The 60,948-nt window shown below is 37.9% G+C and overlaps 1 protein-coding gene across 1 annotated transcript; it reads left to right on the forward strand.

Annotated features, from left to right (window-relative positions):
• Positions 1-18,314: 18,314 nt before the first annotated feature.
• Positions 18,315-60,382, forward strand: LOC106834116 (salivary acidic proline-rich phosphoprotein 1/2-like). The gene is made up of 4 exons (XM_014845590.3): positions 18,315-18,427; positions 57,754-57,875; positions 58,781-58,816; positions 59,757-60,382. Exons 1-4 carry the CDS (start codon positions 18,315-18,317, stop codon positions 60,380-60,382), a joined length of 897 nt encoding a protein of 298 aa, XP_014701076.3.
• Positions 60,383-60,948: the final 566 nt, after the last annotated feature.

Here is a 60,948-nt window from a genome sequence, read left to right on the forward strand (position 1 = left end):
ATCAAATTTAATAGAACTTTCAGCTTTATGTCCTCAAATTGATGAATATATTCTCTATCTCTGTCCCAAATAGATGTACACTTAACTTAATTTTGGTAACTCTTAATAAGGCTTTTTCTATGTTGTATATTTTCTATCAAGCTCTAAATAGAGCGCTCATATTATTACTACTGAAAACGGCATAAACAAAGAGTACCTACCTAAAGCCAGTTTGAAAAAAATGACATACAATATCTACTCTCCCCTCTAGCCCCCAAAGCACCTCCAAATACTATTGGTCTGTGACAGGAAAAGGGGCTCCAAAATAGGCAGAATATGACTTGTTGCAGCCAATCCTCCAGCTTTAGGAAGTCAGTTTTACATAATTTGACAGAATAATCCCCAACTGTTTCATAAAATGTGTGCTGCCACCTTAATGAGAGAACTCCAGTAGCTTTTGTTTCTGGAAGAAATATCTCAAAGTTTGTGCTTTGCAATCAGAACTCTTATCCAGCAGGATTTTGTTTGTTCCCAACGCAAGAAACCCAACTAAAATTAACTTAAGAATAAAAGGGAAATTGAATATGCAAATAACAGGGACCTCAAATATGACTGGATTCAGTGGCTCAAAACTTTTCAAAAGGCATTAATCAACCTCTCAAGTCTCTTCATGCATCTGCCAAAATGGCTGCCAGCAGCTCCATAGTCCATCCCCTCATCTTAGCAACTCATTCATATATAAAACACTTGGAGACACTAACTATATATGTTTTAATCACATGGCAATTCTTCAGCCAATCATTATGATAAAGGTTAAATACTATGATTGCCCCAGACTGGATCATACACCAACCCCAGTGGTCTTGGGTTTGGTCAAGTATGATTAGAAGCTCTAATGGAACCACAGAGATTGTAGCAGTTCCCCCCCACCCCCCAAAAAGGATGCTGCCAGGCTGGCCAACAATCAACACCTCTCCTGTAGTTTCAGCACTGGCCATCCCCCCACTCTTTATTTTTTCCCTTCTCTTATGTTATTATGTTCAATTTGGATGCTTCTAAAAGCTTGTTTTTATGCTCCTATCTCTCCTTCAACTTCCTCATCTCAACACTTTTTCACTTTAAGAACGTGTCTACAAGTTCCCTATAATCAAAAATGCAATTCATCTGACTCTGAGTACTTGAAGACATTTGAAGTTGTACGGGTTCTCCTAATTGCTTATTAACAACCCTGGATTTTAATTTCCTCTATAATATGTTTTTTTTTGCACATCACAGTTTCCTCCTGATGAATAATATTTGTGGTGGAATGAACTAGGAAGACCCATATTCATTTAATTATTATAAGAAATAAAAAATAATCTATTCCTTAATTGGCAACATCTGTCATAGATAACAACAACAAAAACTACATCCTGAATGGTGACTCTCGTAATACAAGCCAGGCTGAGGAACTAGGTATGTTTTCCTTAACACAAGAGTTGTTTCTTAGAGTCTCTTGCAAGAGTTGTTGCCTCGAAAAGGGCGAGATATTAACATGAGGTGATTTGCTTATTTGTTGTATACAACAAATTACCCCTAATTTATCAGCTTAAAAGACAAAAATATCTAGGGGCTGGCCCCGTGGCCGAGTGGTTAAGTTCGTGCGCTCAGCTGCAGGGGGCCCAGTGTTTTGTTGGTTCGAATCCTGGGTGCGGACATGGCACTGCTCATCAAACCACACTGAAGCAGCGTCCCACATGCCACAACTAGAAGGACCCACAACTAAGAATATACAACTATGTACCGGGGGACTTTGGGGAGAAAAAGGGAAAAAAATAAAATCTTTAAAAAAAAAAGAAAGACAAAAATATATTATTTTGCTGTTTCTGTGGGTTAGGTGTCTAGAAGTGCATAGGCTGGGTGGTTATGGCTCAGGGTCTCTTAGTAAGTGTCAGTCAAGCTGTCAGCCTGGACTGTAGTCATCTCAAGGCCCAGCAGATGAACCTCTGCTTCCATGCTCACTTATGATTGCTGGCAGATCTCAGTTCCCTATCTCATGGACCTCTTCAAAGGCTGAGTGTCCTCACAACATGACGACTAGGTTCCATCTCCCCAGAGCTGCCTTATGATAGGACAGTTGGCTTCCCCTAGAGGAAGCTGTGATTTGACAGAATGGAAGAGCACAGCCAGTGTGAAACTCACAGTCTTTTTGTGACCCAGTGACATCTCATCTATTCTGCCATATTTTATTCACTAGAAGTGAGTCCAGTCCCTACTCAGGAATAAGGAAACTAGGTTCCACCATTGGAGAGGAGGAGTATCAAGAAATTTTTGGACGTATTTTTTAAATGATCACTAAAGACATTGACTTTACTCATGAGAAATTACACTGTGTGTCTCCTATAAAAATTAATATACGTCTTAGTGGCAATATCTACTTCCAAGATTTAAAAAAAAAATAAGTGAATATTTAGCCACACTGAATCTTGGAAGGGATCCTGAAAGGCATTCGCAGTACTGGATCTTATTCTTTCCCCTTTGGATTGGCAGTGACTACTCAGAAGATTTCCACTAGCAACCCACTAAAGCTTCTACTTTAGGTATTCTACTTTTGAGCTATTCTACTTTTCAAGTTAAAACAAGGGCCAGAGCAGCAGAACCAAATTCTGCAAGAAAGATGGGTTTTCCCAAGGGAAAAAGGGAGGAACATGTGATAAAGGAAGCCATGGTAAAGTAGATGACATTTTGGAGAAAGATGAAAAGTAGTCTTCTTATAGAACACCTTCTTCCAAAGACCTAAGACTTCCAACTAAGTTATAATCTCTATATGACCCCTGTATAACACTGTCCTTTAGAAAGTCCTTCCAATTTAAAGAACTATATGTTCTTTCCTACTAATCTGTTTACTTGGTCTTTAACATAATGGAGACACAGAAGATGTTCAGGGAAGAAGCAGTAAATATACCAAATTATTCTGCAAGGACTCTGGTGTGAACTGGGAAGAAATGAAAACATGATACACTGTTGGAAGTGGAGAATAGACGTTCAGATGCATGTAGAAGACACCTGAAGGCACAGTAGGGAATAGGACTAAAATACTTGAATGCAGCATTTGTTCATGGAAAAGCAAATGATCTTTCAAGAAAGAAAAGGAGAGGCTGATCATATGTAGATCACTATTATTCTGTTATAGGAGGTAGAATTGGCACCCCTCAAGCCCCATCTATCAGAGTTGGACTTGATCAAAAGAATCAAAAGAATTTAATCAGAGCTAGCATAATTTTCAGCCAACAGGCTCACAATAGAAGTCTAGTGTGGCTCTATTAAGATGTTGTCAGTCCCAAGAAGAGGAAGAAAGAGTCCAGTGATCCTTCACACTATAGAGGAGAACCATGGTTTCCAAAAATCAGGGCCAAAGATTTGCTAATAAGGAAAATACTCCAATTTTAATATGGGTTGTCTCTAAGTATAGTTCATGAGAGATGTGCCTATTCCTCATGACGTCAGTTAGGAATATTGTGACTGAATTTGGGAGAAAACACAAGTTCAATTGGTTGTAGGCAAATTGAAAAACTCCAAGAAATATTTTTAGAATATTGCATTTTTCTCTCCAGAAATTGATTTTCATTTACATTTAGTGTATGCTCTGGATTTCATGTCTTTTGATCCTAGGAATTTTAGATTGTTCTTATGAATAAAGTCATTCTTTCCAAATTCTCTCTCTCTTTTCATTGTATTGCCTATGCTAATACTTATAAAGTGCATGGATTTGGGAAAGCCATTCAATCATATCAAGCTTTTATTCCTTCAACCGAAAAGTGAACATAATACAGAAAATCATCAAAGAGTGAATTAACATGAAGCATTTATTGTCATGCTAGACAGAAAGGCATGATCAATTGATGTTGATTAGCTATATAGCCGTGCATATAAAGAAATTTAATATATGATAAAGATGGCAATTCAAATCACTGAAAGAAACTTGGTTATTCAATATAGTTTAGGGACAATTACCTATCCAATTATCTTTAAACACTCATTTTAGAGTCTACTACATAGTAATCACAAAAAATAATTTTGAATGGATTAAAGAGTTAAATGTGATTCATTTTTTAAAATGTGTGTATGTTTATGCTGTTGAGGTGAAGAAGTAGAGTGAGAATGTCTGTAGTGGTGAGGTGGGGAAGTGAAAGAAGGGTGTTTATGGCAGTAAGATAGGACAAATTCTGAAACGAGACACAAAACACACAGATATAAAAGAAAAGATTAGGATATTTAAGTATATCAAACTCGAAAGTCTGAAAAAAAAACACCCTGAAAAAAACTAAAAGACATTCAAGGGATTAGAAGAAAATAGTTACAAAATATATATCATACACAAGATTGATATCTACAACACACAAAGAAATTAAGCCAATTAGAAAACTAAAAACCAGCCGATAAAAAAATGAATAAATATCATTGCAAATGTTATTGTTTCCAGTCTACAGCTCTATGTTTAAGAAAGTGCTGGACCAGAGAGGTAGGCAGAGCAAAATGGCGGGGTGAGCTGACCCAGGACTCTCTCCCCTCCAAACTACAACAAAGGCTTGGAAAAACTGAATTTCAGACAATAAACCTAATGCCAGACTGTCAGAAAACTACAGAAACAAGACGATGGAGGAGGACAGAGAGGCTGCAGCCGGCCTCAGAGGAGCTGGAACGGGGTAAGAGAGAACTTTGCTCCCTCCCCTAGAGACTGGGATTGCTGCTGTGGGTGAGGGAAGGAGTGGGGGAGGGACCATGTGACTAGGGGATCATCCAGGACTCCCACCGCCATTGCAGTGGAGACCCGCTGACAGGGGAAAGCTTCCATGTGCAGGGACCCCATCAAGCCAGGGCCCTGGGAGACCAGAGAACAAGAGCTGATCAGAATCCAGATTGGCGCATGAGAGAAAGTGCCCCTCCTCCCCGCAAACCACGCTGGGTGCTGCCATCTTGCCTGAAGGTGGAGAGCTCAGAATGCACAGCTCTCGACCCCCCCCCCATCTAGTGGTGACAGGCTGTAACTGCAACCAAATAATACCATCATGCACACAAACCGCTCCTCTACCATCCAGCAATTTATAAAAGCTCCAGACCAGAAGGAGAACAATAAAAACACAGAATTAAGTCCTGAGGACTTGGAAATAGGTAAACTAACTGAAAATGAGTGCAGAGTAGCTATCATCAAAAAACTCAATGAGGTAGAGGGAAAGATAGAGAAACAAGTCAACGAGTTCTGGAGTTACTTCACAAAAGAGATTGAAACTATAAAGAAGAATCAATCAGAAATACTAGAGATGAAAAATACAGTGGACTAGGTAAAACAGAATATGGATTCCCTGAATGCCCATGTAGACACCATAGAGGAGCAAATTAGCATAATCGAAGATAGACAGGCTAAATGGCTCCAGGCAGAGGAAGAAAGAGAACTAAGGATTAAAAAGAATGAGGAAAATATCAGAGAAATAGCAGATTCAATAAGGGAACGAATTTAAGAATCATCGGAATTCCTGAGAATGTGGAAAAGAAAAATGGAGCAGAAAGTGTGCTTAATGAAATTATAGAAGAGAAGCTCCCAAATCTAGGGCTTGAGGGAGAAATGTGTGTGGAGGAAGCTTTCAGATCTCCTAGATTTGTCAGTGTAAAAAGACCTACTGCAAGGCATATAGTAGCAAAAATGGCAAAAATGAAAGACAGAGAGAATATTCAGGGCAGCAAGACAAAAGAAAATAACCTACAAAGGAACTCCTATCAGACTTTCAGCGGATTTCTCTACAGATACCTTGCAAGCTAGGAGAGAATGGAGTGACATATTCAAAACTTTAAAAGATAAAAATCTTCAGCCAAGAATACTCTATCCAGCAGAAATATCCTTCAGATATGAGGGAGAAATTAAATCTTTTCCAGACAAACAAAAGTTAAGGGAATTTGTAACCAAAAGTCCTCCACTACAAGAATTCCTCAAGAAGGCTCTCATACCTGAAAAAAGAAAAAAAGGGAGAAAGGGGTCACAAACCACAAAGTAGGGAGACAGATAGATAGAACCAGAATAGGATAGCAAATATTCAATTATAGCATTAGGATAAAGGTAAGGAAACCACCAACGTAAAGACGATCTTATCACTCTAACTACAAACTTATAAAACGAGTTGGAATAAGAGATGAAAATAATAATTTAGGAGGGGAAGAGCAAAGGGACTAAATCAGTCCAGGCCAAGTAAGAAAGCGACCACCAGAGAATAGACTATATTATATGCGACATTCTAAATACAAACTTTAGGGTAGCCACTAAACTAAAGAACAGAACAGAGCCACAAAACATAAATAAGGAAAAATCTAAGAAACTCAGCATAAGAAATTGCAGAAGTCAATGGGTAGGCTAAAACACACAGGACGAGAAAAAAAGGTAATGCAGGAAAACTAGATAATGAGTGACAGAATGACAACATTAAGCCCACATGCATGAATAATCACCCTCAATGTAAACGGATTGAACTCTCCAATAAAAAGACACAGAGTGGCAAAATGGATTAAATAACAAGATCCAACAATTTGTTGCCTCCAGGAAACACACCTCAGCCCCAAGGACAAACACAGGCTCAGAGTGAAGGGGTGGAAGACAATACTTCAAGCTAATAGCAAGCAAAAAAAAATCAGGTGTGACAATACTTATATCAGACAAAACAGATTTCAAAATAAGGCAGGTAAAGAGAAAGACAGAGGGACAATATATAATGATCAAAGGGACACTTCATTAAGAAGAAATAACACTTATAAATATCTATGCACCCAACACAGGAGCACCAAAGTTCATAAAGCAACTATTAACAGACCTAAAGGAAGATGTTAAAAATAACGCAATAATAGTGGGGGACCTCAATACCCTACTCACATCAATGGACAGATCATCCAGACAGAAAATCAACAAGGAAATAGTGGAGCTAAATGAAAAACTATAACAATTGGACTTAATAGACATATATAGAACACTTCATCCAAAAACAGCAGAATACACATTCTTCTCAAGAGCACACGGAAAATTCTCAAGGATAGATCATATACTGGGAAACAAGGCAAGCCTCTACAAATTTAAAAAACTTGAAATAATAACAAGCATCTTCTCTGATCATAATGCTATAAGGCTAGAAGTTAATTACAAGAAAAAAGCTGAGAAAGGCACAAGGATGTGGAGACTAAACAATACACTACTGAACAAGCAATGGATCATTGAAGAAATTAAAGAAGAAATCAAAAAATACCTGGAGATAAATGAAAATGATAACATGCCATACCAACTCTTATGGGATACAACAAAAGTGTATTAAAAGGAAAATTCATTGCAATACAGACACATCTTAACAAACAAGAAAAATCCCAAATAAGCAATCTTAAACTACACCTAACCGAATTAAAGAAAGAAGAACAAACAAAGCCCAAAGTCAGCAGAAGGAGAGAAATAATAAAAATCAGATCAGAAATAAATGCTATTGAAGTGAAAAAGGCAGTAGAAAGGATCAATGAAACAAAGAGCTAGTTCTTTGAGAAGATAAATAAAATTGACAAACCACTAGCCAGACATACAAAGAAAAAAACAGAGAAAGCTCAAATAAACAAAATCAGAAATGAAAGAGGAGAAATAACAACAGACTCGGCAGAAGTACAATGGATTATAAGAAAATACTGTGAAAAATTATATGCCAACAAAATGGATAACCTAGAGGAAATGGATAAATTCTTGGACTCCTACAATCTCCCAAAGCTCACTCAAGAAGAAGTGGACAATTTGAACAGACCAATCACAAGGAAAGAGATTGAAACAGCAATAAAAAACATCCCAAAGAATAAAACCCCAGGACCAGATGGCTTTCCGGGGGAATTCTACCAAACTTTCAGAGAGGATTTATTACCTATTCTTTTCAAGCTATTCTAAAAAATTAGGGAGGATGTAACACTTCCTAATACATTATATGAGGCCAACATCACGCTGATACCAAACCCTGACAAGGACAGCAGAAAAAAAGAGAACTACAGGCCAATATCGCTGATGAACATAGATGCAAAAATTCTAAACAAAATTTTGGCAACCAGAATTCAGCAATTCATCAAAAGGATCATACATCAGGATCAGGTGGGATTCATACCAGGGAAACAGGGATGGTTCAACATCCACAAATCAATCAACGTGATATGCTACATCAACAAACTGAGGAATAAAAACCACATGATCATCTCAATAGATGCAGAGAAGGCATTTGACAAGATCCAACAGCCATTTATGATAAAAACTCTGAACAAAATGGGCATAGAAGGGAACTACCTCAACATAATAAAGACCATATACAACAAACCCACAGCCAACATCATACTCAATGGGCAAAAACTGAGTGCCATCCCCCTGAAATCAGGAATGAGACAAGGATGCCCTCTATCACCACTCTTATTTAACATAGTACTGGAGATCCTGGTCAGAGCAATCAGGCAAGAAAAAGGAATAAAAGGAATCCAAATAGGGAGGGAAGAAGTGAAACTCTCGCTGTTTGCAGATGACATGATCTTATATATAGAAAATCCCAAAGAATCCATTGGAAAACTCTTAGAAGTAATCAACAACTACAGCCAAGTTGCAGGGTATAAAATCAATTTGCATAAATCAGTAGCATTTCTATATCCTAATAACGAACTAACAGAAAAAGAACTCAAGAACACAATACCATTCACAATCGCTACAAAAAGAATAAAATACCTCAGGGTGAATTTAACTAAGGAAGTGAAAGACCTATACAATGACAATTACAAGGCCTTTCTGAGAGAATCGGATGATGACATAAGGAGATGGAAAGACATTCCATGTACATGGATTGGAAGAATAAACATAGTTAAAATGTCCGTTCTACCTAAAGCAATTTACAGATTCAATGCTATCCCAATCAGAATCCCAATTACATTCTTTACAAAATTAGAACAAAGAATCCTAAAATTCATATGGAGCAACAAAAGATCCCGAATTGCTAAAGCAATCCTGAGAAAAAAGAACAAAACGGGAGGCATCACAATCCCTGACTTCAAAACATACTACAAAGCTACAGTAATCAAAACAGCATGGTACTGGTACAAAAACAGGTGCACTGATCAATGGAACAGAATTGAAAGCCCAGAAATAAAACCACACATCTATGGACAGCTTATCTTTGACAAAGGAGCTGAGGGTATACAATGGAGAAAAGAAAGTCTTTTTAACAAATTGTGCTGGGAAAACTGGACAGCCACATGTAAAAGAATGAAAATTGACCATTCTTTCTCACCATTCACCAAAATAAAGTCAAAATGGATCAAAGATCTAAAGGTGAGACCTGAAACCATAAGGCTTCTAGAAGAAAATGTAGGCAGTACACTCTTTGACATCAGTATTAAAAGGATCTTTTTGGACACCATGTCTTCTCAGAGAAGGGAAACAATAGAAAGAATAAACAAATGGGACTTCATCAGACTAAAGAGCTTCTTCAAGGCAAATGAAAAGAGGATTGAAACAAAAAAAATAACCCACTAACTGGGAAAAAATATTTTCAAGTCATATATCTGGCAAAGGCTTAATATCCATAATATATAAAGAACTCACACAACTCAACAACAAAAAAATCAAACTGGATCAAAAAATGGGCTGGAGACATGAACAGACATTTCTCCAAAGAAGATACATGGATGGTCAATAGGCACATGAAAAGATGTTCATCATCGCTGATCATCAGGGAAATGCAAATCAAAACTACACTAAGATATCACCTTACACCCATTAGAATGACAAAAATATCTAAAACTAATAGTAACAAATGTTGGAGAGGTTGCGGAGAAAAAGGAACCCTCATACACTGCTGGTGGGAATGCAAACTGGTGCAGCCACTAGGGAAAACAGTATGGAGATTCCTCAAAAAATTAAAAATAAAACTACCATACGACCCAGCTATCCCACTACTGGGTATCTACCCAAAGAGCTTGAAGTCAGCAATCCCAAAAGTCCTACGCACCCCAATGTTTATTGCAGCACTATTTACAATAGCCAAGACATGGAAGCAACCTAAGTGCCCATCAACAGATGATTGGATAAAGAAGATGTGGTACATATATACAATGGAATACTACTCAGCAGTAAAACAGAACAAAATCGTCCCATTTGCAACAACATGGATGGACCTTGAGGGAATTATGTTAAGTGAAATAAGCCAGTTAAAGAAGGACAATCTCTGTATGACTCCACTCATATGAGGAATTTAAAAATGTAGACAAAGATAACAGATTAGTGGTTACCAGGGGAAAGGTGGGGTGGGGGGTGGGCACAAAGGGTGAAGTGGTGCACCTACAACACGACTGACAAACAATAATGTACAACTGAAATTTCACAAGGTTGTAAACTATCATAATCTCAATAAAAAAAAGAAAGAAAGAATGTGCTAGACCGACTATTCTAGGCTGAAAAGCTAAGGGTGACAACTGTGTTCATGCCTGGATGTATGGTGCTTTGCTCTATAGTCATCTGGAAAATTATACAACTCTGAGATGGATGGTGGTCCTGGTCATATGGAGTGTGTGTGGAATTAATTCCCATCAGTTTACACACTCACACAGTCATTTCAGTCTACCTTATGAACTGCTGAGTCTGGAGGGAACAGCCCAGCTTCCAGAAAGTCTAACCCTCACTGACTTAGTCTCATCACCCATAGCTGTGAACACACTGGAGAGGATTTTGGGGGTCAGATCATTGTACCTCCACTCTCCTGGATAATGATGCAGATCTCCACGAGGTATTCTGACTGTCTGTCCTCTCTATTCTTTGAACAAGTTAGCCTTAGATGACTTATTCACCTGCTGCCTGTGAACCTTCTGTCGACTAGTCAGAGACAATATGAGCAGTCTGTTCACACACACAAAAAGACACATAAATGGCCAATAGTCATACAAAAGGCATTCCACTCTAACTGATAATCACGACGATATACATTAAAATTAAGCACCTTTTTGTATATAAAGTTAAAAAAAAACATAGAAGTACCAGATATCAAGGAATGGAGAGGATGTGAGCAAGCCAAGTATCTTCATGTACTGCTCCTACCATCGTAAATTTGTAGAGCTATTTTTAGGGAAATATATATTAACATTTTATAACTGCAGAAAATTTAACACAGAATTCCACTTCCTGGCATATACTTGTTATTTAGGTAACTCTCTATAAAATAGAAAAAAGTGTGTGTCTTTAGACATTGTTGGCACTACCTTGTAAAGATTTTTTCATTCTCATTGCATTTCACTGAATCAAGGATGCTGTGGATTGTCAAATACATCATTTTATGTGCCACTAAGAAAGATAAAGGAAAGCCAATCAAGCTATCACACCTTATCAATTCTAAGACTCATCCTGTTTCAGTTACAATTTCTTAGAGCAAAACACCACAAAATGTAGTGACATAAAAGAACCATTTTATTGTACTCATGGTTTCTGTGGGTCAGAAATTTGAACAAGGAACAGAAGCTTTGCCTTTTCTCTGTTCCACATTGCTAGGGCCTTTAACAACTCTAAGGCTGATTATGACTGAACAACTGGTGGCAAGAATCACCTGGAGCCATCTTAACTCACACATCTAGCAATTGATATTGGCTATAGTCTACACCTCAGTTGAGCTTTCAGCCAGAACACATATACTCAGCCTCCCTATGTGGTCTCTATGCAAAGGTAGTCTGGACTTCATCGCATCTGGTCAAGTTCCTAAGGGAACAAATTGGAATTGTGTGACATTTTTTCACCTAGACTCAAATGTGACAAAACATCACTTCTGACATACTCTACTGGTCAAGGCAGTTATAAAGTTCCACCCAGTTCCAAGGGACAGGACAGAGACCCAGCTTCTAGAAAGGAGAAATCTCATTGTAATAAGAGACGTTAAATGGAAGATATTGCCATGGCCAACGTTGGAAAATATAATTTACCACATCCCAATTTACAAGGTGAACATGTAAAAGTGTGCATCATGAAATCAACAAGATATGGTAGCAGTTTAGAGTAAAACCAACATTCATAAACAGGAGGGACAAAGTCCTTGTTCTGAAAGAAGAGCTACATGTCCACCTTGAGGAAAAGTGAGTTATTCATTAATCACTTGAACAAAGTTCTTCATTTAAGGAAATCTGCTTACTTGCATTTTGTATACCTTCATAAAAATATGTGTGAGATATTGTCACATTAGGTACCATGTTAAAAATAACTGTGACTTTATTTCTCTATGAACTCGGAGGAAGAGTAGTTGAAAGTTTCAGAAACCCCCCCGACATTGCTGAAACAGGAGTGAGCTGAGGCTGCAGACACTTGACCACAGAGATGGTGAGCAATGCCTTCTTCTGTAGCCTTAATCACTGACAAAGTGACACTGGCTCTAGGGCCCAGAACCTAGCAGAATTAATCTATGTGAGTATCTTTATATGAAAGGGAGAAGAACAAGATACTAGAAACCTGTGTAAATGCGTTTATGACTTTAAAATACAGTTATTTACTCAGAAAACAATTTTTTCTCACGTCATCTATTATGATCCCAGAAAAGTCTTACCTTAACCATCTCCTAACCTCTGTTTGTTCTCTGGCCTCATTCCCTCTCACCTTCTAAATAAATAAATGTGTGACAAGCAAGCAGGCACTGGAGCACAATCAGCATGAACACAGGCTCTGGAGCCCAACTGCCTTCAACTCACCACCACCCAATGCCTTTGTAACAACCTGGGTGTGCACCTCAGGCATCTCATCTGTGAAACTGAGATAACAGTAATAACCATACCAACTTAATAAGGTTTTCCTGAGGATTAAAAAGTACATAGCAACTGCTTACTAAACGTTACCTAGTATAATCACCCCATGCTAGGAAAGGTTGATAGAATATCGATACACTGAAATAATTGTGGAATATATATTTATGGTGATTCAACATGAAAATAAAATATATGGACCAGCATCATAATAGTATAGCCAGAATTTGTAGATTTAATCACAGGTTAATTCTCCTCAAAGAACATTACCTTTATTTACTAACTATATTATCAGAATGCTTAGTTAATTCAATGAACCATCACTTCTTCTAATTCACTTGAACACTTCTTCGATCACAGGGACCAAAAGCAATTCACTCACTCTCTCAGCACAAGTTTACCTGCTCTGTTAATATTCATCTTTCCTAGTAAAACCACCATATAGAGTTCCAGCCAAACTAGTGCCTGATAAAATATAAGAATATTCTGCTTTTTGTCACATTCAGAGAGCTTAGCACTCCTCAAGAAAAACAGGGAGATGTGGTTGTTGAAAGAGCTGAGGTATGCAATGTACATCTTACTACAAGTGCAAGGGGAAAATTTGGGGGGATTTTAACCAAAACATGACAGGAGCTAATGTACAGTTTTCAAAGATCACTCTGGCAGTTGTGAGAACTGACCTGGGAGGTGGTAGAGGGCAAGACTGCTACCAGGACCAGCTGGGAGGCTGCTGAAGTCCTCCAGGAGAGAGAGAATCATTGCTGAACCACAGGATTTTGCAGTAGAGATTATGGAAGTGCTGACATTCAGGTATATTTTGAGATGTGTAATCAACTGGACTTGCTAATTGGCAGTGGGGTGGGGGGAGTGACAGGTCAGGAATGACTCCTATATTTTTTAACAAATGGCTGAAACAAACAACTGTCATTAATTGAAGAAAGATTGAGTGAGAGCAAGTTTTAAGATCTGGAAATCAGGAATCCTATTTCTGACATGTTAAGTTAAACATACATATAGGAGGCAAGTGGATTGCTTGGGAGATTTGATTCATCTTAAGGTGCCTAAGCTACTGCTGCAGTCTTACTCATTGCTTCAACCCCATCCCTCCTAATTAACAGTCATCTCTTTCAACTCTTCCATAATCTCTATTTTTGTCATTTTGGAGAGTTCATAGCTGATATTTATTCTTTCACAGCACACTACTCTCTTTCAATCATCTCATTCCTGACATTGGAGAATGTTAGTGAAAGGACACAAACTATTTTGCAGAATTCCTGCTCTCTTCCAGTACTCATCAAGCCAAAGAGAAGCCTGCCTTCCACCAGGACTGCCTCTTCTGCAGCCACCCACACAATGTGAGGAAGTCTGCCTAGCACTCCGCACTCTTTCTTATCTCTGACCCTCCTCTCCTACCTGAAGGTCTGATTTAAGCCACCTGGTCAGGATGGCTCATCTCCAGTTTTTCTAAAATATGTCTGGAGAAATCAGTGACAGCTATCCCAATAACAGAAGGGAAACCCTTAAGCCCCCAAAACTACTCCCTGCCTCCCACAAAGCCCAGTTAGAACCACTCTGCTTTCCTATGTAGCCAGAAAAGAATGACCAACTCTTAATATATACCCCATTCTGGAATAAATCCATAATTATACCAGGAAAAGAAAGAAATAGTCTGCCTGGTCATTCCTGCAAGGGCAAAGTTATCTGTAGCAAACTCCATTGTATTAGAAAGCTTTACTTTAATATTATCTGCAACGTATCAGAGAAGGCCAAACCCAAACACTCAAGTGTCCACTTATCCACATTGATCATGGGGCCTATCTTTAAAGTTTCCAGTCAGATGGCCCTCCTTGTGATATCCCATCCTAACTATTCTCAAATTCCCACTAGCCCTGCACAAAAACTGAACAATAATATGAAACCTACACTAGTTCTGAAATAAGTGGCAATTGATGACACTGAATCATTTTGATTTTCACTGAGAAGGATGAGCTGGCAACTACTGAATATAACAATGATCAGCAGCTGAAAAGGCAACCAATGCAGGTGACTTTAAAAGACGTTTTTGGAAACACAATTCCTTTTGCCAAATTTACAAATAAAAGGCAACAAAGACAGTGAAGAGCATAATAGCCCATGATTTAAAGGATTAAATAAAGGAATTTTCTCAAAATGCATAGCAAAAAATACACACACAAACAAAAAAAGCTAGATATTAGAGGAAAATAAACACAGGGAAGATTGACTCAGGAAATAAAATATCAACAAATAAGTTTAAGAAGAAAAATGAAGAGAAACGAGCATCTGAATATTGCAGAGAAATTTCCCTTTGTTGAAGAACAATCTGAGAAGACACATTCCAGCACAGAACATGACTGAAAACTAGAATATCAGTGCAATGCAATTGAGGCTTTGAAAGAGTATCAGACTATATTATTAAAGTGCATAATTGTGGCCACTAATACATCAGTGAGGGTAGTTAAAACATTTCCTAGGAGAAATAAGACCCAAACTGAAGCTTACAGAAGATTCTAGAAAAGGGAAAGTGCATTGAAGGAGTCTTGGAGACATAAAATAGCGTGATTCATTCAAAGAACTGAGTATTCATTTTGTTCAGATCCAGAAATCTCAAGGTGGGTTCTGTGTCTACCTCTGCTTTCACTAGATATCACAACCTCCAAGAATATTAATAAGAATAGAAAGTTTTAGTTCACCTGTGTTCTACAACGCCAAGACTTCACTGGTTAAAGACAGATGCAGAGAATCTTGGATGAATTGTTTGGGCCTGAACAGGCTGAGGGTCAACCTTCTGTTGTCCATGTGAGCCCAATAGTGTGTTTTACTCATACATTTAAAAGTCAACAGAAATGATCTCAACATTATCAAAAATTTTAGGTAAATATCATACACATGGGTACACACACACTCATCATGATTGATAAACTTTTAGGCCGTAATGGCTAGAGATATTGACCTTCTTCACTTTTGGCTAGAAGATCACTGACAACACACAAACACACACATCCACAAACAACACAGTGTTAGAACAGAAAAAAAGTCTCACCATCAGGCTGAAAATCAAATGATGACAGAACATTTCTAATATCTGTACTGACTGCTTGGACACTGTTCCTTCAAAAGCTACCCAAGTCACATGTTGTACCTTTGATAAATGAGACAATAACAACATCCTACCCACCCCATCCTGCTGCGCAAAGTTCCAAAAAGAAATAAAGGATGTACTTGACATGAGTAAACAAACTATAACCTAGTCTATCAGGTAATGAGGTCCACCCAGGGTGGAGCTCAAAGATTTCATTGTTCTGCTTGTCTTTATAAAGGAAGCCCCCCGAGTTCTCCCAGCACAGAGTTGGGAGCAACTCCAGAGCTTCCTCCAAGATGCTGCTGGTCCTGCTCTCAGTGGCCTTGCTGGCCCTGAGCTCAACTCAGAGCTCAAATAATGGTAAAAAAAAAAAAATGGGGAGGGAGATATTAGAACACTGCTTGGGGCTTGGCAGATCACACTGCAGTGAGGAAGGGGGTATGGAGGGGAGAGAAATGAGAGGAAAGAGGAGGCTACAGACTTCTTGAGACAAGATAAGGCCAGTCATGTCCTCGTTTCATGCCATGGCCTTATACTTTATCTAAAGTGCCGTTGGAACCCAATGAAGAATTTCAGCAGGGAAATGGCAAGGTAAGATTTATGGTTTTACAAAAGTCTTCCTGACTGTGCTGTGAAGGATGCACTGGAGGATGGTGAGACTGGTACAGGGAAGGTCAGTCGTGAAGGTATTATGGTAATCAATGTAGACAGTGGATGAGGTGGCCTTGCTATGGGATGCAGTGTAGATGAAGAAAAACACACATCAGAACTATTTTAGAGAGAGAGAATAGCATAAGAAATTTATGTCTCTCTACATGGAGATATAGATATCCCAGGGCCCGAAGTTCTTGTTTTTCTTTCACCTACATTTAATATTTCAATGTGCTCTGAGCAATAAGTGGAATATTGTATCCAAATGTTTACCCCTGGTCACCCCCTTGAAAAAGCAAGTTATTATAAGTCAAGTAGTTAATGAAGAAAGAGAGCAGAAGTATATTAAAACACAACATTGAAATACCACAGCACTCAGCACAAATTAGCATTAGGGATCCTAGGGAGGAGAGAAAGGACCTTTGCTATTTTGAGCTTGTGGTTGATACTCAGCGTAGCAAAAACTCTGCCACCCATTTTCATGTTGCTCCCTTTCCAAAGGCATCACAGACCATGGCTGAAGTGTTAACTTAGGGTACATACAGGTAGTTGTTAGAAGGGTTCCTTTCCCTGTAGAACAGTTGTGAGCTCTGAAAGATTTGGGACTTAACTTTTCACTTCATCTTGTGCTTCTTTTCCTAGAAGACTCCTATGAAGAGTATTTCAGCCTCACATCAGGTAAATCCCAATTAATCCTCAATCAACCTTTTTTTCCCCTTCTTTTCCCAGGAATTTTTCAGTTCCCCAATGTCTTATTATCATCATTTTCTTGTCAAATACTGATTAATGTTAGTACCCCAGAGATATAGGTAATTTTTTAACCAATCTTGATTCTGGAGACCATGAGCAGGGCCTCAACTTGAATAGCAGAGATATCTCTGGCCTGGATGATCACAGGAGTGTGCTGCCTGTTCTCTCAGGCCAAGAATGACTGCTGAGAGTTAAAAGAAAAAGGGCAGGAGTCCTAATTCCTACTCCTCCATCCTATTGAGAACCAACCCCTCAGTTGTTTCCTGCTTCCACAATGTTCCTCTTTATAAATCTATAGTTTTAGAGGAAATGGAAAGAAATAAGGGTCTGGGTCCCTTTTCTCCGTGTTTCTCCCACTTGACTGTGTCCCTGTGGCTGATAGCAATTTGCTACAGATCTTTGTTGAATCCCATGTGGGCTATCACTTTGTCTTTGTCTCTCTCTCTTAGTATTTCTCTAACTCAGTCTTGGAGCCTGAGGCTACCACATGGAGCCCAACAGGCCAGACTTGGAGTCACAGTTAACCTGTTTTTACACCAAACTTAAAGTCACATGTTAGTCTCAAGAGCAAAGAACCAGAACTTCAATATCACTGGTACACAGATTATGAGGAGTATTGCCTAAAGAAGCAGGGGCAGGAGGGAGATTGATAGTTGAAAGGTAGATTCTGGGAGAAAGGGACTGTCTGATAAGGTTATCAGAGATCAAAATGAGAAGGGAGTCTTCCATCACTGGGATCATCTGTTCTTGTGCCATACCCTTGCAGATGAAGATAGCTCAAGTCCAGATCAGGAGCCTCAGAAATCACCTCCTGGAGGACTCCCACCTAGACCCCCTTCTGATGATGAAAACCAAGATGATGCTCCTCAGTAAGGACCACCTCCTGGAGGACTCCCACCTAGACCCCCTTTTGAAGATGAAAACCAAGATGATAGCCCTCAGCAGAGACCATCCCCACAAGGATGAAGCCTATCTAGATCCCCTTCTGAGGATGTAAACCTAGAGGATGCTCTTCAGCAGAGACCACCCAGACCAGAAGGCAATCAACATGGTCTTCTCCCACCTCCTACTGAAAGGTCTCAGAGGCTACCACCCCCAGAGGGTAGACCACCAAGACCTCCCCAAAGCCCACCACCCCAGTAATCCTGAATTCAATGACAGGTATGATTCAAGTTCACTCTCCATCAGAGGCCCTAATTCCTACAGTTCTCAAACTTTAGTATGCCAATGAATCAACTGGAAAGGTGGAAATTACGTAGTCCTTGGACTCATTTCTAAAGATTTTTATTCAGATATTCTAGAATACAGTCAAAATCCTGTATTCTCAACAAGCTTCCCAGGTAATTCCAACCTTGAGATACACTGCTGTAAGTTGCCTTTTTCTCAATGATTATCTGTCTTAAAATGGGCTGGTAATGAGAAAGTAGAGTAGTGTTCTCCCTTCAGTCCTCCCTTCTGCTTCTCCTCAGACTCAATGCCTTCCTGTCTCAAGTTTCCACCTGACCACTCTTTGTTCAGTCCTGCCTAACACCCTGCCTCTGAGGGTCGAGTTTGCCTGGTAAATGATACTTTAATTTTATGCTGATAAATGTTATCTAGTTTTTAAAATATTTACTTTTAAATTAATATATGCTCAAGGTAAAAAAATAAAAATTAAAAAACCAGCAGAACAGAATGGTATGAAATTAAATCTTAAAGACTTATCTCATCCTATCTCACCATTTCCGTCCCAAAAAACCACCACTCTTAATGCTTTTGAACATCCTCTCAGAAAAATTTGTGCCTATATAAACATAAATTAATCATTTTTTTACAAATGATATCATACTTTATATGCAGATTTAATGTTGCTCACTTCAAATAACATATTTCTTAGAAAACTTCCATTTCAATTCATAGAGATACATGGCTCTATTTGGTCTATTTGTGGTTATGTTTTATAGTTGTATACTATTTCATTGTGTGGCTGTATCAAGATTTCTTTAACGAACCCCCTGCCAATGGAGCTTTAGACCACTTTCCAGTTTTTACAGTTACAGAATATGTGATAGCAACCATCTCTGTAAATATATCTTTGAACACTTTAAATAACAACCAAAATATAAACAACCTGAGAATAATGTTTTTCATTCATCTTGCAAGCAACTATTCAGAGCACATTATCTCCTAGGTGCATAAAAACAGTAGACAAAAAGAAATGAGGAAGTAACAGGCAGAGGGAGCAGGGGAGAGGGAGAAAGATGGGCTCTCACCTACTTCACTTCAGTAACACCGGCAACAGATTAGAAACTATCTGCCATGTCTTGGCTTCTCTATCAATTTCCTTTCTTGTTTATTTGTTTCAGAAAAGGAATATGAAAATAAGTGTCCTTCAGAAAGCCACGACACTGGAACAATGCAAGTCTGTCTTCAATATACCAATAAAATATTCAGCATTCAATTTCTGAGTGCCATCTCTCATTCTGGGTGTTTGTGAGTCCGGAATTTGAGGCCCATGAACACAGCACAGGAACATTAAGACTCCTTTGCACTGATGCTTCCAGCAAGCTTCATCCTGGGCCACTTTCCTAGAAACATTTTTGCTTTGTTCTTTCTTTGGGGACAGGAATAGATCTCTCCTCTCTCTGCCTGTTGTTGCCTCCTCCCTCCCCTCCACACCTTTATTCACAAGCCAGCCGCCAACTGAAAGAATTCCAGTGTTCCTCCTTTCTCTGTATGCTACATCACAAATACTATTATTTTTAATTATTTTCCAGAAGTTTTACTGATATACTAGTAACTTCAAAGACAAAAGGAAAATATAACAAATGTGAGAAAGTTTCATAGGCTTACAGAATTCTTAAAATTTACAAAATAATTTATCCTGTTTGCTAAGGAAGTGGATGTGATTCTAGGCCTTTTCTCCCCCTAAACTACTATATCCCATTCTCTCATTTTTATCATTGCTCAATTCTCTCATGCCTTAGGCCCCCCATCATTCTTTAACAATACCTGAGTGGATTTCATAAAGGAGGTAGCATGATGTGTTTCAAAATAGAAGCGAGGAAGTTGTAGTCCTTCAGACATGAGTTGAAGTCCTAACTCTTTTTCCTCCAGCTCTGGACTTTGAGCATGCTACTTAAACTCTCAGTTTCCTCAACTATAAAGGGAGAATAGTAATAATACCTACCTGAAGGGATCGAGAGTAACAAGACAAGATACATAAAAACCTAGCAGAGATTGACCTTACCTCTTCCTAATAACTACTTGAGGAAAGAAGAGTAGAAGTGAAATTGTAAGGAATTAAATCCTCCCATATTAAAAATTTTCAGATTGCTTTGTCCAAACATCTAACCACAGTATGCTCAGACAACATCTCTTGAGATATTAAAAACAAAAGAAAAAAAATCACTTTGTCTGTATTTTTTAGCATTTTCTCCCTTACCACTCTATTTGAAAAAGTCTTTTGGTTTTTTTTCGGAGTATCTACTAGTCTGTTGTGTATATTGTTGCACATTTAATATTGACATTTACTTCATGACAATTTGAAATAGAAAGTCTTCTCAAATTTCTACCAAATCAAGAATGTGTTAGTTAATATAATGAAGCGCTGCCTACATAATATCAAAATTTGTCCACCACCCAAATTAGAGTACAGGATCTAGAATAAGAAAGCAGAAACAAAAAAAAACTCCTTTATAATAGATACCATACCTGGTTCTTGGACTAAAACAATGAAAAACAGAAACATCTTACAATACCACTAAAGGAAAAAAGAACAGAAAACAATACAAACTTCAGAAATGAAAAGGGTAAATTAACTCTAGATGCACACATTTTTAAAAGAATAGGAAAACATTTTGTAAAACTTCATTCTGATATGAAAATTTCCAGGAAGTTCACATTGTTGTAAGATGATGTAAATTACCAAATTTGACCCAAGAAGTTCAGAAAAAGTTGAATAGAAAAAAACACAAAATAAATGGAAGAACTTGGTAGGAAATTGTCTCCAACAACCTATCACTATTACCTCCAACATCAATGGACATAGAAAATTTCAATATCTAACTTTTTACATCATAGAAGAACAGATAATTCTGATAATATTTAGTTCTCAAATATAGAAAAGGTTAACAAGTTTCTAAATTCATTCAGTGTGGTTCACAAACAAAATAAATAGACCAAAAATATTTCAGAGATATTTGTACATTCATATTCAGAGCAGCATTATTCACAATAGTCAAAAGGTGGCAGCCACAAAAATGTCCTTCCATGGATGACTAAATAAACAAAATGTGGTATATGCATACAATGGATGTGATATTATAATTTATAAGGGATATAAATTTTGGTCATTCAGATGACCAAAATATATTTCTCAGATATATTTGGTTTTTATCCACTTTTCCTGGCTCACAGATCCCAAAACTCTTGGAACTTCTGGAGTGATAAGAGTAATGGGGGAATCTTTTGTTATCACATTTAGTCTCTTCTCCTCAGTTCCTGACAATGCTTCAGAGCCATAAAGTTGAAATGAATGTCTTGTTATTCATAACAAGCCTTTTCCACTACAACGGAGTTTAGGTTCATTAAAGTGACTTTTGCAAAGCACCTAAGGAGAGGGGCTGGTTGCCAGGAAAAGCAACCATGAGGAGAAAGAATTTTCAGTCCCACTCCCTGATTTCTGGGGAGGAGAGATGGGCTAGAGGTTGAATCAATCAACAATGGTCAATGAGTTAACCAATCATGCCTATGTGATGAAGCCCTCATAAAAATCGAGAAAGAGGAGATTCAAACAGCTTCCACTTTGGGCAACCAAAACACTTCCACATGCCACCATGAGGGGCCCCATCCTCCATGAGGCAAGAAGTACATTTGTGCAGGAGCTCACCTTATGTATCTCTTCATCTGGCTGTTGGTTTGTATCCTTTAATCTCCTCTGTAATAATTTGATAATCTAGTAAGCCAACTGATTTTCTTCAGTTCTATGAGCTGTGCTAGCAAATTAATTGAACCCAAAAAAGGGAGTCATCGGAACCTCTGATTTATTGTCAGTTGGTCAGAAGTGCAGCTAACAACCTTAGCTTGTGATTGGCATCCTGAGTTGGAGGGAGTCGCTGGAACCTCAGTTTGTAGCCAGTGGGTCAGAAGCAATGGTAACGACCTTGACTTGCAACTGGTATCTGAAGTGGAGGGTGGTCTTGTGGGACTGAGCCCTTCAGCTGTGAAACCTGATTCTATCTCTAGGCAGACTGTGTCAGAACTGGGTTGAATGCTCAGACTCCAGCAGGGTGTCCCCAAACCCATCAGCATCCTGCTGGTGTCTGATAATTGCTTGTTGATGTAAGGAGGCCTCCACACACAAATGTTGGAATTGGGCTCAGGAGCCCTTTCAACGGATATAGTCACACACCACACAAGACATTTCCATCAACGATGCAACACATGTACAATGGTGTTCCCTTACAATCAGTACCATATAGCCTAGGTGTATAGTTGGCCATACCATCTGGGTTTGTGCAAGCGCACTCTAGGATGTTTGCACAACAAGGAAATCACCTACTGACTCATTTCTTAGAAGGTATCCTTGTCATTAAGAGATGTATGACTGTGTTATTCAGCCTTAAAAAAGAAGGAAATCCTGACACATGCTGTAACATGGATGAAATAGTACTATTTCTACTACTAGAAATAGTAGTAGAAAGTAGAATGAAGGTTTCTCAGGGCTGCAGAAGGAGACAATGGAGAGTTAGTGTTTAACAAGCGCAGAATTTTGGTTGGGAAAGATGAAAAATTTCTGGAGATGGATGGTGGTAATGGTTGCACAACAATGTGAATGTGCATAATGCTACAAGCACGTACACTTTAAAATGATTAAAATGGTAACTTTTATGTTAGATATATTTTACCACTATAAAAATTTTTTAAGTATTTTTATTTTCTGATGTTTCTTTAAATTATGAATCTCCTTCAAAAGGAATTTGCTTTATCTCTATCACACAATATTTATCATGTAATGATTTCACCGTTGTTCAATAGTAAACTTTTTTCCTTATAATTTTCTCTTTAATCAAAGGTTATTTTATAGTATATTATTTACGTTTCAAGTCGTAGGGGTTTAAACTATCCTCTTACTATTGATATGAACTTTCAGATTTTCTATGAAGTTCATTCCTTAAATTTTATGTACACAGTAGATTTTTAAGAGTGACTCATGGGTACTCAAATTAATGTGTATTCTCTACTTTTGGATAAAGTTTTATATATTATATATGTTCAAGCTTAATAATATCTTTTATGTCTCTCCTTATTTTTACATGCTTGAGCTATGAGTTTTTCCAGAAATGTGCCCAAATCTTCTCTTAGGCTTGTTATCACTTTCTCATATGATATTATCACTTGTTAATGTATATATTAGTGATAGTATCCTTGGGGGCAATAACTTAATAATTGTTATGGCTTCCTCATCTATCTTTTCTTTTACCATTATAAACTTGCCTCTTTGCTTTTGAGATTTATTTTTTTGGTATTACCTTCTATTTTGGCCCATGACAAATTTGCTACTCCAGATTTCCTTCAGTTCATAGTTTCCTGGTGTCCACTTTGTCATCTCTTTGTTCTCATTTTGCTTTCTCTTCTTTTATCTGTATTTTTTGTCTCTTATAAACAAATTAGTACTGAACTATTCTAACCAATCTAAGGTCTCCATCATTGACCTAGGAGTTTAAAGTAATTATGTAATTTATTTTGATTATTATTATATTCAGTATTATTTCTACCAGCTTATTTCCTATTCTCTGTTTTCCATCACTTCTTTTTGTTTCTCTTTACTTCTCCTTTCCTGCCTTCCATTGCATTGATTAAATTGCTTTATGTTGGTGTGAAAGTCATATATTCTACTCAAAATGTAATAAAGCCTGAATTGTGTTTTTTTCCTATAATTTTCTGAAACTTATCAAAATATGTGTCTTCTCACTGAACAAGACAGTAGGATTTTAACATGCTGTCTACTCACTTGGTGTCTTTTGTTCCCCACCTTTACTACAGGTCATCTTGATGTCTTCCCAATTCAGTTCTTGATCATTAGGATTATACTTTCAAGGGAAGGGAACTACATTTTTAGACAAACACTAAATTTTCTAAGTGAGTTTATTCACATTACAACCCTCATAGCTCATTGCCACCTCCAGGATACAGCTCACTTCTTTCTGGAATTCTTACTCCAAGAAATGTTTTTAGAGAGGGTCTTCTGAGAACCGATATACCGGAAAATAAACTTATTGTCCCTCAATTTAAATGATAATTGACTGGATGTACATTAGATCTTTAAAGTCTTTTTCTTCCATACTTTCAAAAAGATTACTCCGTTCTCGGGGCTGGCTCCGTGGCCCAGTGGTTAAGTTCCCGCGCTCCGCTGCAGGCGGCCCGGTGTTTCATTGGTTCGAATCCTGGACGCGGACATGGCACTGTTCATCAAGCCATGCTGAGGCAGAGTCCCACATGCCACAACTAGAAGGATCCACAACAAAGAATATACAACTATGTACCGGAGGGCTTTGGGGAGAAAAAGGAAAAAAATAAAATCTTAAATAAAAAACAAAAGATTACTCCATTCTCCTGCCTCCACTGCTGCTGTTGAGAAGTCTAATATCAATCTGATATTTTTATTTTGTGCACAATCTGGTCTTTCTCCCAAGTCACTGTTAATATTTTCTCATCAACTCTGATGTTCCTAAATTTCTTATAATCTGTTTTGTATGGCTGTCCTTTTCTTCTCAGTCCTGTTGTCCCTCTATGATTCTTTCAATGATGAGTCTTTCATTTTTATTCTTTGAAATAATTTGTCATTTTATTTCTTCAATTATGTCCTTTAATTCATTTTATTTTCTCTTAATTTAGGGGCCTCATTATATGGATATTGACACTTCTACGCTTTATTCCTCTTGTCTCTCTCCATACATATATATACAGTTTCTTTATTTCTTCTTAATACCCTCTAGGAGAGATCTTCACATGATTTTCCAGTCACTACCTTGTTTTAAAGCTGGTTCTATTCTACGACCTATCTCAATAACTATGTTCTTTATTTATATATTTTTTCAGGCTCAATATTTACATTTTTTTCTTTGTTATAAACTGCTCTTCCTACTTGATATTACTAATTTTCCAATTTATCTTTCTTTAAATGTTTTATTGTGGTAAAAACCACATAACATAAACTTCCCATTTTTATTACACAGTTCAGTTGTGCTAAGTATATTCAAATTGCTATGCAATAAATCTCCAGACCAATATCATCTTGCAAAACTGAAATTCTATACCAATCAGACAACTACTCTCATTTTTCCCTGCTTCCATCCCTGACCATCTATCTTTTTGAGAATATCTATTAAACGTATTTTAAACTCCTTATCTGGATGCTCAAAAAATTTTCATTCAGTTTATCTAAGGTGGCGTAGGATTTTTATCTATTTTTTGTAGTCAATGTTCTTTTCAGTTGTCTGATTAGTTTTTGCCATTCTCTCATGTTCCCTTGAAGGTATCAGTTATTTTGTCTGACAATGAGTACCAAGGACTGGCCAAAGCACAGACCCAAGGTTTTGATCCTCCTGATGGTTTTCAGAAGCTGGAGGATATGCACTCCCTTGGAGGACACTCAGGTCACTGGGTAACACAGCATGATCTCCTGACCCCTTGCGAAGTAACTATTCACCTTGGGGAACTGCTATTCCTGTGTACCAGCCATTGCTCTTTTCAAAGGTCTTTTCTCACTTAATTGTAACTCACTAGCCTTGGAGGTATGAAGAGGAGGTGGAATGGTTCAAGGCCTGTCTATCATACATGATTATCTCTTCTCTTCTTCAGCCTGGGTTATGGAGCCCAGATGTTATACCCTAGACCCCGCAGCTCTGAGCTGGCACTGCTATTTGTCTGCCTTATACTGGATGGGCCAGAAACTGGTCTTGCAGTATGGTAGACAGAAGAGAGTATAAATCAAAGTACCTCCCTCAACCATGTCCATTCCCGGGTTAAAGCTACTGTTTTCTCTCACAACATGTCACAATCACATTCTATCTTTTTAAGGTTTCTCAAAATTTTTACTTTATCTTCAAATCCAAACACTCTCCCTTCACTCCTATGGCATCTCCAGAATTGGAGTAGGGAGAGAGCCAGGAACCTGACCTGTTTCAAAAGGCTTGTTAAAAAGTCTATTTCTTACTAATGCTTTTATACTTTATTTCAGCATAGTAAAAATAAAATAATTTCCTCCTAAGGGGTGCTAAGCATCAAATAAATAACCACTTGTGAAAGTGGCTTAAAAAGTAAAAATAAATCACAAATGTAAATTCTAATTGTTGGTAAAAACAAAGTCATCATAGTTCCTATGCATTTTTCTCACACTCACCTACAGTGGACCAGCAAACCTATTTGGCTCTATCTTCAAAATATATCCAAATTTGACCACTCTTCACTCCTCCCACTGTCACCTCACTGGGATAGTGGTTGTTCCAAGTCACCATCTCCTCTCATTTAGATTATTGTGGAAGCCTCCCTCTGGTCTCCTTGCTTCTGCTCTAGCCCACACAGAGTGATTCCAGTAATATGTAGATCAGACCATGTCAGCATCCTGCTCAAACACTCCAATGACTCCCCACTTCACTCAGAGTAAAATCCACAGCCCTCATTGGTTACAAGACTCTACTTGATCAGTTCATTACCCCCTACCCCAACCCCCTGTCTGACTTCATAGCCCGCCATTCTCTCCCTCATCCATGCCTCTATTGCTCCACTGCTCTCCAGCTGTTCCTCAAACACTCCAGGCTCCTCCAGCCTCACAGGCTTGAGGGATATTCCTTCTGCCTGAAATCCACATGGTTCACTTTAACTGCCACATGTCTTTATGCAAAAGTCCCTTCTTCAATGAGGCCTCCCATGGCCATCAAACCTTGTTAATTTATAATCCCTCCCCTTGCTGTTTTTTTCCCATAGCACTTATTACTAACAAACATTGATTAAATTGTTCCTTTTTCTTTGTTTGTTATCTTTCTTGCCTCTAAAATTCAAACTCCATGAGAGCAGTGGTTTTGTCAATCTTGTTCACGCCTGTATTTGCAGCACTTAGAATATGACTGAAGAAGAAATTAATAAAAATATGACCTTTTTGTTCAAAGAAAGGGCTCCTTTCTTCATATTCCAAATATTGGTTATCATCCAAACCCCAAGGTCTGCATAGCTGGAATCCAGAACAAGATCACAGATACAAAACTATGAAGGCTGTGGTACCAAACTGCTTTGACTGAGTGTTAGGGTTAGGGTTAGGGTTAAATGCTGAGCATCTGGTGTTAAATTCTGAGAACTGCCAGAACACAAAGCAATAGGCAAGGAAGAGAAACAGAAACTGCTTGGTATAACCTGTATGTGGATTCAAAAACAAAGTCAAATGCTTGACAGACAATAAAAAGGTTGTCACCAGGACCTAGGGAATGGGGTCAATTTGGGAGAGGTTGGAAAAAGGGTACAAACTTTCAACTATAAAGTGAATAAGTTCTCAGGATATAATGTAAAACACAGTGACTATAGTTGATAACACTGAATTGTATAACGGAAATTTGATTAAAGATTAAAACTTAAATGCTGTAGTAAAAAAAAAGATAACTATGTGAGGTGATGGATGTATTAATTAAATGAATGGTGGTAATCCTTTTCCAATGTATATTTATACAAATTCACCATAATGTACACTTTAAATATCTTCCTATTTTATAGGTCAATTACACCTCAATAAAGCTGAAGTTAAGAAATGTACAGGCAATAACTTTTCTCGGTTCACACTAATGTATTTCAGGTCAGTAGTGCCACCTATTGGCAACATTTTTAAAGTGCAGAAATAGTTTTTAGGGAAGGGAATCAATTCCAAGGTTGAATCTACAAAACTAAATGCATAATGAGATCATCTATCTCAAGTATTAAGAAGTCAAAATTAGATTTCTAGTTTAAAATTGTAACTAACAAGCAACTCCTGACACAGTTGTTCCCAACTTACAGCAATTTATTCATAAAGTCAACAGAAAGCACAAATTACAAGCATATTGAATGTCAACAATAACTAAACCAATTACAAAAATCTGGGGGTAACTTTTATTGATAATAAGGAGAATTCATTGGTTTAATGATGCAATTTATTGTATACTCAGATTTCAGCGCATTAACTAGAAGCTATTTGGAATGAGGTAGAACACATTTTATTAATTCAGACATTTATTAAACAACTATTTACTGAGCACCTGCTAAGTGTCAGGAACTGGGCGCACACAGTCCAAAAGATGGGGTCCCTGCTCTTGTGAAGTTCCTACCCTATGTGTGCATAACGAAGAAATCGATAAAAAAAAAAAAAGTTCAGATAGAGATAAAGGCTTTGAGGAAACAAAGCAGAATAACTGGACAGACTGATTCTAAGACCCAAAGGGCTTTTAACTCAGGGTGGTCAGAGAAGGCCTCTTTGAAGAGAGGATGGATCAATCAACAGCTACTGCATAACAACCACTCAAAACTTTAGTGGCTTAAAACAACAGACGTGCTATTTTTCATCCTTCTTTCAGTTGGCTGGGCAATTCTCCTCATCCAGGCCAGCTCAGCTGTGGCTCAGTGATCCTGAAGGGGCCCACCGACAGCCTGAGGTCTGAGCCCAGATGGATGGAATAGCTGTGGTTCTCTCCACAGGCGATGTCAGAGGGGTTCCCAGGAACAGGAGAGGAAGATGGACTCATGGTGAAGGCAGACGGGTGGGAAGTCACACACATTAATGATGAATAACTTGTACTTTCCACTTTAAGTGATTTTAAAAATTCAGTTAATCCACTGGAAAAACTGAACATAGATTTACTTATTTGGTCAGTGTGTTAGTCTCCTGGTGCTGCTGAAAAAATTACCATAAATTTAGTGTCTTAAAATGACACAAATTTAATGGAAAGACATTCCATGCTCAGAGATTGGAACACTTAATATTGTTAAGACGTCAATGCTTCCAAAAGCAACCTACAGAGTCATTGCAGTCTCTATCAAAATCCTAACAATGTATTTCACAGAAAAAGAAAGCTCTATACTAAAATTCATATGGATACTTAAGGGACACCAAATAATCTTTAAAAAGAAGAACAAAGTTGGAAATCTCACATTCCTGATTTTACAACTTACGACAAAGCCATGGTAATCAGTGTGGTACTGGCATAAAGACAGATATATAGACGATACAATGGAATAAATAGTCCAGAAATAAACTCCATATATATGGTCAAACGGATTTGACAAGGGTGTCAAACTATTCAATGGGGAAAGGACATCTTTTTAACAAGTTGTGTTGGGAAAGCTGAATATCCAATTGCAAGTTGAAACCTTACCTTACATCATGTACAAAATTAACTCAAAATGGATCAAAGGCCTACACATAAGAGCTAAAACTATAAATTAGTATAAGAAAACATAGGGGGAAATCTTCATGACACTGGAGTTAGCAATGATTTCTTAGATATGATGCCAAAAGTGCTGGCAACAAAAGAAAAAAGAAAAAGATTAGTTGGATTTCATCAGAAATCCATTGGCACAAAGGGCCATAATTTGACAAATCTGGCTTCAATTTCAACAAACAATTTTTAAGTCTTTATGTGTAATATTTTACCCATCTCTGCACTGAAATTTCCAAGGGTGGTATTAAACAAATTACGTCTGAATTCCCTCCCCAACCCCAGATCTATGGACCAAATAGCCATAAAACATGAAAAATCAATGTAGGTGTAGAAATGAGCTAGAAATTTTGCACTGAAATAACTGATATTTAATTTATGTACGTCAATCCACAGAAGACTCCCAGAGCCCAGGGTATTATTTGATTTTTGCTTTAATCTCAGGTCAATTGTTTCCTTTTAGCACAATCTTTCTCCTCAATTTCCATGGTAGAATAATAATAATAATAACAACAAGAACAACAACAAATAGCATATGCCAGGCACAGTTCTAAATGCTTTATAGGTGTTAATTAATTTAAATTATTAAATTAATGTATTAATAATTTAATTAATTATAATATTATCATTCCTATTTTTTAAAAAAGGAAAAACCAAGGCATGAAGAGCTTGAGTAATCTGCACAAGCTCATTGTGGTATTATGACTTATTAGAAGAAATATATCTTTGGTCTTTGTCCCCATTTCCGGCCCAGAGCTCCTAAAACCCTTGGAGTTGCCTAAGTTAAGAGAGCAATACAGATGACTTTTGTTATGTTAATGAGGTTACTTTGGGACCACACCTAAGGATGGGGGTCAATTGCCAGAGGAACAAACCTTGTGATTAGAGGGTTGTAACTTTCACTTCCACCCCTTGGCATCCAGGAAGGGAGGAGGGGCTGGAGGTTGAATAGATCACCCATGGCCAATGACTTAATCAATCATGTCTATGGCTCCATAAAAAAAAATGAAGGGTTCAGAGAGCTTCCAGGTAAGGGAGCCAGAATGTTTCTATGTGCCTCATGCTGAGCCCCAAACTCCTCAAGGACAGAAATCCGTTTATTCAGGACTTCACCTTATGTATTTCTTCAGCTGGCTGTTGATTCCCAGCCATTAATATCCTTTATAATAAACCAGTAGTCTGGTAAGTAAACTGGTTTCTTGGGTTCTGTGAGCAATTCTAGCAAATTAATCAAATCCAAGGAAGGAGTTGTGGGAACTTTTGATTTGTGGTCAGTAGGTCAGAAGTACAGGTAACAATTTGGGCTTACATTTGGCTCTGAAGTGGAGGCAATCTTGTGGGCTTGAATGCTTCACCTGTGGGCTATGATGCTATTTCTGGGTAGATAGTGTCAAAATTTAGTTAAATTTTAGGACACCCAGCTTCTGTCAGAGAATTGCTTGGTGGTATGAGGAAATACCTCAACAAATCAGAATTGGTGATCTGAAAAATTAGCCAAAAGCTAGGAATTTATGGACTAGGATTCAAACCCAGAACCTCTGGCTCCAGAATCTGGGCTCTTAATATCTACGTTATAACACTTTTCACCGTTCAGCATGACCTTGGCATATTATTTTCTTCTTTAGCTTCCACAGGCTCTCAAACTTGACTTAGGGACAGATATTTCAAAGTGATTGTATTAATTCTTTCCTTCTTGCTGGGGAACACGCACTCTCTGTGTCACAAGGCCACTTTTCCATTTCGTATTATGTTAGATATGGTAGAACAGGTTTGGCACCTTCAAGTGAGTCAGAGTCAGTGAGCTGCATCTCCCATCAGGTCCTCCAGATCTTGATCTCTGCTGGCATTTTCATTTATTCACTCCCCCTTTGGAAACTCTCATGCCATTTCCCCATTCAAAGGCACAAGAGTAAAAGGGCAGGGAAAGATGTATAGCACCATGGAAAGTACTGGGGGGTATCTGGAATAGAGACCACCTTCATTGCTGATTGACTGAACCATTTCTCTGAGCCTCAGCTTCTTCTCTTGTGAGAATTAAAGTGAATTTAGAACTTATGAATCTAGTAATGGATTTTGTGGACATTTTCTCTTAAAATGGAACAAACACAGGTCCTACATCATGAAATTAAAGATTGAAAGGATAGAATATGTAAAAATTCTTATAAACTTTTAAACTATACACAAGCACTAGTTACAACTGGTAGTCATTACCACCCAATTCTGTTACCAAACCAAAATGAGTCCACTTCTTGGTGATTTGATATCAAAGTCTTCACCAGAAGTAGTTGTCCCACAAAGTAAAATTTATTTGCAACAAGTAAAGGCGACAAGGGGTAATCCCTTCTTAAGCCATGGTTCTCAAGAAAGGGAAAACAGGGGCCTTTCATTTCAAATGGGGAATGAATATTCAAAAGGGAGAGGTGGATATCCACTTGCACAGGCTTAGTGGGAAAACATGCTTACATATACATCACACACTATGGTAATAAGGCCTAAGCTCCTCCTGGGGCACAGAGCTCAACTTTAAAATGAAGCAAAAGTAATCTCTTGGGCACTTCTTGGTCTGTTGCACAGGCATTGCTCTTGCAGTGGAGTTTGGACTAGTTAAGGGTGGTTGGTGATTGCATCTCTTATAGTTCATTGCTGTTAAGTGCTTCCAAAGCCTCCTTTGAGTTTCTTTGGGCAACTAATTGGCGAGAGGTCCAGGACCGGGAATTATATAATAATCATTTCTATCTAATGTGAGATTATTAGAGCAGAACTGGGTACAAATTGATACTCTGAGTTCAAAGATTAAAAACTGATTGCATAGGGGCTGGCCTGGTGGTGCAGTGGTTAAGTGCGCATGTTCTGCTTCTCAGCAGCCCAGGGTCTGCCAGTTTGGATCCTGGGTGCAGACATGGCACCGCTTGGCACGCCATGCTGTGGTAGGTATCCCACATATAAAGTAGAGGAAGATGGGCACGAATGTTAGCTCAGGGCCAGCCTTCCTCAGCAAAAAGAAGAGGACTGGCAGTAGTTAGCTCAGAGCTAATCTTCCTCAAAAAAATAAAAAGAAAAAGAACTGATTGCATAAACAAAACATCTTATGAGACTCTTTACCTTCACAGTATCATAATGCTGAAGACTATTGCAGGTGGATTAGTGATCTTTATTTAGTCTAATGGGTAAGGCATAAAGAGCAGCATGAGACAATCTAATGGTTTTCATTGTATTTAAGTGACAAAAGCAAGTTCCTAGGCACACCTTACAAGTTCCATTTGTTGAAATGTGAAGAATCTGCTTGGGAGTCATGCAAAACTTCCTGGGTTTCTAAACCAAGAAGCACGTAGGACCCAAAAGCTGAGTGAGACATTTGGAACTTGGAAAGAGATCTCTGTGGCTTTAGTGAGATCTCCGTGGCCTTACTATAAGTCCTTTGTGACTTTAGTGTTAGAACCTCTATGACCTTAAGAAGGAAGGTTTCTAGACACCTACTATGAGATCCTCTGTCACTTTAGTGTGAGATCACTGGGGTTGGCATTAACCTGACTCATTGAGGCTTAGCTTTTTGGACTTAATATGTCTTGGCAAAGGGACTTAATGTTAGGGAAATAACACTTCAGTTCCTATGAATTGCATAACAAGAAAAGTACAATTTCAGCGTCTAGCTTTATGAGCATTGGATGAACAGAACGATTTTTCCTTCCTATGATGTTTCTTAGAAGAACCACAAGCCAAAACTTTCAAATGAAAAAGTAGCCAGATATGCAGGACACTACAAAACTCTGGTGAAAGAAATTAAAGGATATCTAAAAAAGTGCAGCGATATTCTGTGTTTGGGGATTGAACGACTCAATAATGACAAGATTTCAATTCTTCCCAACTTGATGTATAAATTCAATGCAATACCAATCACAATCCAAGAAAGCTATTTTGTAGATATTTAAAAAATACATTCAACATTTACATAGACAGCAAAGACCTAGACCAGCCAAAACATACTGACAAAAAAAATAAAAACAAAATTGGAAGACTACTATAAAGGCAGATGATGTCAAGAAGGCAGTGTAGGCAGACTCTGAACTCACATCCTTCCTTGGACACAACAAATTTACAGCTACTCTTGGAACAATTACCTCTGAGAGAGAACAAAAAACTAGATAAAAATAACCCCCACAACAAGGGAAGGTGCTGACTGATGTAGAAGAGGCAGAAATTCCCTTCTGAAGAGATAAAAACATTATTTGAGCTGTGGTGCTTCAAAGACAGCTGGGACCAATCCTAAGGTATGAAGCATTCCCTGGAGAAGCAGGGGATGTGAGTGGGGGAGAATTACAATAAGAAGCTCTTGGACTCAGCACAACCGAGACAAGTGTCATAGTATCTGCCTTTGCTGGCTACTAACAATAACAAGGAATACCTGGAGAAAAGTTATCAGACATAAGGGGAAAAAAGCCTGCTCTTAAAGGGCCCACATATGAATTCACCAGTTTTGGAAAGCAACCTAAATTCACCAGAAAGAAAGGTACAGTCTTTCGGTAAAAAGAGACTCACTTGACAGGCGCTGGCTCCATCTTGGTGAGAGATGAGACCTCCCCAGGAACTGAGACATTGGCAGCAGCCATTATTGTGACCTAGTTCTTGTGTGCTGACACAGATCCTGGAAGGTGCTATTGGAGTCTTCCCCTGGCCTGTTAGCCCAGGATCTGCCCAACCCACTAGAACACCAATTTAATCCAGCTCAGTTGGGCAGGCAGCCCACCCTAGGGACTGACCCCATCCAACAGCAAGCCCTTGGGCAACTTGTGGGCCTGCATAGGCAGGGTGCCTGGAAACTCTGCAGCCTGGCAAGTGAGTCCACTTCTGTGGGGCAGGGAGTACATGAGGGGCAGACCTGCATTGGTGGAGCATGTTGGGCCTCTGCAGTGGGGTGACTGGGTCTGCTTCAGTAGGTCTGGGCATGCACACAGGACAGGACAGTGTTGACAGGGTGTGTGGCCCTGTGGGCCATAGTGCTTGTCAGCTGCAGCAGACTTGTGCTTCTTCAACAGCCATATAGGGGACTGGCCCCACCTTCCAAAGCCAGAAACAATAGGGTACTCCCATGCCAGGGCCAGTACCATTCAGCTGCAATACTGAGAGAGCTAACAACAGCCTTGGGGGCCAGAGGCCTACAGCAATTGTAAGCCCCTGAGCCTAGCAACCAGCCATGCTGGCAGCTCACTCACTTAACAGAAAATTGCAACAGGAATGTGCTGTTAGACAATACAGCCAACAGTGCTGGGGCTCCCCACACCCAACAAAGTGACTGAAGTGTCCATAACAGTCACACACAGCTGAGCATTACAACCAACTGGTCAGGGGGACAGCCTACCCTCTCCAGGCACCTGCACAAGAGCAACCCTGCCACAAAATAAGGACACATGCAACCCACACAGAGGACACTCCTGGAACATTTTGGAACTGGTAACAAGAGGGAAGCACACTGCTGGGCCTCATAAGGCATCTCTTACATAAGGCCACCTCACCAAGATTGGGAAACATAGCTGAATGATCAGTAATGTATCTACTACATAGATATAAGCACAGAGAAAGGGGCATAATGAGGAACAAAGGAACACATTCTGAGTAAGAGAAGAGGACAAAACCCCAGAAAAAGAACTAAATTAAACAGAAATAAACAACCTACCTGACAAAGAGCTCAAGCAAAAAGCCATAAGAATGCTTACTGATCTTGGGAGAAGAATGGATTAACTCAGTGAGAAATTCAAGAAAGAACTGCAAAATATAAAAAAGAACCAATCAGAAGTGAAGAATACAAAACTGGAAATAAAAAATTCACTAGAGGGACTCAAAAGCAGAGTAGATGATACAGGAGAATGGGTCAGGTCTTTCTGGATGAAACACCAGAGAAAATCACCCAAGCTTAACAGATAAAAGAGAAAAGAATTAAAAAGAATGAGGACAGTCTAAGGGACTTCTGGGACAACATCAAGTCTACTACCATCCGTATTATAGGCATTCCAGAAATAGAAGAGAGAGACAAAGGGGCAAAGAATTTATTTGATGAAATAGCTGAAAACTTTCCTAACTTAATGAAGGAAACAGACATCCAGGTACAGGAAGCACAGAGAGCACCAAACAAGATAAACCTGAAGAGGCCCACATCAAAACACATTAAAATGTCAAGAATTAAAGATAAAGACAGAATCCTAAAAGCCACAAGAGAAAGGCAACAAGTGACATACAAAGGAAACTCCATAAGGCTATCAGTTGACTTCTCAGCAGAACCCTTACAGACTAGAAGAGAGTGGCACAATATACTTAAAGTGCTGAAAGGAAAAACCTACAGCAAAGAATACTATACCTGTCAAGGTTATCATTCAGAATGGACAGAGAGATAAAGAGTTTCCCAGACAAGCAAAAACTGAAGTTTATCACCAAGAATCTAGCCTTACAAGAAATGCTAAAGGGATTTATTTAAGTGGGAAACAGAAAACCACAAACAGGAATAAGAAATTTTTTAAAAACCCAATAAAATCACTGGTAAAAGCAAATACACAGTAAAAGTAGCAGATCAAACACCTATGAAGGTCAAATGACAAAATTACTAAAATTATCTACTTCCATGATAAGACGATAACAGATACACACAAAAAAAGATGTTAAATATGATCTCAAAAAGATAAAATGTGGGATGAAAGGAGTAAAAGAGTAGAGCTTTTACCAAGAGATCAAACTAAAGAAATCACCAACTTAATATAGATTGCTATATGTGTAGGTTATTATATATGAACCTCATGGTAATCACAAACCAGAAACCTATAATAAATACACAAATAATTAAGAGAAAGAAACCAAAACATAATACTAAAAAAATCCATCAAACCACAAGGGAAGAGAGAAAGAGAAGAAGAAAGAAACAGAGAAGAACTACTAAAATACCCAGAAAAAGGAACAAAACGGAAATAAGTACATTCTTATCAATAGCTACTTTAAATGTCAATGGAATAAATGCTCCAATCAAAAGGCATAAGTTCAACAAGTGGATAAAAAACAAGACCCATATATATGCTAGATACAAGAGCCATACTTCAGAAGTAAAGACACTCACAAACTGAAAGTGAAGGGATGGAAAAACATAGTCCATTCAAATTACAATGAAAAGAAAGCTGGGATAACAATACTTGGACAAAACAGGCTTAAAAACAAAAACTGTAACAAGAGACAAAGAAGGGCACAACACAATGGTAAAGAGAATAATCCAACAAGAGGATATGACACTTGTAAATATTTATGCACCCAATATTGGAGAATCTAAGTACATAAAGCACTTATTTACAGACATAAGGAGAAAAGGACAGTAACACAGTAACAGTAGAGAGTTTTAACACTCCACTTACACCAATGAATAGATCATTCAAACAAAAGATCAATTGAGAAAAATTGGCCTTAAGTGATGCATTAGACTTAGTAGATATATGCAAAACAATCCAACCAAAATCTGCAGAATAGAGATTATTTTCAAATGCACGTGAAACATTCTCCAGGATTGATCCCATATTAGACCACAAGGCAGGTCTCAATAAATTTAATCAGATTGACATAATACCAAGCATCTTTTCTGACCACAAAGGGATGAAACTAGAAATTAACTAGAGGAAGGAAATCAGAAAAGCCACAAAGATGTGGAGATTAAACAAAATGCTACTGAACAAAGATTGGTTCAATGAATAATTCAAAGGCGAAATCAAAAATTATCTGGAGACAAATGAAAATGAAAACACGACATGCCAAAATATATGAGATACGGCAACAGCGGTGCAAAGAGGGAAGTTTATAGCAATACAGGCATACCACCACAAAAAAGAAAAATCCCAAATGAACACTCTAACAGTACACCAAAAGAAACTGGAAAAAGAAGGACAAACAAAGCCCAGAATCAATAGAGAGAAGAAAATAATAAAAATCAGAGTGGGAATAAATGAAACAGAGACTAAAAAAGTAGAAAAAAATCAATGAAACAAAGACCCGCTTCTTTGAAAAGACATATGAAATTGACAAACCTCTAGCTAGACTCATCAAGAAAAAAGTAAAGAAGGCTCAAATAAATAAAATGAGAAATGAAAGAGGAAATATTACAAAGGACACCTCAGAAATACAACAGATTATAAGAAAATAGTACAAAAAACTACAGGCCAACAAGTTGGATAATCTAGAAGAAATTGATAAGTTCTTAGAATCACAAAACATTTCAAAACTGAATCAAGAAGAAATAGAGAATTTGAATAGACCAATCACCAGTAAGGAGATTGAAACGGTAATCAAAAACATCCCAAAAAATAAAAGTCCAGGACCAGATGGCTTCCCTGGTGAATACTACCAAACATTCAAAGAAGACTTAATACCTATCCTTCTCAAACTCTTCCAAAAAAATTGAAGAGGAGGGGAAGCTTCCTAACTCATTCTACAAAGCCAACATTACCCTGCTACCAAAACCAAACAAGAATAACACAAAAAAAAGAAAATTACAGGCCAATATCACTGATGAACACTGATGCAAAAGTCCTCAACAAAATACTAGCAAATGGAGCACAACAATACATTAAAAAGATCACATAACATGATCAAGTAGGATTTATTCCAGGGATGCAGTGATGGTTCAACATCTGCAAATCAATCAAGATGATAGACTATAATCACAAAATGAAGAATAAAAACCACATGATCACCAAAAAAGATGCAGAGAAAACATTACACAAGATAGAGCATCCATTTACAATCAAAACTCTGAATAAAATAAGTACAGAAGGAAAGAACCTCAACATAATAAAGGTCATATGTGACAAACTCACAGCTAATATCTTTCTCAATGGAGGAAAACTGAAAACTATCCCTCTAAGAACAGGAACCAGAAAAGGATGCCCGCTTTCACCACTCTTATTTAACATAGTATTGGAAGTCCTTGCCAGAGCAATCAGGCAAGAAAAAGAAATAAAAGGGATCCAAATTGGAAAAGAAGAAGTGAAACTGTCACTATTTGCAGATGACATGATTTTATATAGAGAAAGCCCTAAAGAATCCACCAGAAAACTTTTAGAAATAATAAATCATTATGATAAAGTTGCAGGATACAAAATCAACATGCAAAAATCATGTGTATGTATATACACTAACAACAAAGTACCAGAAAGAGTAATTAAGAATACAATCCCATTTACAATTGCAACAAAAAGAATAAAATACCTAAGAATAAACTTAATCAAAGAAGTGAAAGATCTGTACACTGAAAACTATAAAACATTGTTGAAAGACATTGAAGAAGACACAAAGAAATGGAAAGACATTCTATCCTCTTGGATTGGAAGAATAACATAGTTAAAATGTCCAAACTCACTAAACAATCTAAGGATTCAATGCAATCTCTAGCAAAGTCCCAACAACATTTTCCAAACAAATAGAAAAAAGAATCTGAAAATTTATGTGAAACAGCAAAAGACCCCAAGTAGACAAAGGAATCCTGAGATAAAAGAACAAAGCTAGAGGTATCACAATCCCTGATTTCAAAATATACTACAAAGCTATAGTAACCAAAACAGCATGGTAATAACCTAATAATGGAAACGCAGATCAATAGAGCAGAATTGAGAACCCAGAAATAAACCCATACATATATGGAAAACTAATTTTCTACAAGGGAGCCAAGAGCATACAATGGAGAAAGAAGAGTCTCTTCAATAAATGGTGTTGGTATACTGGACAGCAACATGCAAAAGAATGAAAGTAGATCCTTGCCTTATACAATACACAAAGATTAACTCATAATGGATTAACGACTTGAGTGTAAGATCTGGTATCATGAAACTTCTAGAAGAAAATATAGGCAGTACACTCTTTGACATCAGTCTTAGCAGCATATTTTCAAGTACCAATGTCTGACCAGGCAAGGGAAACAATAGAAAAAAGAAACAAATTGGACAACATCAAACTAAAAAGCTTATGCACAGCAAAGGAAACCATCAACAAATGAAAAGACAACCTAAAAATTGAGAGACGATATTTGCAAGCCATATATCTGATAAGGGGTTAATACCCAACATATACAAAGAACACATACATCTCAAAAACGAAAAAAACTAACAACCCAATTAAAAAATTGGCAAAAGATCTGAACAGAGATTTCTCCAAAGACGATATACAAATGGGCAAAAGACACATGAAAAGATGTTCAACATCATTAACTCCCAGGGAAACGCAATCAAAACTACAGTGAACTATCATCTCATTCTTATCAGCATGGCCATAATTAACAAGACAGGAAACAAGAAGTTTTGGAGAGGATATGGAGAAAGGGAACTCTTATACACTACTGATGGGAGGGCAGCCACTATGGAAAACAGTATGGAGATTCCTAAAAACATTAAGAATAGATCTAGCATATGATCCAGCTATTCCACTGCTGAGTATTTATCCAAAGAACATGAAAATATGAATACATAAAGATATCTACACTCCTATGTTCATTGCAGCCTTATGCACAATAGCCAAGACTTGGAAGCAACCTAGGTGCCCATCAAGGGATGAATGGATAAAGAAGATGTGGTATATATACACAATGGAATACTACTCAGCCATAGAAATGATGAAATCCAGCCATTTGTGACAACATGGATGGCCCTTGAGGATATTATGCCAAGAGAAATAAGTCAGAGGGAGAAAGTCAAATACTGTATGATCCCACTCATAAGTAGAAGGTAAAAACGACAAACACAGAGAAACAGAGATTGGGCAGGTGGTTACCAGAGGGGAATGGGGGAGGGAGGAGGGCAAAAGATGTGATTAGGGACCTGTGTGTGGTGATGGATTGTAATTAGTCTTTGGGTGGTGAACATGACGTAATCTACACAGAAAATGAAAAATAAAACAATGTACACCTGAAATTTAAATGTTATTAAACCAATGTTACCGCACTTTAAAAAAAAGAACTGTGAAAAAAAGGAATAATTTCTTGAGGATTTTTTGAAATGAAATGACTTCATTTTCAAAAACATTTCTTTTTAATAAAAAACACCTTGAACAAATTTAAAAGATATTCAAGGGATTAAGAGAAAACATTGACAAAATATATTTTGTATGCAGGATTGATATCCACAATATATAAAGAAATTAAACCAAACACTAGGAAAACTACAAAATAACCAATAGAAAAATTAATAAATGTCATAGCATATGATATTGTTTCAAGTCTACAAGTCTATGTTCAAGAAAGTGCTGGGCCAACTATAGTAGGTGGAAGAGCTAAAGGTAATAATGGAGTTCATGCCTGGATGTATAGTGCTTTACTGTGTAGTCATCTGGAAATTATAAAACTACCACATGGATGGTGGTCCTGGTCATTTGAGGTGTTTATGGCATTCATCCACGTCGACTTACACACTCTCAGACAGTCATCTCAGCCTAAATTATAAACTGCTGAGCCTGGAGGGAACAGTCCAGGTTCCAGAAAGTCTGACCCTCACTGACTCCAACTCATCATCCATAACCATGAACACACTGGAGAGGATTTGGGAGGTCAGAATATTACCTGCACTCTCCTGGATAATAGTGCACATCCCTCCATGAGATATTCTGACAGTCAGTCCTCTCTATTTTTTGAGCAAGTTAGCCTTATCTGATTTATCCATCTGCTGCCTGTGAACCTTCTGTCTACTACTCAGAAACAGATACGAGCAGTCATTTCACACACACAAAAGGACATTTAAATTGCCAATAATCATACAAAGCAATTCCACTCTCACTGATAATCAAGAAGCTATACATTAATATTAAGTACATTTTTGCATATCAGAGTTACAAAACTGTAAAATACCAGATATCAATGAATGGAGAGGATTTGAGCAAACCAACTATCTTCGTGTACTTCACCTATCATCATGAACTAGTGTAGTTAGTTTTAGGGAAATCTATATTAACGTTTTATAACTGCCGACATTTTGACATAGAATTCCATTTCTTGGAATACACTTGCAATTTAGGAAGTTCTCTATAAAATATACAAAATTAGTATTAGTGTCCTTAGACATTATTGGCACTACCATCTAAGGACTTTCCATTCTCATTGCATTTCACTGAATTCAGCATGCTATGGATTGTCAAATACATCATCACCTTATGTGCCACTAAAAACGAAAAAGCATAGCCAATTAAGCTACCACACATTATCTGTTGACTCCTCCTGCTCTGGTGACAATCGCTTTGAATAAAACACCCCAAAACTTAGCAAAAATAAAATTTAGCTGTGGTCAGAAATTGTATTGTTGGTGGTAGCATTAATGTTGTCATGCTAAGACTGCTTATGTAATGTGAGAACATTCTGTCATCCCTTGTGTCCCCTTAATTTTTCAATAAGTCAAGAATCCATATATTCTCAGATATAAAAAAATCTCTCACATGCAAGGCACTGAAATTAACATGGTAATATATAACACTGTAATATTTCTTTGATTGGAGAACAAAGAGGTGATAGAAGAACTCTTTGAATGACCCCTAGGACATTTTACATCCTGAAATTTCCACCCTATTGCTCACTTTAAAAGGGCAGTTTCTCTCTCCTGTTTTCAATGGGCCCCAAAGACACAGCAACTGTTATATGTTTTATTTTGAGGACATTTAGAGTCCCAATGTCCAAGACACATAAGACATGTCATCAGGCCTGCGCTTCTCTTGGCCTTGGATACTTACTAATCCTGCAAGCTCTCAACCATATGTCTGAGCCTAGGATCGAATGCCATCTTTCCCCAAAAAGGAAATGTCACGCCTTGGAAACACCTTTCTTTCTTATGGTTGACTGTAATCATCATTGGCATAATGAGGTTCTGCTGATCTACTTCAACATTTAAGCTTTATCTCAGCTGGCATATCCAAGCTTGAAGAATAAAAGATACATCTGTTCTCAGTTCTGCAGCAATATTGGCTACTGTGTGCCTCATTTTATAGAAGAGGTTCTATACTTTAATGAAATTTAGAATCTGAGATAGGTGTTGTAAAATTTTTTAAACTGTCGTCCACGCCCTTCTCTTTATTGATGCTTTCCTATAAATCATAAAGAAGTGAATCTCTTCAGCAAACTCAGTCAAGGCTTCAATTCCCCTCCTGAAGCTTCTGAAAACTCTCACTATCTTCTTAGGAGTATTAAAAGATTTGGTGAAGAGTTCCTTCAGGTTTTCTTGCACCATCAACTGATGGTCATTAAAGCAGAAATGGTCTTTGAGTCTCCACACTCATTTCTGTACACCAGTTATGTATTAGTTCCAAACCATTTTCCAAAAGAATTATTGTCATGGTGGGCAAAACAGTTGCCTTTGTCTTGGATATCTAGGTACTATGCTGCCTCATTGGAGGTTGGACAGACAACATACAATTAGTATTTTAACCTGGTGGTGAGTGCACTGTGGTCTTTTCCTCCACATCTATGGAAGAAGTAGAAAGTTGAAGACCCAGAATTTCAAACACAGTTTATCTCCATTAATCATCCTGATGTTTTCTCCAGGGCCACCTCCCACTCCTGATATCCACTCAACTCTGAGCTGGAACACTCTGAACCATTCTCATCTCCTTAGCTGTCTTCTCTTGGATTTGCTTTCAACTGTGAGTGTCCTTTCATCGTGTTTGTCTGCTCCTCTATAGCTATGCTTTCTACCCTTTAGAAAGTCTTCATAAATTTCTAATCTGCAGTTAATACTCTCTGTTATTTTTCAGAAATGTTATGAATTCATTCTTTTAAAAATACTTTCTAGGGGCTGGCCCCGTGGCCGAGTGGTTAAGTTCGCGCGCTCCGCTGCAGGCGGCCCAGTGTTTCGTTAGTTCGAATCCTGGGCGCGGACATGGCACTGCTCATCAGACCACGCTGAGGCAGCGTCCCACATGCCACAACTAGAAGAACCCACAACGAAGAATACACAACTATGTACCGGGGGGCTTTGGGGAGAAAAAGGAAAAAATAAAATCTTTAAAAAAAAAAAAAAATACTTTCTACTATTTCATAGACTTTGGGTCAAAGGCAGTATAAGTACATGTGTTCTATTTTATTTTCCTGATCAAATCTCATGCACAATAATTTTTAATCGTTACATGAAATGACTGAAGAACAGCAAGGTTGTTTTCAGTATTTTAAAAAAAGAAATTTATAAGCATGATGTCCATAGTTAAATACTTCCGAATACACAGAATATTTTATTGTCAAAATAATGGTTGCTTTATGAGAATAAGTGCAAAATTCTCCTTTTCTCAATGCTGTAGCATATTTTGAATAGCATATTCATGGTCTATTCCTTGAAGATTTATAAAATTAACACTTAAAACCATGTGGAATTGCCCCTTTTAAAGATTTACTTTTTTAACAACTTTCTCAATTTCATCCATAGATATTGGTCTCTTTGTATCCATCATATATTCATGACTCAGTTGTGTCAATGTATATTTGAGTGTGATTTATTCAGAAAATAATATACGTTGCTGTAGAGTTGTAGTATATATATATACATTTTTTTAATCCACTTCATTTCATTAATAATGGCTTCTGTCTCAATTAGGTACACTTATTTTGTTTACTTATTTATTTCAAATGATAGTCTTGGGTTTATTTCAAATTTTCTTCTGATTTTGATTTTAGCCTTATTTTTGCTTCATACTATTGGGATTACTTTGTTTTTCTTTCACTATTTTTTAATGTAATATTTATTTCACTTACTTTTCTAAATCTTCTTTAGTAATAAATGCATTTGGTTCCATAAATTTTTATGAGTAAAATGTTGATCTAATTCATAGATTTTAAAACATGGAACTCTCATTTTGCAAATTCCTGAGTAGTCTGTGATTTCACATTTGATTTTTTTAAACTTAAACATTTCTTAGAAATGTTTTCTCTTTTGTTTTCATGTTAGAATGTTTTGTCTATAATTAATCACTAAATTCTAAGTTGTGTTTCATGGTGGGCAAGAAAGTTGTTTACTAAGTTTCTTTCTTAGAATTTGTTGAGTTTCTCTTAGTACTCTAATTGGATAGCTGTTCTCTAATTTTAAAATGTATTAAAATCATCTGAGTGTCTGTTAAAATGAAGTACCTATGGCTTTAATCTATAGATACTGATATACTATGTCTCCAATGGAGCCCCAAAATTTGCATTTTAATAAATATTTCAGGTGATTCTGATGCATGTGATCTACACACAGCAGTCTAAGAGATATTGTAATAAAGGGTAAATATTGTTAATTAATCCAGGGGCACTGGACAAAGTGGTTTAATTTCTTTAGGAAATACTCTTAGATACATTAAAATAGTAGAACAGTTTTATTTTTTGTTATTTATATCATCTATAGCCCTTTATGTCTACAGCATCTTTTAAAAACATGACAAATGTATATAAAGGTATTGTGATATAACAGTGTTTCTGCCCATTTCTTCCAACAATTTTGCTTAAACACAGTATTTCATTCATTCCAAGACATATTTTTTCTTATTTCATCTCTAAGATCTGTCCATATCATAAAATTAACGACATCTTACAATTTCTTTGGGCCTGATGAGTCACTGCTTGTGCAGGTACAAAAACCAGGAATGACAGCTCAATATCTGTAGAGTGATTGTCATTGGCTTGAACAAAAGTCTGAAGGACAATTGGAAAGCAGTCTTTGAGACCACAATAACGAAATAGTTGTGGGTGAGGTGGGGAGTAGCAAATCAGATACATTTTCAATATCACTGAGATAGGAGTCAAAGACAAGCTAACTCTATGCAATTTTAGCACAAAGTTAAGATACCAATAAAAACAATTTTTTAAAAACAATATAACCTTTTTATTAGATGTTGCTTTACAAATACACTTAATGGAGATCTTACTATCAGAAACCACATTCACTGACACAAACAGCATTTCTCATCTGGGCTGAGGATTTATACTCCAACTGTCGATAAAGTTCAATCTAGACCTACTTCATCAACACAGGTAATTCTCTAAATCTTATCAAACAAGTAAAGAAAAATGCATCACTTAAAGAAGTTACTATACACAAAAACAAACCAACCTTCATACTACTCCCAACTGTAGAAAACACATAAGAAAAAAGGCAAAAAGAAGTCAATGAAATTATAATCTCAGGAGCACTAAATTGAGGAAAGCAGGCTGCCATAATAGAAGGAAAACAATTGCGATAAATTTACAATTTTGTTTTAGAATGATGCTCTAAGTAGCAGAATGAACATAGATAAAGATGGAATGAGTGAGGTAAGGAGAATGTGAACATATTTCACACAATACGTTGGAAAAGAGCAAAGAGAAAATAAGAGTGACAGGAAATTTTAGAACATACAAAATAAATTCAAAAGTTTCAATAGAAGAGTGGTGTCAAGATGGTGGTATAGGTGGACTCTGAATTCACCTGCTACCATGGACACAACCAATTTACAACTACTCTGGAACAGTTACCCCGAGAGAGAACTGAAAACCAGATAAAAAGAACCCCCACAATAAGGGACAGTCCAGACTGAGGTGGAAGAGATAGAAATTCCTTTTCGGAGAGAGCAAAAGTCACCTTCACAAGCTGCAGCACTTCGTGGCCAGTCAGGAGCAATCCTAAGGTATGCAGCCTTCCCAGGAGGAGTGGGATAACCGAGCATGGGAGCTTTACCACTATAAGCATCCTTTAGACTCAGCACAATCAAGATGAGTCTCATAATATCTGGCTTTGCTGGCTACTAACTACAATGGGGAATACCCCTAGAAAAGCTTCTGACATAGTGGAAAAAAGCCAGCTCTTAAAGAGCCCATGCACAAATTCACCAATCTCAGAGGGTAATGTAAGATCACCAGAAAGAAAGGTACACAGTTTTTGGTGAAAAGAGACTCACTTGGTAGGCTCTGGGTGCATCTTGGTGAGAGGTGAGACCTTTCCAGAGACTGAGACATTGGTGGCAACCATTGTTGTGACCTAGTACAGGTGTGCTGACACAGACACTGGCAGACACCATTGGAGTTCTTCTCCTGGCCTGTTAGCCCAGGGGTCTGCCATGCCCACTAGGGCACAAATTTAATCCACTTCAGCTAGAGCAGGTAGCCTGGTTTAGGGACCAGCACCACCCAACAGCAAGCCCTTGGGCAATTTTTCATCCTACATGGACTGAGTGCTTGGATCCTCTACAGGCAGGTAAGTGTGCCTCTGTGGTGCAAAGCCTGTTGAGGACCAGGTGAACTGTGGTGGGCATTGGTGGAGAGGTGGGGGCCTCTGTAGTAGGGTGACTTGGTACATTCCAGGGGGTCAGGAAGTGTGCATGGGCCAGGACTGTGTTGATGGTGTGTGTAGACATGTGGGGATGGGGCTTATCAGTGGCAAAAGACCTGTGCCTCACAAACAACCACAAAGGTGATCAGCTCCACCTTCCAAAGCCTGAAACAGTTGGGTGCTCCCAGGAGCCGTGGCCAGCCCCACTCAGCTGCAATCCTAAGGGAACTGAAAACAGCCTTGAAGGCCTCAGGCCTACAGCAACTGTAAGCCTCTGAGCCTAGAAACCAGCTACACTGGGTGCCTACTCATTTAACAGGAAAATTGTGACAGGAGTGTGCTATTAGAACTTGTAGCCAATGATTCTGGGGCTCCCCAAATCCGATTTACAAACAGCCGGCCAGGGACAGAAAGCCTAGGTTCCTGGGTATCTGTAGTAAGAGCAACCCTGCCACAGCAGAAGAACACAAGTAGCCCACACAGGTGTCACTCTTGGAACATTTGAACTGGTGACCAGAGGGAAGCACACTGCTAGGCCTCAATTGGCCTCTCTTACATAAGCCCACTTCTCCAAGAACATGAGACATAGCTGACTGACCTAATACATAGATATAAGTACAGAGAAAGAGGCATAAATGAGGAGGCAAAGGAACACCTTCCAAGCAAGGGAACAGGACAAAACCCCCCAAAAAAGGACTAAATGAAACAGAAATAAGCAATCTACCTGAAAAATATTTCAAACAAAAATTCATAAGGATGCTCACTGATATTGTGAAAAGACTGGATGAACACAGTGAGAACATCAACTAAGAATTAGAAAATATAAAAAAGAACCAATCAGAAATGAAGAATACAATATCGGAAATGAACAATTCACCAGACGGAATCAATAGCAGAGTAAATGATATAGAAGAAGGGATCAGCAGGCTGAATGAAATACTAGAGGAAATCACCCAAGCTGAACAGATAAAAGAATTAAGCACAACCAGAAGGAGCTACAACTACAATATACAATTATGTACTGGGGGGCTTTGAGGAGAAGAAGAAGAAAATTAAAAAAAAAAAAAAAAAAAAAGAAGGTTGCCAACAGTTGTTAGCTCAGGTGCCAGTCTTTAAAAAATAAAAAAAATTAAAAAGAATGAGAACAGTCTAAGGGAACTCTGAGACAATATCAAGCACACTAACATTCGTATTATAGGTATCCCAGAAGGAAAAGAGAGAGACAAAGGGGCAGAGAGTGTACTTGAAGAAATAGTGGCTAAAAAATTTCCTAACCTGTGGAAGGAAACAGACATCCAAATACAGGAAGGATAAAGAGCACCAAACAAGATAAACCCAAAGTGGCCCACACCAAGACACATTATAATTAAAATGTCCAAAATTAAAGATAAAGAGAGAATCCTAAAATCTGCTAGAGAAAGGCAACAAGCAACATACAAAGGAAAACCCATAACGATGTCAGTAGACTTATCAGCCAAACCCTACAGGCTAGAAGAGAGTGGCACAGCTTATTTAAAGTGTTGAAAGGAAAAAACCTACAGCCAAGAATACTCTATCCAATAAGGTTATCATTCAGAATGGAAGGAGAGAGAAAGAATTTCCCAGACAAGCAAAAATTAAAGGAGTTTATCACCAAGAAATCAATTCTACAAGAAATGCTGAAGGGACTTATTTAAGTGGGAAAGAGAAGATCACAAATAGAGATAAGAAAATTAATCCAAAAAAAGTTAATAAAACCACTGGTAAAGGCAAAAATACAGTAACGGTAGCAGGTCAACCACCTATGAAGATAACATGAAGGTTAAAAGACAAAAGTACTAAAATTACCTATTTCAATGATGAGAGTAATGGATAGACACACACAAAATAAGAGATTAGATATGATTTGAAAAATATAAAATGTGGAATAAGGAGAGTAAAAGAGTAGAGCTATTAGACAGAGGTCAAACTAAAGAGATTTGTCAACTCAATATAGATTGATATATACCTAGAACACTATATATGAACCTCATGTAATCACAAACCAGAAACCTATAATAAATAAACAAATAAGAGGAAAGAAATCAAAGATATTACCAAAGAAAGCCATCAAACCACAAGGGAAGAGAGCAAGAGAAGAAGAAAGAAACAGAGAAGAACTATTAAAACACTCAGAAAAAAATAGTAACAAAACAGCAATAAATACTTATTTATCAATAACTACTTTAAATGTCAAAGGAATAAATGCTCCAATCAAAAGGCATAGGGTGGCTGATTGGATAAAAAAAAAACAAGACCCATATATATGCTGCATACAAGAGACACACGTCAGACCTAAAGACACTCACAAACTGAAAGGGAAAAGATGGAAAAAGATATTTTATGCAAATGGCAAAGAAAAGAAAGCTGGAGTGTCAGTAACTATATCAGACAAAATAGACTTTAAAACAAAAACTGTAACAAGAGACAAAGAAGGGCACAACATAATGATAAAGGGAATAATCCAACAAGAAGACAAAACAGTTGTAAATATCTATGCACCCAACATAGGAGCACCTAAATATATAAAGTAATTATTAACAGATATAAAAGGAGAAATAGACAGTAACACAATAATAGTAGAGGACTTTAACACTGCACTTACACCAATGGATAGATCATCCAAATAGCAGATCAACAAGGAAACATTGGCCTTAAATGACACATTAGACAAGATGGACTTAATAGATTTATATATATAGAACATTCCATCGAAAAAACGCAGAATTTATGTTCTTTTCAAATGCACATGGAACATTCTCCAGGATTGATAATATATAGGCCACAAACCAAGTCTCAATAAATTTAAGAAGATCAAAATAACCCCAAGCATCTTTTCTGACCACAAAGATATGAAACTAGAAATCAACTACAGGAAGAAAATCAGAAAAGCCACAAAAATCTGGAGATTAAACAAAATTCTACTGAACAATGATTGAGTCAATGAAGGAATTAAAGGAGAAATCAAAAAACATCTGGAAACAAATGAAAATGAAAATACTTGTATGGGATACAGCAAGAGCAGTTCTAAGAGGGAAGTTTATAGCAATTCAGGCCTACCACAACAAAGAAGAAAAATCCCAAATAAACAATATAACAGTGCACCAAAAGGAAGTGGAAAAAGAAGAACAAACAAAGCCCCAAATCAACAGGAGGGAGGAAATAATAAAAATCAGAGCAGAAATAAGCAAAATAGATACTACAAAAACAATAGAAAAAATCAATGAAACCAAAAGCTTGTTCTGTAAAAAGGTAAACAAAATTGACAAACCTTTAACTAGACTCATCAAGAAAAAAAGAGAGAAGGCTCAAAGAAAATCAGAAATGAAAGAAGAGACATTACAAAGACACCTCAGAAATACAAAAGATTATAAGAGACTACTATGTAAAACTATACACTAACAAATTGGATAATCTAGAAGAAATGAAAAAATGTTAGAATCATACAACCTTCCAAAACCGAATCAAGAAGAAGGTGAGAATTTGAATAGACCAACACCAGTAAGGAGATTGAATCAGTAATCAAAAACCCCCCAAAACATAAAAGCCCAGGACCAGATGGCTTTCCTTGTGAATTCTACCAAACATTAAAAGAAGACATCTATCGTTCTCAAACTCTTCCAAAAAAATTGAAGAGGAGGGGAAGCTTCCTAACTCATTCTACAAAGCCAATACTACACTGATACCAAAACCAGGTAAGGACAACAGAAAAAAATAAAACTACAGGCCCATATCACTGATGAACATTGATGCAAAAATCCTCAACAAAATATCAGCAAATGGAGTACAACAATACTTTAAAAAGATCACACAACATGATCAAGTGGGATTTATCCCAAGGATGCAGGGATGGTTCAAAATCTGCAAATCAATCAACGTGATACACCACATTAACAAAATGAAGAATAAAAAACCACATGATCGCCTCAATAGGTACACAGAAAACATTACACAAGATACAACATCCATTTACAATCAAAATTCTGAATAAAATAAGTACAGAAGGAAAGAATCTCAACATAATAAAGGACATATATGAGAAACCCACAGTGTATCATTCACGATGGATAAAAACTGAAAATTATCCCTCTAAGAACAGGAACCAGAAAAGGATGCCTACTTTCACCACTCTTATTTAACGTAGTATTGGAAGTCCTTGCCAGAGCAATCAGGCAAGAAAAAAAACAAAAGAGATCCAAATTAAAAAAGAAGAAGTGAAACTGCCACTATTTAGAGATGACATGATTTTATATATAGAAAACCCTAAAAGTTTTTTCCACTAAAAAAACTTTTAGAAATAAGAAATGAATACAGTCAAGTTGCAAGATACAAAATCAACATGCAAACATCAATTGCATTTATATACACTAACAACAAAGTAACAGAAGAGAAATTAAGAATACAATCCCATTTACAATTCCAAAAAAATAAAATAAAATACCTAGGAACAAACTTACGCTGAAACTATAAAGCATTGTTGAAAGAAATTGGAGACAACACAAAGAAATAGAAAGATATTCCATTCTCTTGGATTGGAAGAATTAACATAGTTAAAATGTCCATACTTCATAAAGCAATCTATAGATTCAATGCAATTCCTAGCAAAGTCCCGACAACATTTTTCAAAGAAATATAATAAAGAATCCAAAAATTTATACAGAACAGCAAAAGACCCAGAATAGTCAAACGCATCATGAGGAAAAAGAACAAACCTGAAGGTATCACAATCCTTGATTTCAAAATATACTACAAAGCTATAGTAACCAAAACAGCATGGTACTGCCACAAAAACAGACACACAGATCAATGGAACAGAATTGAAAGCCCAGAAAAAGCCACACATATATGGACAGCTAATTTTTGACAAGGGAGCCAACAGCATACAATGGGAAAAGGAGAATCTCTTCAATAAATGGTGCTGGGAAAACTGGACAGCCACATGCAAAAGAATGAAAGTAGATCATTATCTTACACCATGCACAAAAACCAACTCAAAATGGATTAAAGACTTGCATGTAACACCTGAAACCATGAAACTTTTAGAAGAAAACCTAGACAGAATGCTCTTCACCATAGGACTTAGCAGCTTTTTTCAAATACCATGTCTGCCTAAGCAAGGAACACGACAGAAAAAATAAGCAATGGCATGATATCAAACTAAAAAGCTTCTGCACAGCAAAGGAAAGCATCAACAAAATGAAAACACAACCTAAAAACTGGGAGAAGATATTTGCAAACCATATATCAGATAAGGGGCTAATATCCAAAATATACAAAGAAATCATACGTCTCAACAGCAAAAAAACTAGCAACCCAATTAAAAAATGGACAAAATATCTGAACAGAGATTTCTCCAAGGAAAATATACAGGTGACCAACAGACACATGAAAAGATGTTTAACATCATTAACTATCAGGGAAATTCGAATCAAAACTACAATGAGATATCACATCACTCCCATCAGAATGGCTATAATTAAGAAGACAGGAAACAGTAAGTGTTGGAGAGGATGTGGAGAGAAGGGAACCCTTGTACACTACCAGTGGGAGTGCAAACTGGTGCAGCCACTATGGAAAACAGTATGGAGTATCCTCAGAAAATTAAGAACAGATCTACCATATGATCAAGCTATTCCACTGCTGGGTATTTATCCAAAGAACATGAAAATACGAATGCATAAAGATACAGGCACCTGTATGTTCATTGCAGCATTATTCACAATAGCCAAGACTTGGAAGCAACCTAGGTGCCCATCAAGGGATGAATGGATAAAGAAGATGTAGTATATACACACAATAGAATACTGCTCAGCCGTAAGAAATGATGAAATCTGGCCATTTGTGACAACATAGATGGCCCTTGAGGGTAGTATGCTAAGCGAAATAAGTCAGAGGGAGAAAATCAAATACCATATGATCTCTCTCATATGTAGAAGATGAAAACAACAACAATCAAATGCATAGCAACAGAGATTGGATAGGTGGTTACCAGAGGGGAATTGGAGAGGGAGGAAGGCAAAAGGGGTGATTACATGTGTGTGGTAATGGATTGTAATTAGTCTTTGGGTGGTGAACATGATATATTCACCTCAAAAATCAACATATAATGATGTACACCAGAAATTTAAATAGTGTTATAAACCAATGTTACTGAAATTAAAAATAAAAAGTTTTTATAACTGTTTAGAGGGGGTTCTAAAATTAAAAATATAAAGAATAAATTATCAGTAAAATAATCTAAGACAACTTTTCTAAAGTGAAAATTATTCCAGACTCACTAAGTGCTAATAGAAAGTGATGTTAAAAACACTCCCAGAAAGAATCTGGAAAAATTTATGAATTCAAATATAAGGAGAAAGTAAACAAGCCTTCCAAAGGTACAATAGGAAACTAAAACGTAGACATCTCCAGCAAATAAATGAGCATCATGTTGACTTTAGACTTCTCATCTGAAATTTTGCAAATTTAAGATATTAAACTAATTTTTTCAAAATTCCTGAAGGATAACTTCTTAAACTAGGATATATACCGTTTAATTGTCAAAGCACATAAGAACATTTCAGAATTACAATGATTTTTGAAAGAATTTGTCCACTAAAATGAACACAAAAGGGGCCAAGAAAAAAGAATAAGGACAGAGGATTAGAAATAATAATTTTCTCAATAATTACTAATGAAATAGCAATAAAACTTAAAGAAATCAGAAATAATGTCCAAGAATCTGAAGATAACTTTTTTAAGCTAAAACAATATTCTAGCTAATTTTAATCGAACGTGAGTAAGAAATAGTATATTAGGGAAAGAGGGAAAACAGAGTCTTCAGAGGGGATTTGTGTTGTGTCCAGAGCAGGCCGCAATAGATGCTGATTAGTTATCAATGTTGAAAAAACACAAAAATCTTAATCCAAAGAAGCCGTTTATGCATAAAAAAATTAATTAATCTCCTATCTCATGCCATTAGGAAATAAATTCCAGATGATTGAAAATACATTAACTATTCATCTCAACGAAAATGGAATAAGAACAATAGAAGAAACCTAAGGAAAAATGGGCAGGAAATCTATTACCCTAAAGAGTAAAGTTCATTAAATTACATGATTGATAAGCATTTAAAAGGCAATGGTTAGAATGTGCACAAAGGCCTTCCCATACAGTTTTGTATGCTCAGATACATTTAATACATTATGTAAGTACAAACAAAATTTCTGACTTAAGGGCCTTAATAGTCTTTCTCAATGGGACCGCCCTGTGCTGAAGTTTTAAACCCTCACTGCATTGCCTCTCAGTAGCCACAGGAACAGTTGAGTTTAAAATTCTGTACTTATTCCTAATAGACATCCCTTAGTAATCAATGTTGAAGGACAGCTCATGGCAAAGGGCATCAGTCAACACGTTTCTAATACTGCAGAAGAAAAAGGAAAAACTCTAAATTGTCACAAATGAGTAAAATAAGGGATTGAAGCTGAATTGCTTGGAAATTTAAACGAGGATTGAAGAGCTACCTGTTCTCTACTTGCCTTTAACTTGACCTTCATCCTTGGCAGGAAGTTCAGATACACTTCTCTGGTACTCTTTTTGTTTCATGTGGGGATATTGTTTCTGATATTTTTTCTGTAATGGTACATTGATAACTTCTATGCATTCCCATTATTTGGGAAAATGTTAGGAAAACTTCCTGGGCTAAATGACACTTTTACAATAAGCATTACAAAACCAGCATTAAAAAAGAAACCTACACGATAAGATTGCTGACCTCAAGTCAAAAAAGGAAATTTGGATTTCCTCTGGCTCTTCCATCTATCTTGAAATCATATAGAGTGATGAGAATCTATCCACCTGAATTTCTGTGAGGGCACAGAGCCCATTCATGAACATCTCTGGAAAAGAGTGACAAACTTCATGTGTTTGGAGGAGGGGATCTGAGGAACTATCCCTCAGCCACAGATTCATCCTTAACTCCAATAGTCTACTCACTATACTTCTCTTAAAGACTAGGTACGATTTTATTTTCTTAATACTGCTTACACTCTTAACGCTTACTGAGCTAGCCATTAACTGAAACAAGCAGATTTTGCTTAAACTGCTACTTGAGTAATTAATTTTTAAATCTCATAGAGAACTTCATACAAGGTTGATTATAAATCTCATAGAGAACTTCATACAAGGTTGATTATAGCTTAGAAATGAAAATATTTCAGATTCTGATTTTCATATCTATCAAATTTAATAGAATTAAGCTTTATGCCCTCAAATTGATAAATATATTCTCTATCTCTGTTCAAAATAGACATGCACTTAATCTAATTCTGGTAACTCTTGATAAGGCTTTTTCCATATTGTGTTTGTTCTGCCAAGCTCTAAACAGAAGGCACACATTATGCCTACCGAAAAAGGCATAAAACAAAGATCTGCATGAAGCCAGTTTGGGGAAAAAAATGGCATGCAATACCAACTTTCCCCTCCAGCCCACCAAAACGCCTCCAAATATGATTGGTCTGGAACAGCAAAAGGGGCTCCAGAATATGACTCTTGTTGCAGCCAGTCGGCAACTTTAGGAAATCCAATATATGGAATTTTACAGAATAATTCTGAGTTGTTTCATAAAATGTGTGTTGCTACCTTACTGACAGAAGTCGAGTAGTTTTTGTTTGAGGAAGAAATACCTCAAAGTGTGTGCTTTGCAGTTAGCGCTCTTTTATCCAGCAGGATCACTTTGGCTCCGAATGCAAGAAACCCAACTAAAATTAGCTTAAGTAAAAAAGGAAAACTGAATATGCAAATAATGGGGACCTAGAAACTACTCCTTTCCTCCCACAAAGCCCAGCTAGAACCATTCTGCTTTCCCATGCAGCCAGAAAAGAATGGCCAACTGCTACTGTATCCCCCATTCTGGAATATAGCCATAATTATGCCAGGAAAAAAAAAAAAGAGAAAAACAGTCTGCCTGATCACCTTGCAAGGGCAAAGTTATCTGGAGCAAACGCCATTGTAACTAGAAAACTTTCCTTTAATGTTTTGTGCAACAGTTTAGAAAGGGCCAGACTCACACAATCAGGTGCGTAGCACAGGATCCACTTATCCACAGTTCTCAAGGGCCTGTCTTGAGGGCTTCCAGCCACATGGCCCTCCTTGTGATATCCCATCCAAACTATCCGCAAATTCTCTCTAGCCCTGCGCAAAAACTGAACAACATATGAGAGAGGGCACAACCCAGACACTCATGGATCCACTCATCCACATTGCTCATGAGGCCTACATTTACGGTTTCCAGCCACATGGCACTCCTTGTGATATCCCAGCCTAACTATCTCAGATTCCCACTAGCCCTGCAAAAAAACTGAGCAATAATACGAGACCTATACTTGTTCTGAGATAAGTGGCAGTTGATGACACTGAATCAGCTTGATTTTCACTGAGAAGGATGAGCTGACAACTACTGAGTATGACAGAATGACCAGCAGCTGAAAGGGCAATGAATGCAGGTAACTTAAAAGACCTTTTTGGAAACATGAGAATTTGGTGCGAAATTTTACGCACAAAAGCAAGAAAGCTATTGGAGAGCTGCCCCTGATTTAGATGATTAAATAAAGGAATTCTCCCAGAATGCATAGCCAAAAAAAGAAAACACAGACAAAAAGCTGGAAATGAGAGGAAAGGAAACATAGGGCAGATTGATTCAAGAGATAAAATAGCAACAAATAAGTTTCAGAGGGAGAGTGGGGAGAAATGAACATCTGAATATTGCAGAGAAATTTCCCTGTGTTGAAGAAGCATCTGAGAAAACACATTCCAGCACAGAACCTGAATGAAAACTAGACGGTGAGTGTAATGCAAGAGAGGATTTTTGGTGGGCATCCGGCTATATTATTGGAGTGGATAATTTTAGCCACTAATTGATAAGTGGGGGTGGTAAAATGTATTTCCTAGAAGAAATAAGGCCCAAACTGAATCCTACAGAAGACTCTAGAAAAGGGAAACAGCATAGAAGTCTTAGAGACATAAAATAGCATGATTCATTCAAACGACTCTGTGTTCATTAGTTTAGATATAGAAATCCCACAGTGGCTTCTGTGTCCACCATTGTTTTCACTAAATATCATAATGCCTAAGAATAGTAATAAGAACAGAAAGTTTTAGTTCACCTGTGTTCTACAGAGCCACTTCCCTGATTAAAGACAGATGCGGAGAATCTGGAATGATCTCTGTGAGCCCGAACAGGCTGAGGGTCAACTTTCTGTCATCCGTGTGAGCCCAAACATTTGTTTTCCTCACACATTTCAATGTTACACAGAAATGATCTAATTTTCATCAAAAAATTTTGATAAATATCATAAAGACAGGTACACACACACAATGATTCATAGAGCCAGAGGTGTAATAATGGCCAGAGATACGGACTGTCTTCACTTTTGGCTATAAGATCACTGTCAACACATACACACACATACACACACACACACAAAAGACAATGTTAGTACAGAGAAACACTCTCACCATCAGACTGAAAATCAGATGATGACATAAACATTTCTAACATCAGTACTGACTGCTTGGACACAGTTCCTTCAAAAATGACCCAAGTCACATGTGGTGCCTTTTAAGAATGAGACAGCAACAACAAGCTCTCCACACCATCTTGCTGGGCAAAGTCCCAAAAGGAAACAAGGGATGCACTTGACTTGACTGAGTAAACTCTCACGTAGTCGATCAGGTGATGAGGTCCATCCAGAGTGGAGCTCAAAGATTCCATTGTTCTGATGTCTTTATAAAGGAAGCCACCCGGGTTCTCCCAGCACAGAGTCGGGAGCAATTCCAGAGCTTCCTCCAAGATGCTGCTGGTTGTGCTCTCAGTGGCCTTGCTGGCCCTGAGCTCAGCTCACCGCCGAAATTATGGTAAAAACACAAAAATGGCGCGGGGGGTATTGGGACTCTTCGTGGGGCTTGGCAGATGACACTGCAGTGAGGAAGGAGGTATGGAGGGGAGAGAAATGAGAGGAAAGAAGAAGCTACAGTGGTCTTAAGACAAAGATAAGGCCAGTCATGTCCTCATTGCATGCCACGTCCTTATATTTTATTTAAAGTGCAGTTGGAACCCAAGAAAGAATTTCAGCCATGGGAAAAACAAGGTAGGGTTTATGTTTTGAGAAAAGTCTCTCTGACTGTGCTGTGAAGGATGCACTGGACGATGGTGAGACTGGTACAGGAGATGTTCAGTCATGAAGATATTATGGTAATGAATATAGACAGTGAGTGAGGTAGCATTGCTAGGGGATGCGATATAGACGAAGATGAACACACGTCAGAGCTATTTTAGAGACACAGAAAAGAATAGGAGATTTCTTTCTCTCTACATAGAGATAGAGAGATACCAGGGCCCAAGATTCTCATTTTTCTCCCACCCACATTTAATATTTCAGTGTGCTGTGGGCGATTTATGGAAGACTGTATCCAAATATTTTCTCCTGGTCACCCCTTTTGAACAGCATGTTAATATAAATCTAATAGTTAATGATGAAAGAGGGCAGAAGTATACTAAAACATGAAATACTATAGCACTTGGGTTAAATTAGCATTAGGCTTTGAAGGATCCTAGGTTGGTTGATTCTCAGGATACTAAAATCCTTGCCATCCCCTTACATCTTCCTCCCTATCCAAGGGCATCACAGACCATGACAGACAAGCTAACTTATGAGATATACAGGTAGTTGTTGGAAGGGTGTCTTTCCCTGTAGAACAGTTGTGAGCTCTGAAAGATTTGGGACTTCATTTTTCACTTCATCCTGTGCTTCTTTTCCTAGATGATTCCTATGAAGTGTATGCCGACCTTATATCAGGTAAATCCCAATTAATCCTCAATCAAAATTCTTTCCTTTCTTTTCTCAAGAATTTTTCAATTCTCCAATGTTTTATTATCATCATTTTCTTGTCAAATATTGATTAATGTTAGTACCCTAGAGAAATAGGCCATCTTTTAACCAACCTTAATTCTGGGAACCAAGAGCAGGTCCCCAACTTGAATAACAGAGATGTCTCTGGCCTGGATGACAACAGGAGTGTGCTGCCTGTTCCCTCAGGCCCGGAATGACTGCTGAGAGGTGACAGAAAAAGGGCAGAAGTCTTAATTCTGACTCCTTCATCCTACTGAAAACCAACCCCTAGGTTTTTTCCTTCTTCCCCAGTGTTCCTCTCTATAAACCTGTGGTCTAACGAGAAATGCAAAGAAATAAGGATCTGGCTCCCTTTTCTCCATGTTTCTGCACTTGACTGTGTCCCTGTGGCCAATAACAATTTGCCACAGATCTTTAGTGAATCCTGTGTGGGCCATCACTGTCTCTCTCTCTCTTAGTATTTCTCTACCTGGGTCTTTCAGTCTGAGGTTCCCCCATGGAGCCCAAGTGGCCCGACTGGGAGTCACAGTTGGCAAGTTATGTCAGTGGCTCGAAATACAACTGGCAATATAAGTGAAATTAATAATCACTTTTCTTTTACTCTGCCTTTAGAGACATTCTCTGGGAATTTTAAGATATCTAAGAACTGCTGCTTCATCAAACTCAAAGTCACATGTTTGTCTCAGGAGCAAAGAACTAGCATTTCCATATCACTGGTGTGCACATTAAGATTTTACTGCATAAGGGAGCTGTGGACAGGAGTGAGGTTGGAAGTTAGGAGGCAGGCTCTGAGAAAAAAGGGTGTTGGAAAAGGTCATCAGAAATGAAAAGGAAAGGGGAGAATTCGATCACTAAGCTCATCTATTCTTCTGTCATACCCTTGCAGATGAAGATAACTCAAGCCAGAGCCAAGAGCAAGAGCCTCAGAGACCACCTCCTGGAGGAAGACCACCTCCTGTAGGACGCCCACCTAGACCCCCTTCAGAGGATGTAAACCTAGGGGATGCTCCTGAGCAGCAACCACCCAGACCACAAGGCAATCAAAATCCTCCTCCCCCACCTCCTCCTGGAGGGCCCCAGGGACCACCACCCCCACCAGCAGGACCCCCACCTCCAGCCCCTCCTGCTGATGGAGACCAACAGGATGCTCCTGAGCAGAGAGGACCCCAAAGAGGAAGACATCTCGTAAGATCCCCTTCTAAGGATGCTCCCCAGCAGCAACCACCCAGACAACAAGGCAATCAAAATCGTCCTCCCCCACCTCCTCCTGGAGGGCCCCAGGGACCACAACCCCCACCAGCAGGACCTCCACCTCCAGCCCCTCCTGCTGATGGAGACCAACAGGATGCTCCTGAGCAGAGAGGACCCCAAAGACACCCAGAAAGATCCCCTTCTAAGGATGCTCCCCAGCAGCAACCACCCAGACCACAAGGCAATCAAAATCCTCCTCCCCCACCTCCTCCTGGAGGGCCCCAGGGACCACCACCTCCAGGGGGCCAGCCACCCCAGTAATATGGAATTCAATGACAGGTATGATTCTATTTCACTCTCCATCAAAGGCCCTAATACCTACAATTCTCAAACTTCACTTTGCCAATGAATCAACTGGAAACATGTTGGAAGTGCAGAGTCCTAGGGCCCATTTATAAGGATTTCTCTTTGGATATTCTAGAATAAGGTCAAGACTTTATTTTTAACAATCTGTTCAAGGTAATTTCCATTTTGAGATACACTGCCATAAGACACCTTTTTCCCCAAGATTACCTGTCTTAAAATGGGCTGGTAAAGAGGAAGTAGAGCAGTGTCCTGCCTTTGGTCCTCCCTTCTGCTCCTCCTCAGGCTCACAGACTTCCCATCTCAAGTTTCCACTTGGACCGCTCTTTGCTCTGTCCTGCCTCACAACAGGCTTCCTGGGTCCAGTGTCCCTGCTAAATGATACTTCAATTTTATACTGCTAAAACTTACCCACATCCTCCCCAAAACCAACCACTATAACACTTTTGAACATCTTCTTAGAATAATTTATGCTTATTTAAACATAAACTAATCTTTTTATTTTTGCAAATGATATCTTACTT

The sequence above is a fragment of the Equus asinus genome, chromosome 22, assembly GCF_041296235.1.
Source record: "Equus asinus isolate D_3611 breed Donkey chromosome 22, EquAss-T2T_v2, whole genome shotgun sequence".
Lineage (NCBI taxonomy): Eukaryota > Metazoa > Chordata > Mammalia > Perissodactyla > Equidae > Equus > Equus asinus.

Bases quoted from the DNA above. Each gene is read 5' to 3' on its own strand.
- LOC106834116 (XM_014845590.3), top strand. From the start codon at position 18,315: ATGGTCTTCTCCCACCTCCTACTGAAAGGTCTCAGAGGCTACCACCCC. The intron at 18,428-57,753 runs GTATGATTCAAG...GTCTTTATAAAG, and splicing joins AATCCTGAATTCAATGACAG to GAAGCCACCCGGGTTCTCCC. The intron at 57,876-58,780 runs GTAAAAACACAA...TTCTTTTCCTAG, and splicing joins AGCTCACCGCCGAAATTATG to ATGATTCCTATGAAGTGTAT.